The 72,089-nt window shown below is 38.9% G+C and overlaps 3 protein-coding genes across 4 annotated transcripts; 1 reads left to right on the top strand and 2 right to left on the bottom strand.

Annotated features, from left to right (window-relative positions):
- Positions 1-18,833: 18,833 nt before the first annotated feature.
- zbtb44 (zinc finger and BTB domain containing 44) lies at positions 18,834-35,628 on the bottom strand. Of its 2 annotated transcripts, none has more exons than XM_067506970.1 (6): positions 35,330-35,628; positions 32,109-33,215; positions 31,472-31,556; positions 30,574-30,725; positions 26,576-26,876; positions 18,834-22,795 (listed from the first exon to the last, which is right to left on the bottom strand). In XM_067506970.1, exons 2-6 carry the CDS (start codon positions 33,175-33,177, stop codon positions 22,387-22,389), a joined length of 2,016 nt encoding a protein of 671 aa, XP_067363071.1. In that variant the 5' UTR covers positions 33,178-33,215; positions 35,330-35,628; the 3' UTR covers positions 18,834-22,386. The 2 variants fall into 2 exon arrangements, with proteins under 2 accessions (XP_067363071.1, XP_067363072.1); XM_067506971.1 differs by having other exon boundaries at positions 22,634-22,795; positions 26,793-26,876.
- A 398-nt stretch (positions 35,629-36,026) lies between these two features.
- LOC137128637 (A disintegrin and metalloproteinase with thrombospondin motifs 8-like) lies at positions 36,027-53,594 on the bottom strand. The gene is made up of 9 exons (XM_067506969.1): positions 52,389-53,594; positions 50,800-51,039; positions 47,552-47,684; positions 47,280-47,447; positions 46,229-46,521; positions 42,976-43,162; positions 42,345-42,517; positions 41,246-41,421; positions 36,027-40,027 (listed from the first exon to the last, which is right to left on the bottom strand). Exons 1-9 carry the CDS (start codon positions 53,127-53,129, stop codon positions 39,283-39,285), a joined length of 2,856 nt encoding a protein of 951 aa, XP_067363070.1. The 5' UTR covers positions 53,130-53,594; the 3' UTR covers positions 36,027-39,282.
- A 1,080-nt stretch (positions 53,595-54,674) lies between these two features.
- On the top strand, positions 54,675-71,857 carry LOC137129162 (A disintegrin and metalloproteinase with thrombospondin motifs 15-like). Its single transcript, XM_067508085.1, has 8 exons — positions 54,675-55,958; positions 57,985-58,117; positions 59,431-59,598; positions 63,526-63,809; positions 63,887-64,064; positions 64,737-64,912; positions 65,791-65,966; positions 68,325-71,857. The coding sequence occupies exons 1-8, from the start codon at positions 54,987-54,989 to the stop codon at positions 69,100-69,102; spliced, it is 2,865 nt and encodes a 954-aa protein (XP_067364186.1). The 5' UTR covers positions 54,675-54,986; the 3' UTR covers positions 69,103-71,857.
- Positions 71,858-72,089: the final 232 nt, after the last annotated feature.

Genomic DNA, 72,089 nt, shown 5'->3' with positions numbered 1-72,089 from the left:
AGTACACTATAAGAACTAATCCAAGAAAACATTGTAAGGGCTGATTTGATTCTGAACACACAAGTGCTGAACCTTCTGAGGCAATAACAGTATTAATGGTCTGTCATCAGCAGCTTTTCATCTGTAATTGAGGTTTTGTTCATTGGAGGCTTTGTACAGCAGCTGGCGAGGAGAGAAATCAAAAGTCGAAAGCAATGACAAATGAAGTCAGGCCTGCAGGACTGAAAAAGACTATGTCTAAACAAATTGATGTAAAATGTGTGCTCCATGGGCACTCTGACGCTTGACATTGGATGAGTTGATTTCCAGATTTGTCCATTGGTCCTGACATATGTAAGGTAAGCAATCTGAAAAAGAGACCTGGCTTTTGCACTTCTTGATTAAAGAAGTTGATTCCAGCTTAGTAAATCTCTCCATCTCTTTTCACTGCAGCAGGTATAATTAACCCTCTCCTTATTCATTCCTTTTGTGTGCAACCTTGACTGTTTGCTTTCCAAACTGACCTCATGAATGAAAACACAGAGGCCCATAATGACTGCATTTCATAACTTTTGGCTGAAAGAGGCGGCCCATTAACTTAAATTGATTTTTCTCTCTGCATGAGCTGACAAGAAAGATTAAAAGAAAACAGAGTTTGCTTAAATCACTCCTTTATTTACCTTGTCTTCCCTGAGGGCCACTATATGTATGTGTGTTTGGTTTACTCACCTGCATGGACCTGCAGGTTCTGTGTTTATTAAAGTGTGTATGTAAAGCTGTTTACTTAAATAACAGGATGTGTGTTGTTTTGTGTGTGTGTGTGTGTGTGTTAAGCGGGTGGAGTTGCTTGGCTTCTCAGCTCTTAGAGATGACATCATTGCTGTGTTGATTGAAATGCTACCATGCTCAGAGTGGAACAAGTGTTTGCTGAAATCATGCTTGAGTAAAATCATGTAAAACGTATTAGCAAAAAAGAGCAAAAAAGATTAAATTAACCGTTATGTACACATGGCATAAGCTTCTTAAAATAGATACATCTACTCACCTAATTTAATAGACTATTGACACTTATATATAAAATACTGTATAATATAAGCCCATTGACTCCTTACACCTGTAAGAATAAAAGACAACATTGACATAAGGCAAACATGTCATCAAACAGTTGTACAGATGAGTCAGAAGATGTGCATAAGACTTTTGGTTGACCTCAAAGTGACTTTACATTAGTTATCTTTACAGTAAAAACAATGGTGTCAGTGAAAACAGCTAAAACTCCTCTAAGGATGTTTCCCGAGCTTTTAAGGAAATTTGGCATAGGCAACTGTGGAAAATGGAAGAAGATGGAAATAATGTATTTTCAATAGGTGGAAGTGAGCACAAACACACACGCGCACACACACACACACACACAAAAGTAGGGGGTTGACACTAAAATGCTGAAATGCAGTGGACATTGATGAATAACTGATTTCCAAACAATAAGCAATTCAAGTATTTGATGATCATTTTCTAAACTGCAGTAAACGTCTTTAGTCACTTTAGTATCTGTCATCAAAGAAATGAAATGCACATTAAAAGCCCAGTGGACATACAGTGGTCATACCTGCACTGAGCTTTTAAGCAGCTGTGGAATACAGCCTGTCTGCTTGTCATTTTATTATAAACTGGCTGTTTCTAACCCAAGGCCACTCCTGATGTCAGCACTTCTGGAGAGGAATCTGCACGCATTCCTGAGATGAGTAGAGACCCAGACCCAGCGTCATTATACCCTTGCTCTTCTCCCTGCACCGCACTTATGGACCTTCGAAAAGAGGCCCAATTGATACGTAGATCAATTTGAGCAAACTTGTTTTAATACCTCTAGACTTTTGACTTTTGACAGCCAGTGCATACTGACTTAATGATGAAATAACCATGTGGGACATTAAATTACACTATTTGTTAAATGAGACATTCTCTGAAAAACTTCATATTATGTCAAACATTTGCACCGAGCTTGCACACAGCTGTCTTGGCAAGACGCAGTTTTTCTTCCACAGGAAAGTCATCTTTTCATTCTTTTCTAAGTGGTTTGTATTCGTTGTGGCTTCAGCTCAGCTGTCTTTTCCTCTTCTGCGTCTTTCAATCTTCTCTCACATCTGTCCTCTCCACTTCACAACCCCCATCCCAGCTGAACATGTTCATGCTTTTAGGAGCATAATCTTTAATTGTGCTTAGTACTACTACCCCTGACACACCTTCACAATGTTAGCTGGTCAACACATGGAATTTTGGGCTTCCCCAGAAATTAAATCCAGAGATAGCCATTAAATTATCTATCTGCATGTTTACTTAGTTTAACATTTAGTGTGAAAGCTGAAGAAGAATACATTTTCTTCAGAAAATTGAAGCGTGTTGAAATTTGCAAGTTGAAAACCTACGTAGCACACCGCATCTGAAAAATGATGGGACCGAAGCGAGGCTCACATTATTCAAGTGAAATATTAGCAAAAGAACGTCCTCTCCCCCGCGATTTACAGTGGTGGTACCAAGAAACAGAAGTGGGAGGATTAAAAGTTGAAATGTTAGCTGACCGGTAAACAAGAGTAACACCCGGGAATTTAAAGACAGTACATTGTAAAGTTCTAGCTCAATTGGAGTTTTTTTTGTTTTGTTGCTTTTCCCCTTTTAGCTTGTACCATACATTCAGGGTCACCACAGCGGATCGTTAGACCGTATATTGATTTGTTTGTTTTTTATGCTGGATGCCCTTCCTGACGCAACCCTCCCTAATTCTACCGGGATTGGTACTAGCACTGCACAGCTGGGGATTGGGAATGGGCTTTTGGGGGTTGCCCAGGGACACTTTGACACGTGGTTCGGAAGAGTGGGGCGCAAACCTCCAGAGTAGTTGAGTCACTTAAAAATAGATCTGGGAGCAACTATGGCATATTTTGATTTAAAGAATGCAAAGTTTAAAAGGTTAACGATGAAAAGGTCTAGGGGTAGGTAAAAGATCACCACCTACAGTATTTATATGAACCATAATGGGAAGTTTTTGAGGTTTTTTATGGTTGTTTCTTTGCCTTATGCGGCACATCTTAAAAGTCCTTTAATTATCACCATCTACTCCTAATGATTTATTTAGAATATTTTAATGCTATATTGTTACTTTGTCGTTAGTTCTTGTCACTATAAGTGACGGCAAGAAACCTGCTGGAAAACAGTTTTTGCACTGACTTGGCTCACAGCTGGGAATGTTGCCACTCTAATGCATTGTAGGCATCATATAGTCGTTATGGTTACAAAATAAATACAGAGCTTCAACCTTCTTAGATTTAAGCATAAACGAACCTGTGTTAGGTTTAGAGAAAGATTGTGGGGTAACAAGAGGTTTATCCAGTTGTCATTATTTTAGAATACACAGAATCACAGCTTTAGGGAGTGAACGACTGGGGTGGGGTTGGATGGGGGTAGGGATGCAGCTGAGGGGAAAATCTAACAGTGGAGGGGGGTCACTAGCTGCCAACCTTGCCCAAGTATTGATCCACCCCTGCTTCTGTTTTGTCATCCACCCATCCACCCAACCTGACTTTAAACTACATCACCAACAGTAACTTCTGTTTCTGCCCTATTTACTACAAAAAGTGGACTTTGCTTCATCATCAGACCTATTGAACCTACTGGGAGGTAGAATTATCGGTAATTATCGGTGATACCAATGCAATTACAGTTACATTAGCTGATACTGAAGCTGGTTAGTCGTCAGACCACTGCAGCTGACCTGCACCATCATAGATTGAAGCCCCTAAGTGACACAGATAGAAAAAGTGTTTGCTAAATACAGGAATACCACATGCAAGCCTCTGTCCCTTATTTGCCAATTGACTTTAATGCCAGAGGCTGTTTTCCTGGGCTCCAAACATCCAGAAAAGTATGGTATTCTAGTTTTCTGCACTGAGCTGTTAAAATAACCGATTCCTCTCCAGGTAGCTTGAAAATTGTCACCTTCTATACTGAGTCTCTGCAAAAAACACACCACATCTGAAGCATATTTACCAGATTTACATAAGGCCTGCATACATCCATGTGTGCAGTATGTATGGCAAGTCCATATACCTTCCTATTAGGACATCATGAAACAAACGTCCTCATACGCAGGTTATAGTCTCCACAAATTGGCTAAATGTGCTGGCTAACACCGACTACTGGAAAATGTCACAGGTGTCGCAGGCATTTTACTGTCACCACTGTAAGTTCAGCTTTTCCACGACTTCCCAGAAATGCAATGGAAAGAGTTTGCTGTGAAAGAATGGAAAAAAGAACTCTTCCACACCCTTCTCTGAAGGTTTGTGAATGGGTTGGAAATCACAGAACAGCTTAAAGAAATCCCCCATATGCTCTAAATATTGGTCCTATTTGTCTGATATAAATTTCAACCTAGACTCAAAATGAAAGCCAGTCGTTACACTCAATGTGTAGATGTTATAATAAGGGAAAAAGTGAAAGCATGCTTTTAATATCTGCAGCATGTGCCTAATGTCACAGAGCTGTCATCTTAAAGGCCTCCTTAACATGTGTGAACAGGTTGAATTGTTGGCAGCTTGGGCAAGTAACGCATCACAGAATGAGAATGAAATGATGATGCTACAGAGTGAAAAACCACACTCTGTAATACAGGCCTGCCACCAGAGCAGTATACCTTCGCGATGTCTGGGAAGATTATTTAGGAAGGTGAGGTCATAATTTGACGTCAGATTCCTTGTCAAATGGAGATAGTGTCCTTAGCAACAGACGAAAACAATGGCTCACACATGCAATTTGGAGATGAGCGCAGTCATGGAGCTCATCATTACAAATTCTTGGAAATTGGGTAGCTTATGGTGAGTCATCGGTTTCATCACCAACACACACACAAACACACACATACACACACACACCCACACATACGCACGCACACACACACACACACACTGCTACCCAAATTCATCCCCCTGCACTCACTGGAAAATGTTTTCAAGTTCACCACTCTAGTGAAATAGGCTACTGTGGATTTTACTGACTTTTGATTGAAGCTTGATGAGACACCATTTACAGTAACTTTCAGAAACGCCCACTTCTCATAATTTCATGGTTAAGTAATTTCCTAAGAAGAAGATGAATTATGAACAAGAACTAACCTATAAATAATTTGGTTCTTCATTCCAGTCATTCTGGTCTAGGGCCTGGGGTAGAGAATCAGGTTGGGATGCAGAAGGCTACGGGCTCAAATCCTACCCAACCCAGGGCCACTGTGGTGCCCATTCCAAGCCTGGATAAAATGGGAGGGTTGCGACAGAAGGGCTTGTGGAACATATTTCACTGTGGCAACCCCCTAAAGGACAAGCCAAAAGCCGCTAACCTTTGATCATTCTGTGATCAAGTTTATTACAGCTGATGTTTTACTTTTGGGGGCAGCACAGTGGTTAGTGGTCCATAAAAACATGCATGCTAGATTAATTAGTGTCTTTAAGTTGCCTGTAGGTGTAAATGTGAGTGTGAATAATTTGTCTGTCTGTGTATCGCTCTTTCTGTGTTGGCTCTGTCCTGGGTGTATGACGGCTGGAATAAGCTCCAGTCCTTAGATGGTTGCATGTTTAATTTCAATGTTTTGGTCATTTGGTCCTATCATTATTGCTACAATTGACTGATTATCTAAATAATTGGTTCCCAACTGCAAAAGTCACAAGATAAAACTGACAGGTCATAAAGTGATAATGAGTCCTTACAAATAATGTGGAAACTGATAGAACAGACTGACTGTGGAAAAAGGAGCAACATGAAGTTAGTTTAGTTTGAATTGCTAAGCTTCCTTAACATGCAATGGTGAATCACATTTGAGTGTTTATACGGTATTTATTTTTGTGGCAGGGGTGATGCTAAATGAAAACCCATCAATCACAGAAATATAGTCAATTACAATACCCATTGTTAGTTATATTTTGACTATTATTTTTTTCCTGAATAACACAAAATCAAATGAAGCACAGAGCAACTAAGATGTGTTGCTGTTCATTGTTGTCCAGCAGAGAGCAGCAAAGATCTGCCAAAACGAAATACAAAGTACTGTAAGTGAATTTCAGGGATTGGAAAAACAGCGAGAGAGAGAGACCCATGATCAGTCCTAAAGACTTACGCACATGTGCCAAGGCAAACCCAGGAGCCATGACTTAAATACACTGAACCGACGTACCCTTATACAGTACTCTACACCAAAACCTGTAATGCCACCCCTCAGACAGTACAAGTTGCAGTAACAACAAAGACCAAAGTGATTGGTCCTCTTGGTAGCAGCAGATTTCCTCCCACACAATTCGCACAGACCAACTCCACCAATGGCTGTTCTCTTTTCTGAGTTTTAGCTATTTCAGTAGAAGTAACTGCTGTTCAACATATACAGGTGCTGGTCAAATAATTAGAATATCTTCACAACGTTGATGTATTTCACTAATTCCATTCAAGAAGTGAAACTTGTATAATGTATACATTCATTCCACACAGACTGATATATTTCAAGTGTTTATTTATTTTGATGATTATAACTGACAACAAATGAAAACCCTATAATTAGTATCTCAGAAAATTTGAATATTACTTAAGACCAATACAAAGAACGGATTTTTCCACACTGTAATCAGCTAATTCACTCAAAACGAGTGCAAAGGCCTTTAAATGGTACACAATCATGGGGAAGACTGCTGATTTGACAGTTGTCCAAAAGACGAACATTGACACCTTGCTTAAGGAGCGCAAGACACAAAAGGTCATTGCAAAAGAGGCTGGCTGTTCACAGAGCTCTGTGTCCAAGCACATTAATAGAGAGGCGAAGGGAAGGAAAAGATTTGGTAGAAAAAAGTGTACAAATAATAGGGATAACCGCACCCTGGAGAGAATTGTGAAACAAAACCCATTCAAAATTGAGGGGGAGATTCACAAAGAGTGGACTGCAGCTGGAGTCAGCGCTTCAAGAACCACTACGCACAGACGTATGCAAGACCTGGGTTTCAGCTGTCGCATTCCTAGTGTCAAGCCGCTCTTAAACAACTGACAGCGTCAGAAGCGTCTCGCCTGGGCTAAAGACTAAAAGGACTGGACTCCTGCCGAGTGGTCCAAAGTTATGTTCTCTGATTAAAGTAAATTTTGCATTTCCTTTGGAAATCAGGGTCCCAGTCTCTTGAGGAAGAGAGGAGAGGCACAGAATCCACGTTGCTTGAGGTCCAGTGTAAAGTTTCCACAGTCAGTGATGGTTTGGTGCCATCTCATCTGCTGGTGTTGCTCCACTGTGTTTTCTGAAGGTCAATGCAGCTGTTTACCAGGAGGTTTTACAGCAGTTCATGCTTCCTGCTGCTGAACAACTTTATGGAGATGCAGATTTCATTTTCCAACAGGACTTGGCATCTGCACACAGTGCCAAATCTACCAGTACCTGGTTTAAGGACCATGGTATCCCTGTTCTTGATTGGGCAGAAAACTCGCCTGACTTTAACCCCATACAAAATCTATGGGGCATTGTGAAGAGCGATATGACAGACCCAACAATGCAGAAGAGCTAAAGGCCACTATCAGAGCAACCTGGGCTCTCATAACACCTAAGCAGTCGATTGAAGCTGTAACACGCTCATACTTTTCAAGTTCATACTTTTCAATTGGCCAAGATTTCTAAAAATCCTTTCTTTGTATTGGTCTTAATATTCTAATTTTCTGAGATACTGAATTTGGGGTTTTCATTAGTTGTCAGTTATAATCATCAAAATTAAAAGAAATAAACACTTGAAATATATCAGTCTGTGTGGAATGAATGTATACATTATACAAGTTTCACTTCTTGGAATTGGAATTAGTGAAATCAACTTTGTGAAGATATTCTAATTATTTGACCAGCACCTGTTTTTGCTCCAGTGGAAACACCTGTTGATCTGTTTGTTTTTGGTGCATGGAACAGCTAACCACAGTCATAGAGAAACTCAACACAGTGGCACTGAAGCCTTTGCTAGAAATTTAGCAGAGTAAATGCTTCCAACTCTGCTGCGCACTGTAGGCTATGCAGAGATTCAGCCTAGAAGCAGAAATCCAGCGTTATTGGAAGAACTAACGCACTCGCACAGTTGAGTGCAGAGTCTAGAACAGCTTTTGGCTAATGCAACAGTCGGGAAATTTTCATTCAAATCACAGTACACGTTTCAGTCCAATAAGTCATCCAGATCCTATAATACATCCACTACACAGAGAGCAGCTACTGAAACAGACTCATAGTCACAACAAATGACCTGATTGCTGAGATGAGGCAGGAATTTAATACTGTTTCCACAAGCAGATGTCTTGAAAGTGTATGGAGTGAAAAAGCAAGACTTTTATACTTCTCCACGGCCTTCCTCTTTTTATGTAACTTTATGTTATTTGCTACTTACTTCACACTCTTGTAAACTTGCTTCTTGTTACTGGTAACAGGATCAAGGATTGAGTTGAAGATTTGTATTCAGTTTATATTGAATATTATACTTCATTTTGCATCTTGGGCAAAACTCGTGATAAGGAAATAAAATTCAGCAACCCTGTAGTTTGTGAATCAGTTATTCCAATCCTGAGCATCTTCCACAGTCTTTTTAGATTTTGGCTGGATGAACTTGCCAGAAAGAGAAAATTAATGTCAGTGTTTTTTGTTTTGCATAGCACTGACGTGAATATATGAGATTTTCCTCACATGGGTTGACAAATGGCAGCTATCTCTTGTAGAGTACAAAACTTGATTAATTCTCTCCAAAATACACTGTTATGTTTATGCTTTTACTTAGCATTAATGTATTTAGATGAAGATTCTCTTTTACATTAAAACATTCTAAGGCTGTGATTCTCAATCATTGTGTGGGGTTAAAGGTTCAATTAGGAAACCACTGTAATTATCACGATAATTTATTCAAAGTTACTTAAAGTCTTTATTATTCAACTAGTTGAGATTTGCTTTAAGTGTAATTACACAGTTTAACAACTCCAGTTGGGACAAATGCTAAGTGCCCAAATCTTACATGAAAAAAAATTTGTTTCTTTACAGTCATGTTGTAATAGAGTAAATGGTCTGCACTTATATAGCGCTTTTCTACCTATTAGCACTCAAAGCGCTTTACACTGCTTCTTATTCACCCATTCACACTCACAATCACACACACATTCATACACCAATGGGGGAGCTGCTATGCAGCTGGCCAACACTCACCGGGAGCAGCTAAGTTGGGGTTCAGTGTCTTGCTCAAGGACACTTCGACATATGACCGGAGGAGCCGGGGATTGAACCAACAACAGTGAGATTGGTGGACAACCGCTCTACCTTCCTGCGCCACAGTCGCCCACGAATAGAGCTGTCAAAGATAACAGTGAAGACTTTGTGATAAGACTGTGCTGGTTAGAAACGTTTTATTAAGGGAGCCTTAGTAAATTGAGGATAAAGACCAGGATCATTTACCAAGCACATGATTCTACCAAATATTTGCAATATATGCAGTTTTTCAGTGCATTACACATTACATAATAAGCATTAATGCAAATGTGAACATTCATATTTTATACCCCCCCCCCACAATTAATTTCCTGGAGACTCTTGAGGCAAAAAAGAACATTGAAGTAACATTTACTTCTGTTTAGGTCATTTTTTATTTGTCTTTCTGTTTTTCTACTCTACTACTCTGTTTCCCAGGGCATCACACACTAACACAGTGGCTCCCCTCACACACACTTCCAGAGGTATGGTTTACCGTTCTTTTTGGGAGCATTAGCACTAATGCAATACACTGTTGGAACACAGAGTGCTGGGCAATAAAATTACTTTTTAAATATAAGTCAATTCTGTTATTTAATGTCAGTGATACTCTAGAACAGATTGATATTTGCTTTACTGGGAAAAGTAAAACTTTTACATAGTGGAAACCACACTGAAAAAATGGGGTTTGCCTTACTGTATGTAGCAGTGCAAATCAGTGCACATATGGCTTGAGCTTATTATTCAGTTAAAGGGTTCCAATGGGTCAGTCACACTAAATACACCTCCCTCCAAAAGTACTGGTACAGCACTGGCAAAATAATTTCTATTTGCTATACACTAAAGACCAGAGAGCTGTCTGTGGGAGAAAAGCAAGCAATTTTAATTGTGAGAGCAGGTAGAGAATGTAATGATGCACGTAAGCATCACAGAGCCAATAACACAGCTGTAGGTTCAGCGTTAACTTAGAATGTCCAGATCCATGCACATTTATTCACAATTATGTGTTTGCACTAAAGTAAGTATTGGAACATCATCCTCTTTAAAAACTTGGTATCAGGCCCTTTTTAATCCCTGGTTTCCCAAATACACACACGAATGTTTGAAAAACTTTTGCCAATGTTTACTTCAGAATATTTCACTTATGCTTATGAAGAGACGTTCTGGCGAATGCTTGGTGACACATTTAAAAATGAACACCCAGTATTGTCAAAGCAGGTTCAGGTTTCTTGAACAATAACTGACACATAGTGATGCTACACTGCAGCGTGCAGACAGTCCAAATCCTGCTGTGCTTGAATGCTGAGATTGCAATGTTTTGACTGTATGAACCACATCAATGTAGAGCATGAAGTGAATAAGCAGGCAGACAATGAGCCCCTAACATGGCGATGAGAGGCCATATAAGGCAACAGTCTGATGGAATACAGTGCAGCAAAATCCATCCAGTTAGTAAGTTACTACACACACTTTTCTATACAGTGGATGGAACTATTCCGATACATAGGATTTGTTTTTTTAAGACACAGCCCTAAAAGCCAAACTGTACAGTGTAACAGCAGAACTTTATACCAACTAATGGCCAAATGCCTCCTTAATAAGTCAAACTTACGTAAGTAGCTAGGACTGCGATTAGACAGCCTCATAAAGCATGTCTTATTCTGCAATGGAAGAGCATCACTACAATGTTCCAAACATATCTGACATTAAAGATGCTTAAATTGCCAAACATCTGCAGAACAAAGACAAGCAGTGATGTATAGTGTGTCATCTCAAGCTGAAATCCCCCACCACCACCAAACACCACAGCCATGCTGTCACTGCACTTTACGAGTCACTAGGCTTGGCACTTAGTACACCATCAATGTCTGTTTTGAAGTTTATTGACGACAGTTGGTATTACACTAGGGAATATTACTCTCAGCCTAAATGACAAAACAGAATCAAAATGGAAAAGACTGACTAACTGAGGTATTAGCATAGTAGGATAGTGGTAGCTGCGACATCCCCTCACGAGTAAGCAAACATCTGTGCAGATTCTCAGGTCATGGTTTTCCTAAAGGTGCTGTTCATGAATGGCACTGTTTTATACATTTGACATGAATAGTTTTTTATGACACCCAGTGTAAACCACCAGTCTTCCCTGTCCAGAACATGTCATGCTGTCTTAACATGCTGTCTTAAGAGGACTAGCCCTCCTCTCTCAGACGTAGATGGACTGCTGGGTGTGTAAATCTGTTTATTACTCACTACATTAGACTGCATATACTATATCGCTCTACTTATGTCTGGGTGTTTAGTACTTGGAGTCATCTCAAACTGGAACAACCCACAACAGTGACTCTTAACAGCACAAAAGATGTCTGAAAGGGAACCACAACCTGCAAGTAACCTTTAAAGAGCCTAATGAACTAGGAACCCCACTGTGATGAGATGCTAGTTGTAATAGATCAGGTGTAGCCTTTATTGTGACTATCAAAATAAGCAGTTTAAAGCAGCATTATGAAAATTCAGATTGTTTTTGCCTATTCTTTTCATGTCTTCGCCCATGTCCTAGGAGTTTTCAGCTGCAGCAGTTCAAGATTTGGAGCAAAAACCTCTAAAAACACAGCATACAGAGCAGACACCAGCAGCAGACAGAATTACACAGGTGGCAGGTGAACGTGGAGCTTTTAGAGTCAGATATTTTCCTCAGGAGTAGGCGGAAATGAAACCAGCCAATAAGTCACTGCTGGCTTTTTAATTTCAATTAAATGAACATTAAATTAAACTCAATGAAATCAAGTTTCTGTAGCACGTACTTTGGTGTCAGCACTGATTTTACAGAAAACAAACTTAAAAAATAAAAAGAAACAGGCAAAATTTACAATTCCACTAAATTCAAATAAGATTGAAAATAATACAAATGGATGGGTATACAGTGCCCAGTGGAGGCTGTTTTTCTTCACAGGGGGACCAGTGCCATCGCACAATCACACAAATCTTTGGCTAGGACATAAGAATGCTGGGGTAATGCTGCAGACTAACTACTCCTGTCTGCAAAGACTTATGTAAAATCAGAACACATGGAACTATTTAACTGTAGAAACAAGGGAAAAAAACAAGTCACACAAAGACTTAGAACTCAATTCTATGTGTCAATTACAACAGTCCACACAGATCGGTTTAAAATTGATTTGATTAAAAATAATATATCTGCATTTCATACTATCACAGCAAAGTGCTGCTTTGAGAACTCTCACTAACTAACAAAAATCATAGGAGTTTCAGTTAGAAAACCACCTTCCCAGGACTTAAATAGGAAAGTAACCATGTTGTAAAGTGACCAAGACATGCATTAAAGTTTGTTTTGTGTTATATAACTGACTGGACAGCTTGCTGATATTGTTGGAAAATGTTTTCCTGGCCCAAGGATAGACAGGTGGGTGAATAAAGTCTGGAAATATTTACTGAAAGTGCTTTTTTCAAATGAAACTCTGGAACATTTTAGTATAAATAAATGTTTTACTACTTTCTATCACTCACGAGTAATTGAAAGCGTGTACCCTGACTGTTGCAAATGCAGGCAGTCTTGTCTGCCTTTGCATACAAAAAGTGTTTTATAATTCTGCATGCTCATGTTTAGAGGAAACGAAACGATGAACTGGGTAGTTTGTATGAGCAGTATAGTGACAGTAAGTGCTGCCTGCACAAATACAAATTAGACAGGCAAAAACAGCAAAGAACCAAAGAATGATATTGCATGATTCTGCAAAACCTTAGATCACACTCAGTGGCAATGTTTCCTGAGATACAGTGAGTGCAGTAAGTTTTTAATTTTCCTTCTCTCTGCCATGATATGGTTAAGCTAAGTTAAGATTATGGGGCCCAGTTAATGTGATTTGTTTTGAGCTGATGAAAAACACTGGACTCTGATGCGGACTAAACAACTGGCTCGCTTGAGGGTTTCGGCCAGCTTCCAAGCAGACTCTGGTGTGGTTTATTTGTGGTCTAAAAGTAAACAGAAACCACAGCTGTGATAGCAGTTTTGGGGTTTTGGAAAAAAAAAAAAAAATCCATCTGCTCTTTGTGCACAGTTCAGGAAGCAATCCTATAATCAGTCTGCATGAGAAATGTATATATTTATGTAAATCATTTGGAAACCATAGTAATGTGTGAACAAGAATACAGGGAATTGATCCCAGTTAATCGAACAATTAAAAACAAAACTTCCATCCTCTCCACACAATGGTCCCACAATATTTCTTTACCCCATTTTTACCAATGACATGATTGATAAAACATATTTTTGAATGCAATAACCCTTACAATAACCCAATTCAATGAACTACTCTCTACCACAGTTTCTGCAAAAAAAAAGAACATTATCATCCTCATGAAGGGTGCAGGACTATTGGTTAGATTATTCTGTTCTTCCATTTGAGACTAAAGTCCTACAACATATACACTAACAGTCAATGCCAGTAGCTACACATGATAAACAACTCTAGGTCATAAACTCCAGACTTCTGCATCTGCTTCTGATCAGATGTTGGCATTCTGTCAGCTGACATTCTGTCAGCATCAGTCAGCATCATGATATTCTGAAGAATTAAATCATTTAATATAAACATACATCCTCTGGATACCTGGCTACAAACAACATCACAGACATGACACATGCTGCTTGACTGATGGAAAGTGCATTGTAAATCACCACAGTAGTGATCTAAGTGCAGCAACTATGGTAAAAAAAAAAAAGAAATGTTATTGTATGGGACACCTTCATCAGAGAACCACAACAGCACAAAGAGCAAAGTGCAAGTAACTATTGCTGGGTTCTGTTAAGACATGCATATGCATAATTTTAACAAGTAAAACAGATTGCTTTGCAATAACAACTCAGACTAAACTAAAGTAGCAGAAAAGGTCACATTAGTTGGCCGACCTTAAGTGTATTGTTTGGAATACTTCAAACAGTACATTTAAATTGAAATGATTTTGATTTTTGAAATGCCAATACTGAGTACTCCATACTGACTTACGTGTGCACATTAAAGTACATTTCCAAGTACTGTACACAGTTTTTTTTTTAAGGCATTCAGTTTGCACGCTTTTGGTAAGTAAGTTTAAAAATTTGAATTAATAGGGATGAGATATCTTCAATCTCTTTAAAACAGAGGTTCTAGTTTCCCCACCCGGACATTCCTTACAAAACAGAATCACCTCAGGATCTACAGTCATTGTCATCACTGAGGGGCAACTGAGCTTTACTGACCACATCGTCTCTGTCTCTAAATTCATGCAGATTTGCCCTCTACAAAATCAGAAAGTTAAACCCCCCCCCCCTTTTTTTTTTCCTTTCGGCTTATCCCGTGGGTTCAGGGTCGCCACAGTGGATCATTGTCCGCATGTTGATTTGACACAGTTTTTACCCTTCCTGACACAACCCTCCCCAACTTCTACCGGGCTTGGACCGGCACTGCACAGCTGGGGAGGGGAATGGGCTGTTAGGGGTTCAGTGTCTTGCCTAGAGACATATAGCCAGGGCCGGGATCAAACCACTGACCCTGTGTTCTGTGGACAACTGCCTTTACCTACTGAGCTACAGCCCACCCTAGAAAGTTAAAAACCCTTTTCTTTCTTTATGCAACTCAACTCCTCTTGCAGGAAATGGCCATATATTGTCTTGACTAGTGCAGTGGCCTGTTGACGGGGCTACCAGCAGTACAATCAAACCCCCCAGATTATCTAAAATGCAGAAGCATGATTCAGTTGTGATGAGCAAAAAAAGGACACACATCACAGAACTCTTCAGTTCTCTGAACTTCCAATAGCTGGCCACATCAGGTTCAAAGCTCTGACACTGACAATCAACAGCACCTGCCTACAAAATCTGAACTCCTTCGATAGACCCATAACCAAGGTCTGTCTTCTCCAGGAATCAGAGTGAGACAGTGGTAAAGACTGATCTCCTACGGTGTGTTAAGTGCTGGCAACCTCTGGCACCAGAAGAAAGAAGAAAGAACACCATAGAAGAATAGTCATGATGTTTGTGGATTATTGTTTTATTATTATTATTGTATTATTGTTTTTGGTTGTGCAAAGTAATTTAGTAATTGTTTCCAACATTAAATGTCTAATATTGGAGCACAATTAGGGCCCGGGTGTGTATGAGCCAACCAAGGGGGTTAGTTTAGTTACTTGTTTTATGTAATGTTTGCTGTGTGTGTAATGTAATTGTTTATGTAATGTGTGTTTGTCATGTGTCCATGTACTGATGACGTCTTTAGTGACATCCTATGGCTTTGATAGTTTGCCTTTGATGATTGCCTATGTACAGTTTGTTGACCAGTGGTCAAGGAAACAATGCAACGCTAAGGGTTTGTTAAGGAGAGATTCAGTTTTAGCTCATCTGGTGGTCTCAACTCCACACAGCAAAAGTCACCCCTTAATGCTGGACTAAGCTACTTAACTCTGCACTGTTAGCAGCCTCGTTGCTAATATTGAAATAACTGTTGAAGACAGTTCAACAAGAAACCTCTTTTGCAATTTCCTATGAACTAAAAAATTCTTTGTTCACTATCATGACAAAATTTCTTCCCATGCCACATTGCTTTCAATGTCTTCTCCTGGACTTTTTGACCTCACTTGTAAGTCACTATATATGTAACGTATCCAATGTAATAGTGAGGGTAAGGTCTAGCAGTTTGATTGATAAGGGAATTAAAACATTCAATAAAAACTAACTTCCAACAAAGATACTAGTAAGCTATGTTTTCAGATGTCTTTGGTCAGTAAGGTGCCTCTCAGCACAATGCTCCCAAATTTTCCCATGTTATCTGTTCATTCTTCTCAGAACACGTCTTTTGGTGTTTCTGTTGCCGTTGTCATTTTGACGTTTGAGGTTCTAGACATTTAAAAGCCAAAGCCTTTTTACTTTGATGCAAGATCTCGTTTAATGAAAATGATATAACCCAAGCTTTAGATGTTAATATGGGCTAAGAGGTGATTTGGATTCAATTCATATAGCTTTCCTAACTGTGATTCCTAAGGCAGCAGAATCCCTGGATGTTGAAAACAGCTAAGTGTGTGGTTATTACTGCTTAACAGCAATACATACATGGAGCAGCCTTCCAAGAAGTGAGACACGTTTTATTTGCCACAAGGCTTCTGGTCAGCACACTCTAATATTTACCTCCTTTTCCTTTCTCCATAACGGGACATAACGTGACTCGAAAGAATTTACACTGGAATGAAGGCTGGATGTTTCATGTCTGGCTAAAAGAAGGTTTTTCCAAAACTAGAGAGCAGATTAAATTCTGAGTTGTAGTGGAAAGAATCATGCATCAAGTGAAGCACTGAGACACTCATTAGAAATGAATAGAAACTGACATAATGCTCTAGCTGGATGAATTGGTTTTCTTATTGCTTCTATTAGCAGGTATTTGGTGCAGTAGTGCTGTTGGTGGACAGCTGTGGAAAAGAGAGAAATCTACAAGGTTGATACCTTTTAATCGGCTGTCACCGTGTCTTTAAATGCTGACATGCAATAGCAAGATGTCAGCCACACTAGTGCCCAGTAACCAGGCCTTCGGGTCACTTTACAAATACAGAAGTAATATCTAACTGTTACTTTCTATGGTTGCAAAAACCCAATGAATCTGGCATGGATGTGATCTATGGAATATTCCATTGAACCTAACCCCTCCATTGATTGGGAATGTATGACATGTGTATTAGTCATGCAGTGTGTTTTATTTTTCCTGGCAGGAAGACTTACCACAGCTTTATCGCTCTCTGCACATACTGCTGTATCCAGTTTTTTCTAAAATTCCCCTCCGGCCGTGCACTTCCAACAGATAAGCCCTAAATGTAAACAAGTCGTAAATGCATCTGCAAACACATTTTGCTGTTAAAGTTTACAATGTGCAAAGTAAGATCCCAGCGTTACACAATGGAATTGTAATAGAGGCCATGTATGCAGGATGAAGAAGGGATGAGTGATGGGTTCCATCACCTGATAATTTATATTCATCCACCTGTATTTTCCAAGAAGAAAAGCTTTGCCTTATTTTAGACTTTTGTAAGTAAGTTGAGAGCTTGTAGCTGTTTTAGCAATGCTCTTATTTATATTATTTACATATGTATATTTCTATTTCTAATTATTTCTATTTACAGGTATTGTTTTGTTTACTGTACTTTAAGCAACACAGAGAGTACACAGAGGATTTTCTGTGATGGGTCTGAAGTCAAAAGCAACAAAACAGTGGCTCTGTATGAACTTATCCATCCTTCCTTTGTCTTCTTCACTAAACATTTCTAGGAATCTAAAAAAAAAAAAAATTGAATACAAAAACACATATTTACAGTATAACAGAGCCAGACATGTCCCTCATAGCTCTTTTCATGAATGAATGTTCGCCTAAGTCAATAAATTATTCCATGAGATTATTGGAGCAACATCAACTTTTTTGTCTAACATTCTTCTGGTGACAACTGACAGCTGTTAATTCAAAGAATTTAAGACCAATTTAACTGTTAATACTCATGACTTGCACTGCTTGTAAAAACAGCTCATTGTGTAAGATTATTACCATCTATTTACAAAGTATTATGTATTGTGGAAGAGTTTTAAGAGTTGCAATTAAACATTACATCACTGTACCAAAAAATATTTTGTTAATAATACTAAGCTACTTTTTTAATCTGAATGTCAGGGGAAAAATAATTTCACAAACTGGACTGGACAGAGAATAACAACATATGCTACATGAAAGGGCAGAGGATTCTCTTTTTCCTAAAGAGATCTGGGTTAGTTTGCAACATAATTGACACACTTTTAATAGCAGTATGCGCCAACACTGATCTTATGACTAACTAAACAATAGTGGCAGCTGTGCAGTATTAACTAAAAGTGCTTTGGTGAGGCTTGCTCCTCTGACTAATCTATAAAAAAGATGATCACTGCTTAAAAGCGTGTTTTTGGTCACAAAAACAAATGTATTGCTGTCCCAAGACTTTGGAGGAGAGTATATCTGCAATATCTATGTTTTGCATTGTTATGATACAGTGTATTACTGAAGTGATGCTATAGTGAAAAAGAATGTGTTCAAATTCACCTGAAGTAAACATTATTTTACAGTAAAAAACACATACAGAGATGTTTTGGACTTATTATGACTTTTGTTTTTTATTTACATTTTATACTTTTACAAAAAAATGACTCTTTTTAATAACAACATTACTGCAAAGCCAGAACACTAGCAAAGATTCAGAACAACCATAAACTCCAAAATACAGAGTGGTCTTGTCAGTTTTTAACAGCCAACTGTGGAATAGGATCCAGTTACAACACTCAACAGCACAAACATCAGTTCTCCCTATTCAGTGTGCAGGTTGCATTACGATCTGGGATGTTTTTGTAGTTTCTCTAAACTACAGTTTAGAGTATCAAAGACACAAAATACAACATCTGTTTCAAAGCAGGTTGTAATCAAGTAGCCTACCGTATAAAGAATATGCAACATAGTATGAGTGTATATACTGTATATTTACATATATATACACACACGGCAGACAGTCACAAAGTGAAAACTACCAATTCCTCCTACTCCCAGACTAAGCTGTTCTATTCACATTTAACAAGAATATCCAAAGATGCCATGAAACAGCAATCATAGTACAAAAGTCACCAAAAATATATATGCCATTATGAAGAGCTACCATGTTTTTTTTTTTTTTTTAACATTTTCCTGCTTTTAAATAAACTATAAAGACTGGAAAATGTCTACAACATCAAGTGTACATTGAGAAGGCATGTCCTGTATATAATCAAGATATATTTAAAACATTGCACATAAAGGGGTAACATAGAGAAAAGAAGAGGGCATGCTAACATCAGATCAAAGCTACGCTGGATGAAGAGGCATCAAATAAGGCCTTGACAGAATGCATCGCCAACTGAAGACATGCTCTCCACAGAACGATATGAACATGCAACTTTAGAAACAAACAGAAATGAGCCGAACAGAACCAGTCATTTGATATCAAAGCCTGTCCCTTGTTTCACAGGTCAAATGGGGTCCTTGCCTATTTAATTAACCTTCAGCCACATCTGAATAAAACAAAATACATTCTTCTTTTTTTTTCGATATAGTTCACTATTCCAAAGACAAAATTAAAATTTTTAAAACAACACCTGTCCATTTATTGCACACCATTGGTTCACAAAAATATTTTGGGCACTTTACGTTTCAACAAACAGCAGCATTTCATTATAAAAAAGTTGTTTGAATACAGACACCAAACACAACAGATGAAAAGCATGACATACAAAATGGAGAATAGAAACTTTTTTTTAATTTTGATATTGTGCAACTAGTTAATAGGTCCATTTACTAAGGCTAGCCTCTGAAGTGTACAACGTCATACAGTGTTTTAAGGGGCAAAAAAGCAGGACCCCTTCGCTAAATAGTATGGACCGCTTAGAATGATTATCTGCTTCTATTATTATAAGCGCTTATTGATTGCCATGGCAAATCCCCAATGAGAGAACATTTGGTCCTTCAGGAAAAAGCTTGGTTTATACCCAGTTAAAAGGGCAAATGGCACAACTTTGAAAAAGTGATATATGATGGCACAGACTAACATAAGCTAATATTAAGACAGCTCTCTTTGATCAGGACAGTATAATATTCAGGTCCTCATAACAGCAATATTCATCTTTACTTATACAATCAACCCTGTATGCAAGGTCTTACATCCTGCTGTGATCCTTCGAATTATGAGCTAGTTTTAGGGGGCAACAGAAAGTAAAACTTCACCGGAACAAGAAATCTAGTCACAGGTAGTAGCATTCAACTCATGGATTATTACCTTCTCAAAGTGCAGGCACAACAATGTTGAGGTTCATACTAACAACCATGTTGGCACGACACAAGAAACAGAAGCTGTAGTTTTGACTGAATATTCCACCTGAATAAAGTTAATGAACTTAGTATCATAAACTGCGAAACTGATTAGGTTAAGTTGAAAGATAAGCTCTTGCCTAGAACAACATTTTTAACTTGTTTTACATAATGATTAAGTGAATTATTGTATTTGCATTCACACGTAAGCACACTTCTATTGCTTTTAAAGCAATATTATCACATTACAACCAACAATCCTGTAATCTATTGAGACTGAAAACTGGCCATAACAGACAATTAAAATCTGTTTGCATCACCACCTGCTTTCCCAGCTGCAGGCATACAGTCACTTTTAGTCATTTAGTCGGGAAAACGTTCACTATGTAGTTAAAAAAAAAAGAATACTGGTGGTTGATCCACATTCTTGGGGTACCTTAATATTATTTATCACCCACTAAGTTACACAAGGATAAAATGTTCTAAATAATGGATAAAAAACAATCGAAGTGTTCATATATTGGCTCACTAAAGTGATAAATTTAGTACTTTGTTGAAGCTCTTTTGGCAGCTCCAAATGGTCTTTTTCCTATTTTTAAATTCAATTCAATTCAATTTGATACCGGTGGACTCCAGTTAGACAAACATTAAGGAAAACCAAAGCAAAAAAAAAAAATGCACCTGACCACACAGTACAGTACAGAGATTACCACAGCCAAACTAAATATTTTCAATTTTTGGTTAGAGTTTTACAATTTAGACTTTCTTGTTTAATAAACTTGATAAAATGTCTGAATACCAATTTTCACTGACATTATAGCTTATTGGGAGGACAAAATGTGATGGGGTCTGTATACTTTCGAACGCTAGAAAGATTACGTCATTAGTAACATTTTAGAACATTGTCAGTGTACCAGTTAGTTAATACAGTTAACCCTTATTTTAAAGCCAAATCTAAAGCAAAAACTGTGTTTAAAATTTACAAAACAATTAAATCATTGTATCTTTGGCTACAATCACATTACAGGCTTTAATGGGGCTGCGTACACACCTGCAACACGTAACATGAGCTGTTACTTGACAGCAGTGAAAGTGACTTATGAAAGTGACTTATACCTGATCAAAGTGGAGTCAATCAGGTCCCCCAACCCCCTTCAAAGAAAAAATAATGGGATGTGGGCCATATCCGTGTTTGAAAGCCTTTAGGATTACAATACTAATGAAACCAAATATGAAATGTCATATTGTGTCATTTACATGTTCGGATTTTAAAAAAAAAGACTCATCAGTGTTAATTTGACGTTTTCTAAACGTTGATCCTACAGTGTTGAATAAAAACATTGAACAAAAAAAACTTTGTAGAAAAAATGATTGGAAAATAATATACTGCAAGTCTCAAGGGAATACTCTGTTGATAGTAATAATAACTTCAAGTTTTAAAACATTTAAAAATGAAATATACTCTGAATACTCAGAAAAATAATGCACATACACACACCTGACATATCATATTTCACAACACCCAACATACACAGCATTCAATTAGTAAAACTACAGTACAAGCTATTTCAATATATATAATATTGACATACAACAGTTTGCCTATAGCAACGGCACTGAAGGAATAACACAGTCTCTGCCCATACAAACTAGCATTATTAGTACAAATGCAATATAAGTTTTTTTTCCTTTAGCTTGATTTCTTGCTGTTGGCAAAGTCAAGACGTCTTCTTGCTCTACGTGTTACTTTGTTAAAATGGGAACTCTCAGGCACTTTCCACTAATAGGGCAATGCTTGGATTTAAAAGACCTCAAAGTGGCTAAGACAGAAATGACTTAAGCTTGTGCTGCATTCACATCATATGGGAAAAAACTACCACCCTAAAAGTTACCTTATCAGGGTGACAAATGACAAGTTCAAGTTTGGGTATGCACTGGACGCACAATTAATGATCTGCTTTAATTCCAGTCATCACAAAAATGTTAGCCAAGTTTAGGAATTTATGCTAAGCTTGTAAAAGAAACCAAATAAAACAATTATCTACTTTGCTGGCTTTTGTTTGGTATGAAACAGACTCAAATAAGTGCATCTGTGTTGTGTGAGGAAAACATCAAGGCAACTGAAGTCTTAAGGTAATTTTATTTACAGCGTCTTGATGGCTTCATATGTTAAAGTTCCAACAGATATTCCCATATGAAATGACTGCAATATACTGTAAGACATGACAGGCAAGTAGACAACTTCAATCATTCTATGGTAATGGAAGCCACCTCCCTGGCCTGGGCATTCTGTTGCTGCTGCTCTTCTTCAAACACCTTGGGGGAACTGCCTCCTACACTGCTGTCCATCTTGTTCTCCTCAGTCATGGCTGCCATCTCGTCAGCATCCATCTTGAGGGAGGCTGGGGCTTCCAGGGGATCGATGGGCTCAGGTGAAAGGAAGCCGGAGGAACTCTCACAATTCTGGGTAGAGGAGGAGACCTGGGAGATGACAGGCATCTGGACTGAGGAGGAGGATGAGGCAGCAGTGGTGGTGGGGGTGGAGGTGCTTCCCGGGTAGACAGGGTGATGCTGGGATTCCTCCAGCTCATACTGGACTACCAGCGCCTCCTCCTCCTCCTGTACCTGGCTCAGGTAGTCGGGCACGAGGAAATCACTGCAAGAATGAAGATATTATGTTGATTACACTTTCAAGTGGTACCCCCTTGACAAACTTTGAGTTAAACTGTACATGGCAAAATTAAAAGGTGTTATATTAACAGTTTTTTACAAATTTACAAATAAACATAACCTCAGGATAAGAACAATGTGCACAAAGTTCTACTGAACCAAAAGGGTGACTTACAGGGTGGCTCTTAAAGAGGTTTGGCAAGCATTTAATCGACAGTTTTAAAAAATAAAATGTGGTTTATAATGTAAAGGGTTTAAAAATCTATTTCAAATTATTGAATAATTCATCAGAATAATAGTGCACTTTACCATCCAGTCTGACAAACATTTAGCCAGATAAAGATTAAAAATGATATGATAAGTCAATTTGTTAATTCACCCATCATCAGAAAATTAATCTGCAACTACAATCTCTATTCCAAAAAAGTTGGAAAACATAAACAAAATATATACAGAATGAAATGATTTGCAAATCTCATTAACCCATACATATATAAAAGGCTGAAAAATTAATTTTTTTTAAAACAAATGGAGGAGCTTTTGACAACTAATTAGGTTATTTGGCAACAGGTCAGTAACATGACTGGGCCTCTCGAATGTACAGATGGGCAGAGATTCAATATTCTGTGACAAATTGTGCCAAAACATTGTGGAACAATTTCAGAAAAATATACCACAATGTAAAATTTTGTAATACTTTGAAGATTCCACCATCAACAGTACAGTATATTATATCATTGAAAGATTCAGAGAATCAAGAGGAATCTGTGTGCAAGGGACAAGGCAGCATGTCAAAACCGGATGCATGTGATCTTTGGGCCCTCAGGTGCCACTGCATTAAAAACAGGCATGATTCTCTACTGGACATCACTGCATGGGCTGAGGAACACTTCCAGAAAATACTGTTGTGTTGGGGTGACTGTGGCGTTGTGAGTGTGATTGTGAGTGCGAATGGGTGAATGAGAAGCAGTGGAACTTGCGTTGAGTGCCAATAGGTAGAAAAGTGCTATATAAGTGCAGATCATTTACTATTACTGATTTTGAACAGTTTGTGGTGCAATCCACAAATGTTAGTTAAAGCTGTATCATGCAAAGAACCCATATGTGAACACGATCCAGAAACGCTGCTGTGTTCTCTGGGCCAAAGCTTATTTAAAATTGTCTGAGGCAAAATGGAAAACTGTTCTGTGGTCAGATGAATCAAAATTTTAAATTCTTTTTGGAAACCATAGACGCTCTGGACTGTGGACTTATCAGGATAGAGACCATCCAGCTTGTTATCATCGGACAGGTCAAAAGTCTCCATCTCTGATAGTATGGTATTTCATAAGTGCCTATGGTGTGGGCAGCTTACACATCTGGAAAAGCAGCATCAATATTGAATTGTACATAGAGCTTTTAGAGCAACATATGCTCCCATCCAGACAAAATCTCTTTCATGGCCTTGCATATTTCAGCAAGACAATGCTAAACCACATACGGCTTCCACCACAACAGCATGGTTTCGCAGGAGAAGAGTCCGGGTGCTGAACTGGCCTACCTGCAATCCAGACCTTTCACCAATAGAAAACATTGGGCAAATAATAAAATCTGGCAACAAAGGCCCAGGACTGTTGAGCAGCTAAAACTCCAGCAACTGGTCCTCTCACTTCCCAGATGTTTAAAGACAGTTGTTAAAAGAAGAGGGGATGCTACACAATGGTAAACATCAACCTCTCCGTTTTGAGCATATTTCTTGTACACATTAAAAACAATTTATATTTACATACAGTAGCTTTGATTAGTATAGCAAAAACAAATAAATTAAATAAAAATCCAAAGTTTATCAAAAAATGGTTTTATGGTTTTGACCTTTTCAAAATGTTTTTCAGGAAACCCAATTTAAAAAACTTAAAGTGAATACATTTAAATAAATGCTTGTCAGAAATGCGAGTATTGCCTCCAACTCTTACATGACTTTTGAATTCGGTAATGTTCATTCTATACACCAACAAACTAATGTCCTTCGGCTTAATCTGTCAAGACTATAAAAACGTGGAACCAGAGCAGTATTGAGCCTAAAATTTAAGGTTTTGTGTAACTGTTTTTTGTAGCACAGCTGAATCTGAAGCTGAACTTGGAAAGAAAATATACAGTTAACATATTTTTATGTGAAGTTTGAGGGTGGGAGTTAAGAGTCAGTATTATCAAATAATTTTCCACACTAGTATGATGTCAGGGATGGGCATCTCACTATAAAACCTTTGAGGAGTCAGTGGGCTGTTTGAGTCCTGCAGACTTATGAGGCCTTGAGTTGACGAAGAAGTGGAAAATTTTGAGAAATAGAAAAAGGTTAGGTGTGTATTTATTTCATATCTTAATAAATATGGCTAAATTATTATAGTTGAATTTTACAGCAATTTTATGACCATTTGGGCATACTGAGTTAAATGCTCAAGATGAAACTATTTCACCCCTGAAAAAAGACCTTAGAATTAGTTATTTTCATATTTAATAATTTCAAATCAACACTACAGTAGTCTAAGGTGTGTTAGAACACTGTACAGTTGGGTTTTCATTTTGGCACATGGTCAGTATATGCAGACATCTAAAATGTTCTAAACTGTTTTCTACTAAGTAATAGATCAACATTTTGGGAAATATGCTTATTTACTTTCTTGCTGAGAGGTAGGTGAGACAATACTGTTTAGTTATTAATGTGACACGTTACACCAAGCAACTGCAGCCATGACAGCAAATCAATAGACAGTGGGCTCTAGTGCACCTGTTGAAGGGTATTTTATTAAATAAAACCACCACTAGAATCTTCTGCAGATTTGCAAGATAAAAAGTTCCAAACTCTATGGGCTTTACACCAGTTGCAAAGGAAAGACTTCATCTAGGCTATCAGTTAAACTCACCTGACCTGGTTCTACATATGACTGTACACAGTATGAGAAAGACCCTGCCCACAAGCAACCAAACAAAGCACAAGGTCCAGACAGAATCCCAGGTTGTGCAAAAGCCTGGTAAATCCTTACAGTCATTTTCAATATCTTTCTAGCCTAAGTAGTCATCCCCACATGCCACTTTACCCTCACTGTACCTAAAAAGCCTCCCATGCAAAGATGGGGCAGTGTCCGCATGACGACAGTGTAATGTCACTTTCAATGTGTTTCAAGAGACTTATCCTGGAGCACATGAAATCTAGGATCTTCATCACTGTCTGAGTGTATATTCCTAGAGCACATTGTAATGTAAACCTCATATTTTTTGCCATTTAAGTTTTGTCAAATTTTGAATATTTTTACATACATACACATAGACACATAAACTTTTTGGACTATGTCAACATACGTTGATATACACAGAGACACACATTCATAAGCCCGACTGCATTTCTTAACGCAGGAGAAATGTCAGTCTGAATTTTACACTATAGCTAATCTAACTGGCCAATGGCTAAATATTCATGTAAATCTAAATCTTTTCACTCTTGGGAGGAAAATTGATAAACATATTTCCCAAAATGATAAACTATTTCTTTAAATAAATAAATCAATCAATAAATAAAAAACCTCAATAAATACAGTGAAATACTTGAGGTACACTTGAACTGATCATTCAAATCAACAGTAATCAACTATAAAAATGTTTTATACAGCCAAAGTCATAAAAGAAAAAATGATCAAATGAACCTCAGGTATTAAAATTTTAACTAAATTCATTTTCTGCTCCAGGTGAGATTTAAGTAAATAATGGGTGTTAGCACTCCCGGACTCCTCACCTGCTCTGGAAGTAGTTTGCTAGTTCGGATGCCTCATGGTTCAGACTCCTCAGGTGTACAATTAAATTGCCAGAGTTGGTGAACATGGCGCCGCACGTTTTGCACTCGTAAATCCGCGGCTTGCGGATTATGTGTCGGGAGACCCTCATGTGGTGCTTATATTCACCGAAGGACGTGAATGTGGCGCTACAAATCTGGCACCGGAAACAGCGTTTACCTTCGTGCTTCAGCCGATGCATCTTTAGGGAGTAGGCCCGTGTGAACTTTTTCCCACAGCGGTCACACTGGAAAGGCTTAATACCTGGGGGAGGAAGAGAAAACCAGTGCTTAGCTGATCTGTACACCTGCATAACTCAAGTGACATACGTGACTAGCTAATGATCAGACTACAAAAAAAAATCCACATTAAGCATTTCAAAATTAAGCATTTAAGCAGTTCAATGCCCAGAACAAAAAGCCTTAATTTGTAACCAAGGTATACACGATTTAACCACCAGACCTCTTCTTAAGAGTTTACCATCTGGCAAACTGAATAACCAGGAAATTAGGGATGTGACCAACACCCTAAAATGCAACTATCGTTCTGAATGAGCTTCAGAAGTCTAATACAAAAATAAAAAATGCTACTGGATGGGCAGCCATCTCAAGCCCCTTTCAGACACACCCCTCCACTCCAACACCAATTGTGTTAACAATATTACTGGATTGGCCTAGTAACATTTTTTGTAGTTTCAACAGGGTATTTGTCATCACACCACAAGTCTTATAGAGATACAGTCACATTAACAAATAGACACCAGGGTTATTATGACATACTAAAAGAGAAACTACTGGTTTTTAAAATATCTTCTGCAGCTGAAATAAAATAACTGACAAAAAGAAAATGTGAACTAAATTGAAGGTAGGTCAGACAGCACAGACTTTTTGTTTTCGATCTGTTAACAGCATCTGTGGTGTAGAAATCAAAGGCAAAATCAACCATTGGAGGAAACTCATGTCATTGATGGAGGGGAAAAAAAAACAGAAAGAAACATCTGTATCCAGCAGCTAAAGCATAGAAAAGATCAAAGGACTCCATGATAGGCAGTCGCTAATCAATACAGTAAAAGCACTAAATCATTAAGACTATATGCCAAAAAGATTAAAGTCAAGTTTTCAAAGAAATGAACGTTGAGCTTCAAAACTCCAGTTGCTGTGCACATTAGTTGGATGTACTGACAATGCAGCTAATATCATTATTCTGTTATTAATGTTTCTACTTAAATGCAAGGAGTTGATCTAAAACAACTGATCATACTGTTTATGAATATGGTGCCATAATGTCTGTATTTGAAACATCAACAGATTCAGTGGATTATTATTTACACAACAGGGCCACATAGTTAATTTTGATTCTTAATCTATATGGCTAAAACTAAGAGGAACTAAAATAATCTCACAGGTATGGCAGTTTGTACTGTGGGTCTTTCGGTCACCGTACGTGGGCATGTGTTATTGATGCTTTAACGTACAAGTGACGAATGTGAATGACACAAAGCAAAGCACTTTAAAGGATTGATTAAGGTAGCAATGTTACACGTCCCATGTCTGACAAGAGCTTCAGTAACACTGAATTAATCAGGACTTTAGTATTGAGTGTTTAGACAAAAGCCAGTTTAAGTCAAAGACACATGCTAGGGAGTCTAACAAACAGAATTCAAGGGACTCTAAATGCACAAGGCAAAGGTTTCTCTTTGGCGAGGACTCCAAGCACTATGTCTGGCAAATGCTAAGCACTCATCATCTGATTTATTAAAGTGACAGAGAGAGAGAGACTGGTCAGAGTTAAGGGAAGGATCATGCAGCCAAATAGAGAAACCCTGCACCAAAGTGCATGAAAACTACGTAAAACAATGACCGGAAGCAAACAGCCAAGTCAAAGCTGCAGTAGGTTCAAGTCTCTGACTGTCCTGGAATGTCCCAACCAACGCCTAGACTTAAAAACCCCATAGAACGTCCGTAGAGAGACCTGAAGATTGCAGGTCACAGATGCTTCTCATCTAATCTGATAGAGCTTGAGAGGATCAGTCAGGAAAAATAGGATAAAGTGTCTAAATCCAAATGTGCAAAGGTAGTAGGGGTGACTGTGGCACCAGAGCTAGAGCGGTCATCCACCAGTTCCCCAGTTGCTGGTTCAATCCCCTGCTGCACCGGTCACAGGTCGAAGTATCCTTGAGCAAGACACTGAAACCAAACTTAGTTGCTCCCCCATCGGTGTGTGACTGTGAGGGGGATTGGGTGAATGACAAGCAGTGTAAAGTGCTTTGAGTAACATTAGGCAGAAAAACACTACATAAATTCAGATCATTTATCAATTTACCAAAAAGAAATGTTAACTTGATGAAAATGGCAGGTTTTAGTTTTCAGTACGATTTTAAAAAAAGTGTTCACTTTGTCATTTGTTTGTTATGGGTTACTGGTTTTAAGTCGAAAGAAAGATTCACTTTTAAATTTAAATTTAAATTTACATCACAATCGTGTAAAGGGATATGAATATTTGCTGAAGCATTTTAGCACTTTCTTGAAAGATTTACAGAAAGTTTTGCTGGGCTCGTTTGTCTCTTAGTAAGTTATAAAATGGTAAACAGTTTATCAAAGAAGAGTAAGTTTCCTGATATGTACACAGAAAAAAATATTTACCTGCTCTGTCTTTTTATTTTCTCAACAAGTTGTCCAATTGTTCATTTAGTTACATGTGTAAAAAATAAATTCAACCTGATTTCACACGAAATTATGCCCTTGACTTAGTAATTTACAATAAACATAAATACTACAGAAGGAGTGACAACAAAATCTGATACTCACTGTAGATGTAGATGTTTTACATAACCAAGGAAACATTTAAAAAAACAAAATTAAAATTACTGCTGACATAACAGTTGAACTGCAAAATGAAATTCAGTATTGTTGTCATATGTATAGAGTGTAATTTCGCCAAATTCAACATTTAAAACATGACATAGACAGCACGCTTTCAGAAATGTCATCTGAATGTCTTGAAATGTAAGTTGAACCATTTATTAATGCCTCATACTCTGTTTTAAGGCGGGTCTACACATTTTAATACTTTTTAAGCACAGACAGAATTACTTCTATATTATTGAGTATTTATTTAAGAGGCGACTGTCGCTTAGGAGGTGGAGCAGTCAGGCCAGCTGCATGGTAGCTCCACCATCAGTGTGTGTGTTTGGGAGTGTGAGTGGATAAATGCCATGTAAAGCGCTTTGGGATCTAATAGAGAAGAAAAGGCAGCATATAAGTGCAGACCATTTACCATATAAAAATGCCTAGTAATTATGTACCAAATCACCTTTCCATGAGGGGTGGATCTCATTAGATTAAATTAAATTAACTAATTAACATGCAGCATTGCTTTTACCTTTCATTCCTTTGTACGGCTCATTTCCTCCACAAGTACTTCTCCCAGGGACCACAGGCCTTTTGAGGAACTCAATCCCTCTATTTCGTCAACTTGAGGTTTAGTGTCTTGCCCAAGAACACTTTGCCATGTGGCCTTTAGTATAAAACTGATACTGTAATAAGTATAATTTAGGAACCAATATCAAAGTCAAGGTGTCAGTGCTGGCATTGTTTATTTTTTTAAATATATCCAAGCCTTCCCAATTTAGTTTTGTTTAAAGTATAAACAAAGTAGATCTGGACATCTGGATTCTACAAAAAATGTCAACATCAAAACAAACTGATCTTAGTAAAGGCTACATTAGCTTCTAACATTGCTTCTAACTGTTTAGTTTTTCCCAAACAAACCATGGACAGTTGCATTTGCAGTTGTAGATTATGAATAATAAGATTCCTTTTTAATGCTTAATTACAATGAGTGTGAATTAATGTTGCAATACAACAAAACAAACTAATAAATACAGTATTTCTATAGTTCCAAACAGAAATTATTCAATTAGAATTATTTAGTTATTCTTAATGTTCTCAGTTTCACCTACCGGAGTGTATAAGCATGTGCTGCTTTAGATTTTGAATGCGAGTAAATCTGACTCCACAGGTTGGACACTGAAAGGGCCGGTCGGGGCCATTGGCGCCGGGCCGAGCTGATGGGCTGATATAGAGGTGGTATGGATACTGAATACCTTCCAACCTGAACAAAGAGAGAGGAAACTAAATGATAAAAACATGTGTGCTCTAACTTAAAAAAACCAGCTATCTTTATAAAAATTTAAATACACACACTTGCCAATATATGAACCCTCCCAGAGTAGTTTCTTTTCATATACAGTGCATCCAGAAATTATTCACAGCACTTAACTTTTTCCATATTTTGTTATGTTACAGTCTTATTCCAAAATGAATAAAATTCATTATTTTCCTCAAAATTCTACAAACAATACCCCATAATGACAAAGAAGTTTGTTTGAAATCTTGAAAATGAAAAATTAAAAAATAAATTAATTAATAAATAATCACATATATTATGTGTAAAGTATGTGAATACTTTCTGGATGCACTGTAAACAATAACACAAATTAGCTTAAAAAATTGGCCAGGTTTTAGTATGTCAATGTACTGGTCATTTAAAAAAGTTTTTGGACAGGTCAAATAAATTCTTTAACACAGATGTTAGTAATAATAGTGGTTTGCGTCAGATTGTTTAATGTTTAACGTTCATACGTTTCCAGTTATAGCTATTAGCTTTCACATAAATTTCTTTATATAATAGTAGTGCATCATGCCTTTGCCAGTTCAACATGATACGGAAATTTATTGCCTAAAACAGGTGTGACAACCACCACAAGATTAAAACCGCTAGGTGATATGTTTGGCTGATCAGTGTATTCCTAACTGCTTATAACTTGCCTAACTGCAAGTTCTAACAAATCATGATACCTTTCGTCATCTTCTGCATGCCCTCCAGTGTTAGAGGCACTCTGCATTGATGGCAAGCCCTCAGACACTCCCTCATCCATCGACCCTAACAAAAGAAAGAAAGAAAAAAGTACTCAGTAAAGGTCTACTGTAATTGTGATTACAGAATAAAGCGCATCATCTCAGATGGAGTTCGACTAATTTACTGTCTTTAAAATCTAATCCCTTACATAAGGATTGATGCTGCCGAAAAACTAAAGCACTATGCTATTCTGTGCTACAGTTCAGGTAAAATGACAGGTGTTTAAATATTATTTTTATTCTTGTCAGAGCAGAAATCCCTCTCAAGCAGCATTTGGGCCACTGGACAATAACATTTTCCACTGAGACAAATACAAAATAAAAAAAAAACATCAGGGAGCTGTAGGGGGAAGGGGGAGGCTGGTTTAATTACATGTTTTCCTAAACAACACTGTATTAACTGGGTCAAGACACAGCATCTTATACAGCAGTGACAGATACAGGTAACAATAACACACTGATATGTGGCTTTATTGTGTCTTAAAATCTCTGGGCTTAAGGCTTAAACTATAAATATTAAACATGTAGAAGTAATTATAAATGCTGTGGATCAGCTAGGAAAGGAAAATAGCCCCACCTATAGAGGAGGACTGTGGACTAATGAGGAGCTCCTCCTGGACCTGTTCACTCCCTGGCACTGTCTGCTGGTCACTCAGAGAGCTCTGGGAGGCACTGACAGGTTGGGAGGACGCCTCTTGGACCTCCTCATCACTGAGACGCTCCACTTTCACCCTAACGTCTTCCTCCTCGGCTGGCACTGGTGATGCTACCACCTTAGAGCTCTCACAAGTCAGGAAGTCACTGAGCCGTCGACTGACCACAACCTCTGAGGTCCCTGGAGCGCCCTGATCTAAACAGCGAGGGCTCTCCGGTAGCTTTGATTTGTCAGAATGGAACCTGCGGTCTATACCAAATGGAAAAGTCCATGGAAATGCCAGGGAGGACTCCACAGGTTGGGCTGTGCTGTCTGAGAATGAAGGCGATGGGTTGGGGATTTGTGGAGAGGTGGTGACCATCTGTGTAGTGCATTTCAGTGGACTCTCAGGTGACGCCATTGTTACAAAACTCTTACGTTTCCGTCGGGATTCACGACATATAGGAACGTTTCTTTCCATCACGCTGCAGTCTGATGACACAGGTGATACACTGCCATCTAATGGCGTCAGGGCACAGTTTGATGAGGTGCTCTCTTGTGCTGCTTCATGTGGTTTATCTGATATCATGTTGTTGTTGTTGTTGTTGTTGTTACCTGGGCTCCACAAAATACTTGACTTCATGAACTCTGAACACGTGCTTGCAACAGCAAACATCTGCATGTAACTTGCAGCGGCCAAGACATCAATGATATTCTCTGTACTGACAGAGAGGGTAGATGTGTAGGCATATTCCAACAAAGGAGCAAAACCACTAACAGTCACATGATGAAGGTCCAACACAAATTTGTCCTCCTCCTCTGGCCGGCCCACCAGTTTGGAACGGAAGAATTCACTACAGCATGCCAGGACAACTTTGTGTGCCAGGAATAGCTTGTCTTGGACCCGGATGGTGACATCACATAAGTGACCCTCATTGCGCAAAGCATTTAGCTTCTCCAGCATCTCCTGGCTGTGGGAGGTTGAGCTGTGGGTAAAGGTTTTGAGCCCCATTTTGGATTTAATTCCTGACACTGTTCAGGAAGTGTGTCCTGCAGAGAGATGGAAAAAACACATAAAACAAAAAACAAACTTCACATGAGTTTGCAAAAGCTAGACTACATGAATTGCATTTCAAAGATTTTTTTTTTTATGTTAAGCTTGTTAAGTACTTGTTAGGTACTGCTAAGTACTTTACCTGCCTCATGATTATGTAATTAAACATAATATAAAATTTAGGATTTAAAGAATCAGTTGTGAAATAACAGTGATCATAATGACAAAAATCAGATATCAAATGTAACTTTGCAAAACACCAATTCCTGGGTAAAGTCAGGATGAAAAATGCACTGTGGAAGGCAGAGAGTGTTGGCACAAAAGAAATACTATGATGCTACATGAGGGGAAGGAAAGGTAAGGGGGGGGAAGTAGGGATGAAAGCTGAGTAGGGAGCACGGAGGACAGAATGTCAAGTTATGTAACAACAATCAAAGCAGATGCACAGCAATGCAAGCCAGAACCAAGTGGAGGCCAGTGCGCTACAGGATGCTCAGCAGCTGTCTGCAAGGCATGTGGATTCTCTGAGGCATGAGATTTTCCATCAAACAAAAGTTCAAGTCAAGGGGCTCTCGCAGGGAGAACACGCTCCCCCTCAGACAAACACAGACCAAAGGAAAATTCTCTTGAGCTATGTTGGCTCAGTAAAGGTGAAGTGAATTATAAACCTGGGCTGCAATGGTGCAACAGGAGTGTGTCTGAAACAGCGAACATAGCTTACAGAAAAAAGCTTTAATTCCACCATGGGGTTTTCACATGACTGGAATATCTCCTGAGTGGAATTTATTTAGGTACATGATCTCTACTTCTTCCTGATAAAAAGGAATGTTTTTTTTTAAGGTACGTGATCTTGTGAAAGTAGTGATGGCTAAATGTCAAGACCATTTGTTATTAAAACTTTGACCTCTGCGATAAATTACATCCTTTCTTTCCTCTAAATCTTACAGTCTTTAATTTGTTGATTGATGCTTGTGGTGGTTCAAATATGCATAAAGAATTAGGCAATCTTTATCTCCTATTTGTGTCATGGTACAGTTGCAATAAAAGACAAGTAAATAATTTGAAAAATGCTTTTTTCTGATCAATTTAGGAAGAAAAGTAGGAGCTTGCAACTTCTCAAAAGAAAATTCTTGATCTAAAAACGGGCCATTTTGTACAATAACGAATTAAGCAATCGAATTAAGTAATTAAGCGCCAGACAATATGACAACCGTTTATACAAAAATTAACGAAAATCATTTTATATTGATACTGATACAGCACGTACTGTATGTTTACATCACGTACTATATTAGCAAGTAACCACAGGCACTTGGTCAAAACAGGCTAAGGAGGGATGATAGTGCGTCTAAGTGCACACAGAAAGAAAAAAGGCTTAATGTGTTAAAGTCGTGTTAAATATCTAGTGGACAAGTTGCTAAACGTTTGTTTCCAACAACAATTACTTTAGCAAACACTAGCTAACAATCTAGTTGATACGTCAAACCTAATAGGAGACAGTAAACACATCCGGCTTCACCTGCCAAAATAAAGCGATAGGCAAAGAAAATGCTTTTTTTCCATTTCTTAAACCACATTCAGCGGTGCTCAAATATCGCAATACTTTAAATGCGGTATTTTTTACCCGTTGTCAGGATACAGTTATCATTAATGATGTCTCTGATCTTTGAAATGTAACACTGATTCAGAAACAATTTATACTTTTAAGTATAAATATTAAGTCATATTTTATTTTACACAGTTATTAATTATTTCAAAAATACTTGATATTGTATTATAGTCACTTTCCTCCTCAAATATATTAGAGTTACGACCATTTTTATATACAAAACAGAATCTGTACACGACCAATGATAGAATTATTCATTAGATTTACCTTTTATTTTGAAGCCAATTAAAGCACATTTCCGATTAAACGTGGGGACCTGCAGAATCGACGCAGCTGCTGCACGTTAGCTAACTGTCGTTAGCTACCAAGCTAGTACTACCGACACAACACAGCACTATAAGTTGGTTTCTTTGTCCTTATCATTGTTTAGATAGCAAATTAACAGGATGCATGCGTGGAGTCTGTGTTAAGCATTATCAACAGTTTACAAAAGGATGTTACCTTATGAGAAGATGCCTGGATTGACGGCAGGGCCTCGGGATGCAAACAGCTCAGCTGACCGAAAGCAGCAGTAGTCGGAGACAGCGGTGCACCCTGCCGCTCCGCTCCGCTCACTCACATTCCCTGCGCTTCTCAGGCACTTGTCAGCCTGCCAGCCGTCAAAACGCACAGCTTTAATAAGGCGCAGACGAATTCACATCACAGCAGCCTAGCGTTTAAAGTTGTCGAACTGCTATTTTCATTCCTTTGTGCTCCCTGCTTTCTGCGCTGTTTGTATCCCCACAATGCAGCGCGCACGACTCAACGTACACTACTGTAAGAAACAGGAAGTCACAGAGCTACATGTACAACAGAACTCAGTGCTCAGGAATTCACACTATTGGGGGTAAATCACGTTCTATTGATATGTGAAACTAATCAGAACATGTATATCTTTTTTGTGCTGTGAATTTAGAATTAAAAAAATGTTATTTGTATGTATCTCAATTCCTTGACAATCCAGAAGCCTGATGTTGTATGTATTTTCTGAAATCCTTCTGTATGACCTGACTTTATGTAAGTTCTGTTTCCTTGGATTGTTTGTTTTTTGCCAATATAATCATTATTCATTATAAATCATTATTTATAATAATAATAGTAATAAGAGTAATAATGATTATTATTATTAAGACAGCATTTTTAGAACAGGATTTTAGAACAGAAAAAGATCATTCCTAATTCTCAGAAAGGATAGTCTATTGTGGCCATACTGATATTTGCAGCTCATTAGGATTTTCACATCTATCAAGCTCTTTCAGCTGGAAATAGTCCTAAAAAAACTGGCATAAGCACAGGATATTAAATCAAAGTTGTTGCTTTTTAAACTGAGGTTCCTCTCTGACCACAGCTACTATTTTTATATAGCTCTTTTTATTTCAGACATCTGAGACATTACTCCAGTTATTCCAATGTAGGTGGATTTTACCAAGCATCTTTAAAGGTTTCAGTTTGTAAAGCATGCCAGTGAGTTTGAGTTTTAGTGTCCTACATTGTCTAATATAGTGTTGCAGCTAAAAATCCACATTTGTTTGAAATGTATCATTTTCTTCAACATATGCATAGTCCTAACAATGGCACATGATTGTTGATTTACACTTACAAGTCTGAACACAGAATTTCTCAAGTAATTAATCTTTGGCCTCAGTAAAGGAAGACCAACCAGAGTTTTACACTGATTTTGATGCAGACATTTGATTCCTCAAATGTTGCACAAAGTTACCTTATGGTTGTCAAGGAGGATAAGAATCAGTAACAGAAGTATTGTAATAAATGTGTTTATTGGAACATTATTATAGACAAAAAAATCTCAAAAACAGCAGCTTCTGCCATGTTAATAACACGTTCAATGTAAAAACTTTATAAAAATAAATAGCTTAAAAGGAAGCTGTAATGAAGACATAGCATGGTCCTTCACTGAAGGGATATGGCCCTAATTCTCCATCTCTTTTATTTAATAACATACTGTAAATTAACAATAGGAATGAAGAAATCAATAGTCTGAAAACAGTTGTGAATATTTGCATATGATGCATTAACACATAAAAATTTGAAGATGAATAAGATTAATGTTATTTTTTTATATACACAATTGATAGAACGTTTATCACGTAACATTTAATTAATTATTACTAATTACACCTCCAAAGATACATGTGTTGCATTGCACATGATTTGTACCAATGTTCCTCCAAAATGCATTATAATAGACTTGGATGAACTGAAACTATAGGGCAGAGGGACAATACCTGGCATTATCAAGGCTAAACATTTTACACAGCATGTAAACTTAGATTCCATTTGTTAGAATTTTTATGAAACTTGGTACTGACACAATTTAATGTAGGCTAAGACTGATACATTTTAAAGTCCAAATATTGGCAGTTTAGGTTTCAGTTGATGCTTTTCACATACATCAAATATGCACATTTTTACAAGATAAAATATGACATCTTCAACAAAATGAAGAATGAAATAATATTTTTGTATGTGTAGAGAAGACAAGCAATCAAACATGGAAGCATTTCCCAAAAGCTTAAAATTGAAATGCCTCTATTGAATGTATCTACCTCAAAAACAGGTACATGGCTCGATCAAAGCTATATGGGGTTGTGTGCTGTAGAGGACAACTGGAGGTATATTTAGATGGTACTGTTGTTTGACAGCAGGTTTCATACCATTGTTCTAGCCCCAATTTAAATCACTACCTAAGAAAAACTGTATATTATACCATGCCTTATTTAAAATATTAGATTTAGTTTAAAGCGGGGCTAGAAAATGTCTCATTCTGGAGAAAACACACATGCAGCACCTTTATCTAGCATCTATACATACATCACATGAGGTAGATATCCATTGGTTTTACATTTCAATAGTGGTTGTCAAATGTCAACAAAAGATGACAAAATAAAATTCAGGCATATGCCCTGGATGTAACTTAATGTGACCAGATGGACAGATTATGAGACAAAAGGCCCTGGGCACCCCCAATCATCCAACAAAGGAGCAAGACACCAGACTACAAATGTTACAAAATGTTACCAAACATTTAAGAAGTGAACTAAAATTGTTAGGATCTCTGAAACAGCTTAGACATCCTGTTTACACTTGGTTTTAGACTTGCGTACAATCACATTGTCCACATACCAGAGGCTTCACCTAGTCTCCTTTCCGTACCCTCCTGTCGGATCGGTGGTGGGAGGGTTTTGTGGGTTTTGTAGCTTCACCTATCAAATAACATGTTATTTGATAGGTGATCAAAATAACCTATAGCATCTATTAATTCTTTGTATATATTTTTTCTATATCAGTTGTGTGTAGTCAGTTGTGTTTATTTTTGTAATCGCTAAGTGTTTCACCTATATAAGCTGTTTGTCCCTACCCTCTCATATAAGTACCAGAATTGTATTTGCTAAAACAGCGCTTACAGGTAGGGAGCCACATGTCTCTTGAAACTGAACTCTGTTTAGCACCTGACACCAAATCGGTAATGCGTTCTCCTACACTGGCACCAAATCAGTAAACAGTATTATCAGCACTTTCCCACTAAACTCCAGTCTCCTGTGGAAAAGTCCTGTGTTTTCTGAGCCATCTGACCACACAAACCTCCTCCTGACAAGGTTTTGAGTGTCTAAATGCTACACGATAGCCAAGTTTACTACAACTGCAAGATGTCACCAAACAGAAGTATGCATATTGTCATTATTTGCCGTTAGGTACAAATGATCTACATACTCATATTTTACAGGACAGTGTGTGGAAAAAGCTGTCAGACCAAAATAGGAATGTTCACTGTGTTCTTCCTAAGCAGTCCCACTGAGGATATTCTCCAGAGACTAGCTCTTGGATTTTATTCAGATTGAACTTGTCTGGATAGCATATGCATTAGACACTGTGGTGACGTTTGCCTTGGCTGCAAATGTACATGAGCAGGGAGACCAAAGTCCCATCTGCTATGACCCAGACCTCATATCTTTGTGTTCCATTATAGTCAATATGTAATTATTTGAAAGGCATATTGTAGTCATTGTGCATCTTTTTGTAGATTTTTTATGTGTTTTTAGAGTTGTTGTGTATCTCTTTATAGTCATTTTGTGTATTTGTATAATCCTTTTGTGTTACTCTAGTTGTTTTGTTTCATTCTCTTGTTATTTTTCATGTCGTTGTGGTCATTTCTATGATAGCAGGTTTTATGTCTGTCATGGTGTTGCATCTCTTTGGGTATTTGTGGTCAATTTATGGAATCTTGAATTATTTTGCATCTCTTTATGGTTGTTTTATGTCTGACAATTATTTTGCATTTCTTTGTGGTCATTTATGAATGGTTGTAGTACTTTTGTAGTCCCCTTATACTTTGGCCTGGTATGCCTATTCAATAATCTATCCCTGGTTACTAAAGTTCACTGTACTCAAGTTCTTCATAAGCATTCATGATTGAGACATTCTCTAGAGACTGTCGCAGGGATTTTGTTTGGATCACACTTCTCTGGTTCAACGGTCTTCCCAGTGTAGTCTATGCAGAAGACACTGCGGTGGCGCTCTCCCAGGCCACAAGTTCGTGAACAGGCAGACCAAGGTCCCATTTGCCATATGGGGCATGGCAGATCGCCACAAGGTCTGATGTCCATGGGCTTCAGGTCTTTGTCGCACTGACTAGCGAGAAATCCTGCACTGTCTCGGCATTCAACGCTCCTCCTGGACCACCCAGAGTTGCAGCTCTTGGAGCATTCAGACCACTCTCCCAGCACCCATTCTGGTTCACCAAAGGGATAGATCACATGCAAAGACTGTGATGAGTCCTTTTTCACCTTGGATTTATTAAAAATCACATCTCTAGGTATGAAAAAAGTATATTTGACTTTAGGAGGGTTGTCATCCCGTGCAGTGGCCAGGAGTTGGATAGTGATAGCTTCCTTCAACTGCCTGAAGCTCTGAATCCTCTCTAACGTGGTGGAGGAGCCGCTGTATTTCAGCACCGCCCCCAGCACAAGAATGTCCTGCTCCATAGTGGATATTGATAAGTTACCATTGAGAATGTAACCACCGTTCTCTCTCTTTATAGCCAGGTAGTTCCCATCATGTTTGTTTCCTCCGTGACTCCGTTGTTTGACATCGATATTGGTGGCCCCAATGGGAATTGTGACAATATCATTGTATCCATAGCTGGAGGAAAAGAGCAAGATATGGATTTAGATCATGTAAAGACTTTGATTTGTTTGAGGTAGTACGGTACATTTTTAGGAGAGTACAGCTGGACATAGGAGAAAATCAGCCTCAGCATAAAGAAAACAGCTAGCCCAGTTGTGTTTAAGCTAAGCTTGACTTTAGATTGACATTGATCTTTTCTTCTAACTCTTTAAAGTATCTTACTTCTATCTCTCAATATGTCGCTTGGTATATGCGACATATTGATAGACCAACATATATATTGGGTGTTGGTGGTCTTAAACTGTTATTCCTGGAGCCCACTAGATAAACTATTAAAGGTCCCTATGCAAAACCTACTTTTAATTTTTTGTGTACATTTACATGGGTCTCCGATGTGTGTAGGGTTAGAGTTAGTTTGTAGCATATCCAAAAAAACAAATACACACAAAAAAAATCCAGTCTTCCCTTTTAGGTTTCCTTAATTTTCGGAGACTAATGTGCATGAACAGGCCAGTTCTCTCTGACCCTTAGTTCACAAACTTAGCAGAGCTTTTGCAAAAAGGTGAAAGGGGCTTTCGCTCTTTTAAATTTAAAGCTACAGACACCAAAACCTAAAACAAGAGTTTTGGTATCATGCTAAAATACATAATGTGTATGTGTTTCAGTTGCAATGTTAATAAACACATTCAAACCCAAAGTCTTATGTAAACTTGCTAAAAAGGCTGATAATATACCCAAAAATTGGATGTAAAATATTGTAACTAGTTGTGGAATTAAGGTGTTGAAAGCTTTATCGTCATTCCAGTGTTTATAATTTTAAAAAATAACTAAGAGTCAATGGCAGTATTACACGTGCAAACCCTAATTAAATTATTCAGTCAATTTTGTCCGAAATAACTACTCCCACTGCTTAAGAACACTACCAAGTAGGTAAGCAAACCAAAGGAAGCAAATCTAATCACTTCAATTACAGAATGTTCAAAGTATAAAGAGACTCAAATATGGCCCAGAACTAGTTTGCTTATAATGATGATAGGCAGCTGAGTGTGCCGTGTTTTTTCCACCACAGTTTGACAAAAGAAAGCCTCTACATCCTTTTTTTATCAAGCAACTATTATGAAAGCCTACAGCATACATGCATTTCAGTAAATATCATATTAAGTGTAACTACAAGTAACTGTTATGATCATTTTCACATGCACCATTTTCTTTGTGTTTTGTTCTACCACTTACGCTGATTTGCTGTAGGAGCCTGTGATCTTTCTGCAGGTGAGCCCATTTCCTGCACACACTCCACATTTATCCACTCTTTTGTTGGACCCAATCACCTGGTCACAGCCTGCTTTCACACACTGGCCTTGGACACACAGTGATGTAGTGTCAGGGCCACAGGTTGTCCCATCAATCACCTGCATTGACACAACAAATGCAATTACAGATGTGAAGCAGCTATCACATTCACAGAAATGCATGATTATGTGAATCTGACATCACATGTTTGCTCAGTAAATTTCTAGCATGTAGCTTATATCACATTTTAAGATGCAGTGAAAACCGTATTTGAAATATACACTCACTGACCACTTTATTAGGTACACCTGCACAATCCATTACAAACTAATACAGCAGCTCTGCCATAAATTCTTCTTTCGCCATGTTATAATTTCTTAGTTTTACCTAATATAGTGGCCAGTGACTGTAGAACATTATATGCATCGCTGGATCTTGTGACATGTTTTAGATAGTCTTGCTACATCACTATCAAATTGAGCTTTTCTTTATGAAGCTGGAAAAAACGGTGGCATAACTCCCAAATTTTTGAAGTCGGCTTTATAACCATGTTATAGGAGGATACAGGTTAAAGTCAGGTAATGCCCTTATTGTCGAAGACTTTATTGCATCAACATATGAGATTGTAGGATAAAGTTCCATAAAAAGCAAGACAATTTAATTAATATCTTGTTTTCAAGTTATTGTTTTGAGGTCAGCAAGTATCTTTTTCACAGAATTGATACTTTTACCAATTTTGTCTCCCACTGCAGTGAATCGTTGTTTTCCATGGAGACATGACCTCAGCAAATTTCTTGGTCATGTCAGATTTACATGTAATTTTGAAACAACTTTGATGCTTAAACACTGTTACACTATTGTTATACGTTATTTTTATTATTGTTATATTTTAATGTTTATGAGCTTTTAAAAATGCAAACATAAAACACAATTATTTTGAGTGGACAGCACCGAATCAATTTCGTTGAGCTATAGTGTGGACTAAATGCATTGGCAAAATGTCTCTAAGTATGAGCTGTGATGTTAGGTGCACAGACTGTACCTTGGATTCAAACACCTTAAATTCACTGCTGCCTCTGGCCCTGCAGATCAGCTTACATCTGTCTCTGGGGGAAACACCAGCATACTTTGGGATCCAGTGTTTCATGTTTCTGTTGTAGTCAAGGTAGTTGGGGCTATTATACTTCTCACATTGCTCCTCTCTAAAACTCTTCCCTACAGTTTAAAGAGAAATTGGACAACAGATGGAGGTCGGTGTGTACAGGAAATACATAAATCTATACCAAATAATTTGTAAACTAAGCACAAGCTTAATCAAGCTGAAATGACTTGTCACTTAGCTGATTAACAGAAAAAGGAACCAGTAACACCTTTGATAACCAATGCATTTTCTGAATTATTTCTGATTTTCTTGGTCTAATGTGACACGTCATTAACAAAATTGACAACAATCCAAAGCCTAGAGAAACTTAGTACACTCACAAGTGGAATAAGTTTTTCTAGGCTTTGGATTGTACATGATGATGATGATTAATGAAGTCTGTTTCATTGTGTTTATTTCTGTGTAGCAAAAAATTAAGTGCTTTGCATTTGGATTAAAAAGTATTAAAAATAAAAATTCTGCCTATCAACATCTTTAAATATTTTAAAACACACATAGGGCTAACTCTCACCTTCGTTGTTTTCACAGGGCTGAGTGTTGCAGGACTGGTACTGAACCCTCTGTCCCTCACAGTACTTCCCTCCATTCTGAGGCAAAGGGTCAGTACACTCCCTATAGGAGAACTCCACCCCCCCTCCACATGTTCTGGAGCACTGCTGCCACGGTCCCCACGAGCTCCAACCACCATCCACAACCACCTGCAGTAAAACACAAGAAAAGGGGGAAGAGAAAGCAGTGTGAGTAGTTGGTTAGAGCCCAGTGCCAAAAGCAATCTAAGCTGTGTCTTCCAAACCACAGTCTGGGCTTCTGGGTTTGAGGCCCCACAGCATGTTGGCGTGCAGCGACTCCAGTGAGATTCTGTGTTGAAGCTCGGCACACGCCTGCTGTCTGCCTTTACCCACATTCCTGTTATATGTGTCACTCGCAGACAGAGAACCTGCAGTACTACAGCTTTGTGTGCAAGTTTGTGTGTGTGTGTGCTTGCTTGAGTGTTCATACCAGCTGGTCCAACAGTGGTAGTCGGCAACATCCCGACTACCACCACATCTGGATTTATTAACAGATGTGTGATCATAACACAAGGTGAAAACAAGAAGTCAACCACGTCAACCTAAAATTAGAAGTCAACTTAATGCAGGTGACACTATAAATGTTGTTAAAGAAATACAAAAAGCATCACTGAGACGTACTGATTACATTCTAAAAATACAAAACTCTGTAGATTTAGTCTATTTAGCCAGACTTTTGTTTTGATCACCAATTTAGTTTACCCCTGTTAAAAAAGTTTAAATCGACAAATGCTATAATTACCTTGAGGAAGGAAATATACAACTACAATTTTAAACCACATGTTGTTGAGTAAAATGCTAACTGACAGATTTACAGACTAACTGACAGAAATTGAGATAACAGGAACCCTTTATGCTGCAAAACACATCAGGTTTAAATAACTGAAAATCACATTTTCTGTGTATTTCAAAAACCCAGAGGAAAATAGCATGGGAGTTTGCAGAGGAAGACAGTTTTATAGCTTTATGACTACGAATCTGATCATTCTATTTCTGAGTAAATAAGCACTGGAGTTCAAGGAGGTGATTAAGTCAAGCCTACAGGCAGTTCTCATGCAGTTTTATGGTAACATCCTCTTATGAGTAAAGTTTTAGTCCTAAAGGATAGTTTCAGATGTTTTTTTAATGTTGGTCTTTAAGCAACAAAGATTATTCTAATGCATTATCCTGTTTATATTGACTATTAAAGCATTTCTTCCTGATGTGTTAAACTGTAAACATGTCGGAAAAAATCCACAATCATTCTGTGTGAAACCTCATTCCAAACTTGATCTGAAGATAACACAAGGCTTCAGAGTGGAGTTTACTAACACTGTGCATCATATTAAATAAAGTTCATATCTCGCCAAGTTAGTCTTTTTAGTACAAGGTCCCTCTTTGTGTAACTTTCCTTTAGTTCACCACTTAACATGGAGACAGAGAGAGAGAAAGTTTGGAAGATATTCACTAAATTTGAAAAAGGCAATCTTATCCTTAATTTTAGCCCTAAAAAATATTTATACCCACTAATGAATTTGAAAGGAGGTAGCTGGTTGGTGTAACATTTGTACCAACTCAGTGTTTTTAAATCTGGATCAACTTTTGGTGCATTGCAACATGATGCCATGAAGCAAGAAGGCGCATTGTCATACAAGCACACTTTCCTGATAAATTCAATTGAAACGTGCTCTTTACCTCATGATTACATTGAAAAATACTAGTTACTAAGATAATAGTTCCCAATGTGACAACTTTGCATAGTGTTGTTGGTGAGTATACAAACAACTATGCAATGTCTTGGTGTCTGACACGTCCAATAAACTGATCCAATGTTGCACTCAATGAGGACTATGAATTTTGTCCCTAATCACCTTCTTTTCTGTCTCCATGTTAAGCGGTGAACTAAAGGAAAGTTACACAAAGAGGGACCTTGTACTAAAAAGAATAACTTGGTGAGATATGAACTTTATTTTATATGAAGCACAGTGTTAGTATGCATCAAGGTGCTCTGCTAAGTTCTGCTCAGCACTTCAGATAGTCATTGTGAAAGTACAATAAAACGTAACGTTACCAATCCAGCAAAAATCCATCATAAACATCAAGAAAAGGATTATAATGCAGTTTTAAGGTTAATTTGACTAATATGTTGCATATTTGCATAGCAGAAGCAACATGACCATTATTTTGGAGTTGTGTTTCTATGCACCTCATGATTGTAGTAAGAAGACACAGGCATTCACACAAAAAGTTCATTTAAAAAAAGACCATGCAGCAACAGCAGCACAGCCCTCCAGAGTTGGTCCCTGAACACAATTAAATCAACCAATTGTGTTATTAAAGTTATTAGAAGAGGCTACATTCTTCATCATTAATATATTTTATTATGGGCAATATAAGAAAAAAATCATAATTTTTGTTGTTTTGGTTTTTAATTGTACACATTAACTGTACATCTGATCTTGCAACTACATAGTCATGATATGACACATGGAGGAATTAGTGATTTTTACCATGCACAATGTGACATTACAACATACCAAAATCTTATTTTTAATTACGCTTAACAATTTATTGTTTTTATTTTTCTATTGTAGTGACTAAAACTGTTAACTTTTTTTCAAATGCGATTTAAACAGTTTTAAAAAGGGATTTAGAAGAAATTGATTTTAATAAATGCTATGGAATCTCATCCCTGAGCAGCATGGTTCAGATTGCACAAACTGCCCGACTCAGTGGTGTCAGTTATACAGACAAATGTTAAATGGTCTGCACTTATATAGCACTTTTCTACCTATTGGCACTCAAAGCACTTTACACTGCTTCTTATTCACCCATTCACACTCACAATCACACACACTCATACACCCATGGGGGAGCTACAATGCAGCTGGCCAACCCTCACTGGGAGCAACTAAGTTGGGGTTCAATGTCTTGCTCAATGACACTTCGACATGTGACTGGAGGAGGTGGAGATTGAACCAACAACTATGAGATTGGTGGACAACCGCTCTACAGACAAGTTTGTGAACATTAGCCATGATAAGCCACTGGTCATACCAGACTAACTGAAGCTGTAGCAGCAAAACAAATAGTGTATTTTGTCAGTAACAAATTCAGGTTTCTGTTTTTAATCAGAAGAGTTTAGATTTTTCTTTTCTTTCACCTGTTTCATAGTTTCATTTCCCAGTTGATAACTTGATAAAGGAGACGTCTTACCGGCGGCTGCATCACCTTCTGTGTTGACATACATGCTCCATTGAGACAGGTGCTGTTGAAGCCACAAGGAGTGCCATCAGCCCAGGGCAAGCTGCCATTATTTGTGGAGCACTGTGCTGTCCCATCCTCTTGACACCAAAGCTGGCTGCAGATGTCACTGTCTGAGGTGTTGGGGCAGTGGACAAACTCCTCTCCAAAAATCTGTTGACACTGTTGGTCCAGGCTATACTTGGTGCCTGGCAGCTCCTTTGGTAATGGCATGGTGCTCTCTGGGACATCTAGCAGGCAGTCCCCTGAGGTAACAATACAAAGCAGCACTGTTTGAGATTGACTGTTTTGTGGTCTATGGAGATTATAGACTTTGCAGCACTGGGACAAGTGTAAATGTGGTGCTCTTTGTGTGTGGTATGACAAGAGAAGAAAAATATTCAGGACAAGTCATGTCCTGAAAAAAAAAAAAAAAGGGATAATTTAAATCCAGCTAATGTGGTGCACTTTTAGAGGCACCGCAGCGTTTTGAATGTGGGCTGTAAAAGCTACTCTAAATGTGAATTTACTCAATGTTCCACTAATGATTCTTTATAACATTCAATAAGCTTTTGTCTGGAGTTGTCAATGACGTCCTCAGTTTGGAACGAACATTCCCAGCCACATAAGTGTTTGCTGACATTTTTTCAATTGATGAAGAACATTTTATGCTGACACCAGCTGTTGTCTTTGGCTGGGGAGGTGGAGAACAGGAAGAAATCCATAGTATGACTCAGTGGAAAAGAAGGTTCACTGATAGGACTAGGAAGAATATAAACAATACAAGATACACAACATGAAATGGGAGAGAGGAAGCAATGGAGGGAGATGGGGGGGGGGGGGGGGGGGGGTGCAAAGAGATGGAGAGAGTTAAAAAAGAGGATTTATTAAGTACCTTTGGAACATATAGTTTACGGTGAGCAACAGGTTTAAGCAGGAAAGCTATAATTAAACTCTTGTGGATTTATTTGTCTCTGAATGATTCTTAACAGAGCTACAAAGAGCCACCTGAACTGTTTCCTACCATGTCCGTTGTCAAAGAACTCAGTGATGTAGAGAGCGCTGCAGGGAGACCACGGTGCTGTCTTGTTGAGGCTGACAAACAGAGGAGCCATAAGGTAATGTCCTCCCAGATTTCCAAACAGCTTCTCACAGGTCTTGGAGTCGTCGTGAGGCATACTCAAAACGTGACCTGCAGCCAGACAAGAGGAACAGGACATTTGACCTTAAAGCTATGTCTAACAGAAGGAGTTTTGTAAATGCTGTGCCCAAAGCACACAGTAAATTTGATCTGACCAAGCTCGTGTGCAGCTGTGAAGGCAGCCTGCAAGCCGTTGTCTTCAATTACTGAGCAGCTTCTCTTGGGATCACACATCGTCCCAACGTCAGCCACACCCAGTGTGTCACAGCTCTTCTGTCCACAGATGTCCTGCAACACAGGAAGAGAGACGATCATGATGAAGATGATGGGAGACTGTAAGACTTTTGCAATTCTCAAATCTTTTGTGAAAATTCTATATTACTAGTGACACATAACAGCGTACAGTAATTTAGCCATTCTCATGTTAGTGATAACTGCTCATTAAAGGCAGTTGTCACCAATGCAATAAATGCTATAAATGGGCTTCCTATCTTTAACATACAACAAGCCAAAAAATACTGAAGCTGGTAGAACATACCATTAATACTGCAAGTCACTCACAGCAGTTAAGTATCATAATCAACAGTGACAAATATCAACACTAACAGTTTAACATCTGAGGGAAATGAGAAATACCATTAGGTGCCGTAAGCCAGTGGAATGGCATTTCATTAATCATCAGTGATGTACCATCCAGAATCCACATACAGTAAGAGCTGCATACCACCAACAACTGTTTGGATTCAACAGGTCTCAGTGTCAAGGATCATTTTCTACTGAAATTAAAAATCTGTTGTCTTCTGTGCAATTCAGTTCAATGTCTAACATCTGAACTTTCTTCAGGTTTTTGAAGTCATTTTATCTCTCTTTCTTTTTTTTCTTTCTACTTTCACATAAAAGTTAGAGCAAATCCAGCTTCCCTCGATAAGCACTAACCACTATGACCTCGATGACAAATCTCCACAGAAACAAACATGTTGCTCTGTGTTTCAGTCATACAACAAATAAAAATTGTGAGCATGCAACAGCTGTCCAGAAGTAGGAAAATGAACAGCGTGGTGTATCTGAGGTTGTTCCCTGTATGTGTAGGATGGAGACGGACACTTCCATGGCCTCGTCTCAGCCCCAGAAAACCACAAGGCAGAGCCCCCCTGTAATTTAAAACACATCTGGATTTGGATCTGCAGTTAAACACAGCTAAGCGTGTGTTTGTACACACTGTTCCCCAACAGCATCTGTCACTCATCTATGCAGACACACAGCAAAATGTATGGGCCGAAGCCACAGTATTGCATTTGCAGACAGGCAAACAAACACAAATTAATTCTGAGACGAAAAAAATCTATGACAACAATGTTTCCAATACATGCAACAGACTGGGAGTTTTGAGTTTCACAATAGTCCATTGCAGTAGCTTTCTCTTGTGGCTATGTAATACATGGCATACATTTTCAACCCTGACCCGTCCGCATGCTCTAGCCCTGACCATTAAAGTGGCTTCATCTTGTCAGGGCTGATTTGTGATGGAACTATGAACTTTGCAACCTTCTATCAGGTACAGTACATTTCAAAGCGTATCTCCACGGAAATGGAAAAAAACAAATAAAAGGTGCTCCTGAATGATAGTTTCAAACTACTCCACTGCAAGACTGCAAAGAGCCATATGTTATGTTCATCACTTTCCCTGATCCAGGGTCAGATTTACAGACTAACGCCACTCAGTATATATCAGGCGGATAAATGCCAAGCCTGTCATCAAATGGAGCCACAACCAGAACATTTTAGCTAACAAATTAATAAATGAGACGTTTCTTGCCTGACGTACTGACTGCTAACACCTTATCAACATGTACATACCAAATGAAAGAAGGCAGCCAAACACAGCAGAACTAGCCAATCACAACTCAAACCCCGGGGACCTGTGAGCTATTTTCCCAACTTCCATAAAAGCACAGTATGTTTGGAATCTGATTACATCTTCTCTGGTTTGGAAAATCAGAATGATGGTTCTCGCTGTACAGGCAGGAATCTGCCTCTCTAAATTAACCAAAAATGAGCTTTTTCTTTATTACCTTGTTTTAATTTCCTAATCTCACACATTGCTTTAAGACACCATGCTGTATGACAACAACTGGCCCCCAGGCTAATTTCCAGCTGGGACCCCCCACCAAACACAACTGGCCCTAAATTCCACCTGTGTTACTGTACAACACTTTGGAGAATTGTGTGGTTATGTCCTCTGCCTCTGAAACCAACCAAGTTCTGCAGCTGGCTGGGAACTGAATTCCACCAGGGCTTAATTCATGACTCATCCTCATTGGGTTATTACCTTCTGAACAGAGAATGAAATATACCCGACCACTAGGGCTGAGTGGACTGTAACGCGCTCTGTATGTGTGGTTCTGTATCTGTATTTTCTAAATGCATCCCCCAAACTGTGTCTGTCTTCTATTTGGTGCTGCCCAGTAGTATAGAGCCAATGTTTGAAAAAAAAAATGGTTTGTGTTGCTGCTGGAAACAAAACTAATAAGTGTAGTGAGACTGAACCAACAATAAATCTACAGGCCAGTAAACCAAAACCATGGACTGAAGTTGCTGGAATACCTATTCTTTATTTAAAAAAACTCATTAAGTTTATTCATTAAATTACAGTTGTATGTCCAAATACTATAAACATTCAGCATTCCCTGGTCCTAAAACTTTCAATATGATACTTCTGCTTCTTTTAGTACAAAATGTCCCAAGGGTCAATTCGCATGGCACTGTTGTTTCACTTTTAATAAACATTTTAACATTTAACTAGAGGGCCTCTTATTAGATTTTCCCAGAGATTTCAGCCACAGTTTGCTAATTGAATGTTTTCACTGTGATCACATGACCTGCATGATGTCTTCATTGTTGGATGTGAATTTGTCATTGTGCACCCAGCTGCTGACTCCTAGTCAATGACATACAATATGACCTCTTTTCAAACTATGTTTTTTTTTTTCTTCAAATAATATTCAATACAGTCATATTCCGGCACTTGTAGCACATGGTTATGGTTGGTAAAAGCGTGTGGTCTGGCTATATAGATAAAAACGTAACACTGGCTTAAGTCATATGTTTATCTACTTTAAAAAAAAAACACAACACATACGACACAATTTACATCGGAACATAATCCACTCGCTGATTAAATTCCCTACAAAGATGTAAATGCAGTTGGGAACATGATGTTTGGGAGACAAGGTTTATTCAACAAACATCTGTTGAAGAAAACTTGTGGTCTCAAGTAAGGGGAGGGGATGTTGACTTTTCTTTGGTCAGATTGAACTTCTCTGTTTCACTGTTGTAAGCACACATTTGTAACATTACGCAGATGATGGTATCTTATATTGGTGAGACTCATTGTGCCCCTCACCTCTCTAGTAAACAGCATAGCAGTGTCATAGTGCTCTGGGTGCCTCTGGCTCGATGGATTGAAGAGCTGCTGCCAGGAACAAAAATTTCTTAGAGCCATGCCTCCATTGCTGGAAATCTCAGGGCCGACCTCCTCATCTTCTACCACCAACATCTTCACCACTACCATGTCCACAGAGTTCTTTATGCTGGGGTGTTTATAAAGCTGTGCGACCATTGACATCAGGGTCAAAATGTACTGCTACGGAAGAGGAGAGACAGGACAGGATAAAACATCATTCACAAAACGTTTAAATGGCTTAGACTGCAGTGGTGGTACATCTTCGGCCAGTACAGGCTTGTGTTTCTACTGTTATAAGTAGAAAAATGCCATTTATTAGCATTTATTACCTGTAACAAAGATATATACTGAAATGGGGTAATTATAATGTAAATACTGTTGTCACCTATTAAGGAACAACAGTGTTATTAAATTGTTCAAAACATATCTTTGTCCTTTCCCAACAATTTTTTATTTCTGTTTCAGGAAACTTGGATCCTTATTTTATGCCAAACTGTCTTCTTCTAAATTTATAATTCATTAAACACTGTCCCCTGGGCATGGTTTTCCACAGCACTGTCATGCTCTCTTTTTGCCGAGCCCCAGTAATGCTAATAATAAATGCAGTGGATTGTGCCGTGCGTCCACCAGCCTTGCTGAAATCACTTTCTCTAGGCTGGGATTTTATTCCCCCATAGAATGGTTTTCCACATGTGCTCTAGACACACCCACAGAGACACAGGGCCTCCAAATGACAAATGAAGTGCTCCTTCTCCTACAAAATAAAGGTAACATGAATGAAAATTCTAATACAATCTGATTTGTAATAAAAGGAAATATTTAACTGATTTTTCAGTTTAATCTTTATGTACTTGACCCTGGTGCCTGAATACCTGTGACATTTATTGTCGAAAAAACAGTTTGCAGCTCAGACTACAATAAGTGCGTTTTTAGTAGGGTTATGAACTATCTGAATTTTTTATATATTTCCGATTAGAACCATAACCTAGGCCTGATACTGATGATTGATCAAGGCTAATCTTTTACATGAAAACACCATATATTAAAAGTATGTCTCACACAGAACAACATATGGCACCAAAAGAGTCTATTTGATGTATGGAAGTAGTGTGTTACGTCAGAATAGAATCGATATTCTACATTAATTCTCCTTGGATGATGCTAAAAATCTGCTCTGAAATCGTGACAAAGTCTTGAGGAATGTGGTCCAGCATTGCTTGCATTTCTGTTCCCTGACCTCTTTCTCAGCCTGTGCAAAACAGGGAGCCCACATATTTCCTCCCAAGTTTTCTCATTGCCAAAACTATTTTATGAAGCAGCACAAAAAAACAAATCCATGCTACTATATTTCTTAGGCTATGAATCCTGATTTAGCAGTCAGGATGGGAAAATCACAAGGAAAAATAGTGACGTCTTCAAGAATGTGTTTATGAACAATGGTTTATGGTGTGATATTGCGAAATTTAAACGGTTTATTTAGGTTCTTATAAATTCAGTGTGCAGGAAAGAATGACTTAATTGTGTCTGACCTTTATTTCATCTCCATAAAAGTGGGTCATGGTTGAGTCTGCTACCACCAACGTCTCTATGAACCGTGGCGCGGAAACAAATCGTCTCCGGCGAGGTTCCATCTGCGCGTCATTGTAGCCGTGCGTAAAACTTTCCCCATTGTGCTTCCCCACTCCGCGCTCCTCGGCTGCGTGATCAAACAGGAGGGAGACACCGGGACTTTCGGTGAGTGTCCTCCTCTTGATGACATGCAGCTGCTCTGTAGACTCTGACCTTAGGTCACCTCTAATTTTAGGTTCAATTAAATACTCCTTTCCTTGTGTTATGAAAGAGCCAAAGATCCCGGAGCACAAGCTGACAGCCACAACCGAGGTTTGATCGTGGTCTACTTTCCCAGAGTAAAAGCAGTGCATTAGCTGTCCTTCACTGTCCTCTGTCTGAATTGAAATTGTCTGAAGGTCTTCGTCCTGGACAGGTTTGGCACCTTTTACGCTGTGTAAAGCAGCAACATCTCTAGCTTTGATGCGCTGTACGGTGAAGGAAGGCGCGATAAAGCTGGTGTCTGGTACAAGGTTTAAAATCATGTCCTTGCCAAATGCACTGAGGACAAACCTCGGTTGTTCCTCGCTTCTTTTCCAAAAGCGACCGCTCATTCTTCCATTTATCCGAACAGGTACAATATCCTCTGATTCAAACGGGATGGAAAGTGCCGCGTTCATTGCGAATATGGATAAAACCATCAGACGCATGGTGGCACACATCTTCTGCAGATGAACTGGCACCCAAAGGTAGTAAAAATAAAGATTAGGTTACAATGTCCTTTGTCTCCTTCTGTAAGTGTCTCGATTTCTCCAATCGATGCAGTGGTCTATCCACTCAAAATCAGCGATCTTGTTAAATTAAAGGGGATTATCCAGTACCGTGGAGCCACTGTTGTTCAAAGTTTACCTGCTAGTTAATTTCAGTCTTTCTGACTTGTAGTTTTATTCCCCAACCAAGCTTAGTCTTGTTGTTACACTCACCAGCACCGCTGCAGACTGGCCATATCGGGGGTATTTATACGTTCCGCTCTTGACATGAAGGGGGTTTATTTTTGATATCCTCCGTTGCTGGAAATTCTCCTCCCACTGGTACTTCATGAGAAACTCGCGGATAAAACGGATCCAATGAGCCGACACTCCCCCCTTCTGAAATAGCTTGACAACCGCACTCCTATTATTAACTCGACGAGCTATATGGCAGCGGCAGGACATCTGTAGCCTACAATGCATAGCAGGAAGTCCGCTATTCGACTTATTTTGGAGCCCTGTGTAAGTAGCAGGTGCCCACAGATTCCCAAAGCCCCCACGCTCCACAAAGGCCGACTTGCTTTATTCCCCCAAACAAAAGCGCACCGTTGGACAGAGAAACGCACTGCGTGTGTGTTGAGAACTCACCACTACATTGAGCACCGTATAATCACATTATTAGCAGATGTAAAAGAAGAATATAATTCAAGTAGGTTTTGGGAAAATGTGCCTTTAATGTAGACACATTTATAATATCAAGCAATACTTCATAATGAGAGAAAAATTTCAGGAAACTAGAGATCAATCAAACGAAGCAGTGACTCAAATAAACTTTGGAATCTTTATCGGAAAACTGTAAACCACTGCAGATTTCCCACGTTTTGATATTTAAATATACGTTTATAAATAGAAGTATTTTGTATGTATGACTTCTGCTTTATTGCAAGACTGAATTCATGTTCTGCCAGGCACCATTGTGTTGGACTTCGCCAGAAGAACGTGGGTAAACAATGGAAACTGATCCCGGAGACGCAGTTTCGACGTTAAGCGACAGATGGCGACAGAGCACAAGACATTTATTCAAGCGCACGGACGCGCTAAGGTTCCAGTGAAGTTCAGGTGCAAACAGGTGTCGCTGTTCTCGCAGATTTAAGTTTACAATACTCTTCTAATACACGTGTCCTCCGTTTGAGCATATGTAGACAAAAATGCGTCTCCTTGAATGCCGCTGTGTAGTATTTTTAATGCATTTTGCCATTTTCTGTCTTAATTTTTTTAACTGTGCTTTTACAAACGTTGTTATGTTGTTACGTTGTTAAATTAAATTATTGGATTGAGTGAAAGGGGAATCACAAGGTTTTTACAGAAATTGTAAAATTGTGTTTAAAGTTTGAGAGCCAGGTGCATTCATTTGAAATGAATGTGGAAATGTCATAAACCTCCGAATCAAACTTGTCTTTGCTGCTTGTCTTTTCCGCCTCGTAGTCACTCTGGGCGGTAGGAGGGGGCTGTGTGCTCCTGTCACACATGCCCTGCAGAAAATATAATATTTGGAGAGTTACAAGTGGCTGTGGTCTGCAGCACAAACTCAGACGTATGACCAATGAGCTTAATCTTGCTCACATAGCCGACTGGTTTCAGCCGACAGTGATCACCGGTATACTCTGAAGCACAAAGGCTAAGATAAGTTGGTGGTCAGAGTAGACAAGATGGAAAGAAAGCTGGACACCAGTGCGGGTGCTTAGTTTTCTAAGGACGCGCAAGCTGCGCTCGCTGCCATTGCGCACAGCACCCAAGTCATAGTGCGGACTTCACTGAGCAGGAGCAACGATGGCTTTTCTCATTCGTATTTTATTTATTTTTATAAAATTGCTACTGTATTTGAAGCTGATGCATTGCATGGAGGTAGATACGTGCACACCTGTTCTTGTGGAGCACGGCAAACAGCTACACGGGCGTGCGGAACAATTTATTGAAAGACAGATTGTTATTAGACTGAGTGCATTTAAACAGGAATTCTATCTCCAGCTTGCGCCTGATGCTGGGTTCCTCGCAGCGGGTAGTGTGCCGCCTAAGGACGACTCCTCAGCATCCACCACGCTTGTACCCGCTGACCTCAGCGAATGTTTCCACTCCGGTGATGTCAACGGAGATCCGGACTCTTTCGCAGCGCTTAGCCTGTGTAACGGTCTCCGCGGGGGGTTCTTCTATAAAGACATGGAGTATTTCATTAGCCAGACCACGACTGAAGACGCAGCGATGACGCGTGGATATAGAAACAAATTCAACTCTTTCCACAAGCAGCACGTTATCCGTCGCAAGAGACGCACTCTGTACTCCGGCGGGAACTTCACCAGCAGATGTGGAGTTACACCGGTCACCAAGTTCAACATTTCCCTGGAGAAGTACAAGTACATGAGTGAACTGGAGAATGATGGCTTAACTGAAACTGTGTTGAAAACCTTAGGGAGGTCCAAGAGGTTCGCCTCTGTTCCTAGATTTGTGGAAGTGCTCGTGGTGGCAGATGAGTCGATGGCTAAATTTCACGGGGATGACCTGAAGCATTACCTCCTGACCCTGATGTCAGTAGCAGCCAGGCTTTATAAGCACCCGAGCATTTTAAACTCCATAAACATAGTGGTGGTGGGCTTCATGGTGACGAATGAAGCTGACAAGGGACCAAAGGTTTCCAGTAATGCAGCCCTGACTCTGCGCAACTTCTGCTCCTGGCAGAAGAAGCTGAATACCCACAGTGACAAGCACCCTGAGTACTGGGACACCGCAATCCTGTTCACCCGACAGGTAAGCACATGAGGAGTGAGCTCCATCAGTCTCAGCTCTAATGCATCACACCGGGCAAAGCAAAGAAGGATATGGACACTATGTGAGACGATGGGCCCCAGGGTACAGAGAAATAACAACCCCTCCCCAAACACGCACACACACACACACACACACACACAATTCTTAGATTGAAGAAAGACACTTGAAAATAATATTTACAGTCATTTTTAGGTGAACAAGGAGTTTCAGATGTTACCGTAGTGATTTAATGTATTGTCATTCGCAGCTCTTTTTGGTTATTTGTCATCTTTTAATCCTTACAGTGTTGACAGCATATGGTCCTTTTATGTCTTATTTGTGTTTCTTTTTGGTTACGTTGTGTCCCTCATTCTGTAACCAATACTTAATCATTGTTTTGGTGCAACCTTCTATCTACACAACTATGCGAGTGCTCTTCATTAGTTCTCTGTTAATGGCCTTAGTGAGTCACTGAAAAAGACGAACTCACTAAGTTCTTCCCATAAAAAAATCTCATCTGTCTGCCTCTATGGAATAAGAACTGAGTCACTTTCATAAAGATCTGATCATTTAAAAAATATATAGTTTGAACCCAAATTTATTCCCTCCTCCATTCAAACTGATGTGAACCAACAGGGTGTAAAACGTTCAGCGTAGCCTGCAGCTATCTGATTATCCTGCATGACCACCAAAGCTGTTACTGCTGACTAGCAGGCTGAAACATTTTCCTTTGTGAGTAACTTATCTTTGTCTTTCCCTCACTGATGCCAGGTTGTCATTGCTTTTCTTTTCTTAGTGTCCAGTTTGGCCTCTTCACTGCATAGCAACATACAGGACAAAAACACTTCAAAAAGAGGGAAGAATGATTCCAGTGCTGAGAAACATCCCCTTACTGAGGGCAATTATATGCATATATAGGAAAGTCCAAGGCCAGTTTCCTCATAAGGCACAATGAGTCCAGCTGCTGCACTGGAAAAAAACCTGTAATAGGTTATGGACAGCGAGTGGTGTGGAATACATATATGGCAGAGAGTTCATTTGGCACCGTTAGCCTCTCTGCAACACTGGGTTAACTTCATCATTCACTGTGTATACAAATTTACTCAGACTATTAAAAAGCACAATAAACTCATTTTGATCGACTTGTTCCAGTGGGAAAAGGCTTGTAACTTTTCCTGTAATGTACATCAGAGTGACAAGACTAAAGTGTCTCCAGACCCTCCTACAGCTTGTGAGGCTGTGTATACTTAGGCACTGTGGTCCTCTAAAGCTTAGTGATAACATCTGCATACTAACATGCTAACATGATTTGGTTTGACATCACTGTGGGCTGTGGGCTGCAGGTGGGTCTCATCCTTTTATCTCTTTAACCAAATACCAAACAGAAATCTGGAGTGGACTATCTCCCCTGACGCAGCAATAAGCAAACCAGATTCCCATGACAGAGCACATGGGAATCTGGTTTGCTTATTGCTGGGTCAGGGAGATACACTATATTGCCAAAAGTATTTGCTCACCTGCCTTTAGACCCATATGAACTTTAGTGACATCCCATTCTTAATCCATAGGGTGTAATATGACGTCGGCCCATCCTTTGCAGCTATAACAGCTTCAACTCCTCTGGGAAGGCTTTCCACGAGGTTTAGGAGTGTGTTTATGAAATACATAATTCACAGTGCTTCGCTCTGATTCATCCCAAAGGTGTTCTATCGGGGTGAGGTCAGAACTCTGTGCAGGCCAGTCAAGTTCTTCCACACCAAACTCACTCACCCATGTCTTTATGGACCTTGCTTTGTGCACCTGAATTCATTTATTTGGATGGGTGAGCGAATACTTTTGGCAGTATAGTTCAGTCCACTGCATATTTCTGATTAGTGCTCTTCATGGTCTGTTCATTCTGTAGCTCACTGCTCAGCCACACAACACATGTTTGAACATGGCACAAGTCCCATCTGATTTTTCGAGCTTCCTGTAAGAATAATGAAAACTGATTTCAATTTTAATATTTATATGTCTGTGTCGTCAGGATCTTTGTGGAGCCACAACTTGTGATACCCTCGGGATGGCTGACGTCGGTACGGTGTGTGACCCGAAAAGAAGCTGCTCCGTCATTGAAGATGATGGCTTGCCCTCAGCTTTTACAACTGCCCATGAACTTGGTAAGAAATATGACTTAATATTGGTAGAAAGTGAGGAAAGTATAGTTGATTGACATGGGAAAGAAACTCACGTCCATTCTGCATTTTAGATTTATGCTAATACACATATGGACTGTAGCAGGGCAAGAGAAGAATATATACTTAGGTTTTAAATATCAAAGGATTTCTTCAATTGAGTTTGACAGATGTATACACACAACATCAGTTTGCAGACTGGCCTGGCCCGAGGGCTCTGCATCAGTGGTTCTTAGTTGATCCTGGACCACTGCTCAGGCTTACTCCTGCCAGTTATAAAACTGCATTTACCTGATGTTACATTTGTAAGGGCCTTTAATTACATGGGCAGAATCAAAACCGGCAAATATTTGGATCCCATAGACCAAGGACATTACAGATGCACAAACTTTACACAGTGCAGCTGCAAATGCCAAATAAAGGTTACTTGATACAACTACTACTTTATATACATAACATAACTAACAAATGTTGTCATATATTTTCTAGCAAATTTTGTAAATATTTAATATATAAGGAAAGAAAAACAAACAAACTTGTGTCCCCTCGGGCTTCATCTACAGCTCTTTAAAAGGCATGATTGATTTTAGCATACGCTGACGGTGGATATGGCAATATTTGGAGTTTAATTGCTTTGGTAAATTCATTTATTTCTCAGAATGAGATGAAAAGATTGATACCATTTGTGTGTCTGTGTCTTACATAAGGAACTGGAGAGATAACATGGTTACACTAGCTAGCCTATTATCTAAAGTTCATAAAGTAAGTTTGCCAGTACGTTTTTGCTTAGCCTGTACAAAAAGAGTAACGAACTCATGCAGTTTTAGGGAAAGTTACACACAAGATTTTAGTGATAAATAAAAGCTACTTGTAGTTACTGTGTTCTGCTTATCAAAAGGTTATTTTTTCAACCATGTCAAAGACCAGAACTGAGTATCTGGCAACTTATGATATTACAGTAAATAACTTCAACACTATCTTTTAACAATTCTATTTTGTACAGATTTAAAAAGCAAAATACACTGAGCAACTTTCAAGCTGTTAGGACATCAAAGGATTCCTTTGGGAGCTGAAATTCTGCAAAGCCTGGTTTAGAATGAATATACACAACAGTGTTATTATGCCATGAATACTGTAGCTGTATTCCTTTCTGCTATCACATAGCAGTGATGTAACAGGTTTCTTTTTATGTTTTAGATTTTAGTATTATACCTGCTGAAACTTTACTGCATGGTACATCAGAAAATACAAGTACTTGACTATTCTTTCTCCACTCCCGGCCAACTCTCTCCCCTCAGGCCATGTTTTCAACATGCCCCATGACAATGTGAAGGCATGTGAGGAGGTATTTGGGAAACTAAAGGACGACCACATGATGTCTCCCACGCTGATTCAGATTGACAGGAGCCGGCCCTGGTCTGTGTGCAGTGCAGCCATCATTACTGAGTTCCTGGACAGAGGTCATGGTTAGTAAACATATTTTCTCAGTGTGTCTCTGGACTCAGGTGGACCACAAATCCTGTCCAGGCTTCAGGTGGTAGTAATCTCGTTGCACCCACAATAAACAGACCTTGGCTCTATGTAGACATGGTGAAACTGACGATCTCAGTAATTAGTGTTAGTTCTTCTATTGACTGATGAGCTGATGAGCAATTTGGATTTTAATGCTATACAAACATGTTTTTTAACAGAATAAGTCAAACAGCGTCAACTTCTGTTAACTGAATACAATCTATGGCTACAATCACATTAAATGGTAAATGGTAAATGGTCTGCACTTATATAGCGCTTTTCTACCTATTGGCACACAAAGCGCTTTACACTGCTTCTTATTCACCCATTCACACTCACAATCACACACACATTCATACACTGGTGGGGGAGCTGCTCTGCAGCTGGCCAACACTCACCGGGAGCAACTAAGTTGGGGTTCAGTGTCTTGCTCAAGGACACTTCGACATGTGACCGGAGGAGCGGGGGATTGAACCAACAACTGTGAGATTGGTGGACAACCGCTCTACCTTCCTTCGCCACAGTCGCCCAGTTACCTATAAATGAGCCATATCCACATACATCTACACATTTGTTCTTCTGTACATTGGTTTGTCCAATATTTGTGAATGCATGAAGTAAACAGAATAACTGTTATGAGCAATAGTATGTTAGGCTTACTAGCTTTAACTTACAGGCTAAGTTCGTTAGCTTTAAATTAGAGCAAACAAAACAGATTATAAATAAAAAAAGGTTAAAATTCCGCATTAACAGCCATTTTTATTACATCGCAGCTAACATTATATACATGTTTTATGTTAATATTTCTTACCTGTGGTGGGTGGGAAACATAATTGTTGTCCAGTTGAGAAGTGTCAGTGGCAGCTTCCACACCGGACAAAAAGGAGACTGTTTCCAGCTAAATGTTTAGTTTCCGTTTCATAGACATTCTACCCTTTCAGCTGTGTTACAAAGTTGTTCCACGAAAAGCGGCTTAGAATAACCCTGTGCCACCTCTTTGCAGTTTAAAACTTAAAACTCGCCTAATCACCTGCACTCTCTTTTTTAAAGATTTGGATCTTTTTGAAAAAGCTAATAGGTTAAGTTTGTGTATTTTTGAGGCTCAGGGTAGGCGGCCATCTGCCTTGACTGGGTGGGGATGAGTGGAAAGTGGAGAGAGAAAGGAAAAGAGCAACAAAAAGCAAAAACAAAATACTGGGCAAGTTGGTAGGACCAGTAGCTGCACACTGGAAAACACATCTTCAAAGCCAGCGACACCAGAAAGGAACAGAAGGACGTAGATAGAGAGGGAGAAAGACAAATACAGGAGAAAACACAGAGTTATTTGTCATAAGTGGTAACATTTTTGGGTTGTGAGGAGAGGAGAGAGCGACAAGAGGAGGAAAGGAGCTCAGTGCATTGTGGGGTGGGTCCCCAAGCAGTTCTAAGCCTATAGCAGCATAACTATAACTAACTATAAGCTTTATCAAAGAGGAAGGTAGACTTAAAAGCCTAGACTTAAAAGTAGAGAGGGTTTCTGCTTCTGAATCTAAACTGAGAGCTGGTTCCACAGGAGAGGAGCTTGATAGCTAAAGGCTCTGTCTCCCAATTCTGGGAACCACAAGTAGGCCTGCATTCTGAGATTGAAGTGGTCTATTGGGATGATATGGTACTTCTGTATATGATGGAGCCTGACCATTCAGAGCTTTATATGTAAGAAGCAGGGTTTTAAATTATATTTTAGATTTTATGGGAAGCTAATGGAGAGAAGCTAGTGAAGGTGAAATATGATCTCTCTTGTAGTTCCAGTCAGCACTCTTGCTGCAGCATTTTGGATTAATTGCAGGCTCTTTAGGGAACAGTAGGAACAGACAAAAGTTCAGTAACTAGAGGGGAAACAATTCATGTCTAATAAAACATTTAACACAGATGAAACTGAACATGTTCTGTATATACAACAAAGTATTTCCTTTGAGATGTATTTGAAGCTACTAATGAAACACAGTACCCACGTCTCTGCCAAGTCTTTCTCTGTCTGAGTGTAAACTCCCATAAGTGAGTGTAAGTGGTTTCTGTGTAATAGACATAATTACACACATCCATTTATTACCTGCCCTCCACCAGGCCTGTCACTGGCCAAAAGCAAATGAGCATTTACAAAGTTTAACACTTCAGCCTGAATGAGTCATTTGCCTAATCTAAACATGAACAGGAGCCTGCACTGTCTCATGCAGATCTACCTCTGCTTTTGTACAGAATTCTACCAACAAACTGGGTGAATAATGCATCAATGCATTTAGAGCAGTTGTTTGCGTATGTTAAATAACACTGCCTGCAGGTGGAACATCCTTTAAATGCATAGTGTTTTCAAAAAGCAAGGTTTACCGTATGTATTATCAGCTCTTTAGTTTTGTTTATAGATTTTTGGGTTGGGTTCAGTGTAGAGAAAAGAAAAAGAGTGGCTGGAGGACAGCCCAGGGGTGGAACCCTTTCAGAAGGCAAAGGTGGACGCAGAACCTCTCTGGAAACAGAGCAGGAAGGAGGTGTAACCACTCTGGAGGAGATGTTGGATACTTTTTGCCATATGCAAGTAGTGAAAACCAGTGACATATTATCATCTAATTATGTTGCAAAATATGTGAGCAAACAACCATCTTAATACATCCAGCCAACAAAGAATGAGCCATTGATAGTCATTTAGAGTTGTTTCTAAAGTTACCTGATTTTCTTTTGTATTGGTCTCCACCAAATCCTATAAGAATGAGGCTCCTAAGCTAAATGTTCATCAGCTACATTCCTTCTTTTCTTTTTGGCTGTTCTCTTTCAGGGGTCACCACAGCGAATCGTGTGCCTCCATTTAATTCTATCCTCTGCATCCTCATCTCTGACACAAACTAACTTCATGTCCTCTCTCACTACATCCATAAATCTCCTCTTTGGTCTTCTTCTAGATCTCCTGCCTGCCAGCTCCAACTTCAGCATCCTTTTACCGATATATTCCACATCTCTCCTCTGAACATGTTCAAACCACCTCAAATCTCCAAAACATCTAACATGAGCTGTCCCTCTGATGTACTCGTTCCCAATCCTGTCCATCCTTGTCGATCCCAAAGTGAACCTCAACATCTTAAGCTCTGGTACCTAGAGCTCTGACTCCTGTCAGAGGAAGGAGGAAGAAGGAGGACCTACTGTAGGTCCTCCTTCTTCAGTGCCACTGTCTCTAAGCCGAACAACACCGCTGGTCTCACCACCGTCTTGAACACCTTTCCTTTCATACTCCCTATGACCCTCTCTGTACTTCTCCATCAGCATCCTCAAAGCAATTTCTGCATCTGTTGTTCTCTTTCTAGGCATGAAACCATATTGCTGCTCACAGATGCTCACCTCTGCCCTTAGCCTAGCTTCAACTACTCTTTCCCACAACTTTATTGTATGGCTCCTCAGCTTTATTCATCTGTAGTTGCCACAGCTCTGCACATCTCCCTTGTTCTTAAAAAATGGCACCATACATCTCCTCCATTTTGCACACATCTCCTCCATTCCTCAGGCATCCTCTGACTCTCCAAGATCTTGTTAAACAAACTAGTCAGAAACTGCCACCTCTACTAGACACTTCCATAACTCCACAGGTATGTCATCAGGACCAACTGCATTTCCACTCTTCATTTATTAGAGCTATTGAACTAAAGCCTTAAAAACAGCTGCTGGGAATGAGGTTGATAAGAGTGATGAAAACCAAAAGTTTTTTATTATTTAATCAGGCACCAACCAAAGGCCACAATCGCTTGTCATAGGGCCCTCATATGAAAGTATACGTTCAGTTATTTAGTCACTTTATTATCAATATGAGGAGTAACAGCTGCACTCTGATTGTCTGCAGTGCTGTTGGTTTGTTTCTGCAGGAGACTGTCTGCTGGACCAGCCTCAGAGGCAGCTATCTCTCTCAGACAACCTGCCTGGCTCTAGCTACAGCCTGCACCGTCAGTGTGAGCTAGCCTTTGGTGCCGGCTCCAAGCCTTGCCCATACATGCAGCCCTGCAACAAACTGTGGTGCACTGGCAAAGCCCACGGACAGCTGGTCTGCCAAACGCGACACTTTCCCTGGGCAGACGGCACTAGCTGTGGAAATGGTAAGGTCTGCTACCGGGGAGGCTGCACTGATCAGAAGAGCACAATGGGAATTAAAGTGAGTGTTAAAAAATCAGTCTTTGTTAGTCATTTTCGTGGGCAAAAGGATACGCCTCAAACCTATTTCTGTCTCAGGTTGATGGCCGGTGGGGGAAGTGGAGTGCATACGGTGACTGTTCCCGAACATGTGGTGGAGGAGTCCAGCTCGCCAGGAGACAGTGTGACAACCCTGTCCCTGCGAATGGAGGCAAATACTGCTACGGGCTTCGCATCAAATATCGCTCCTGTAACCACAACGCTTGCCCTGATACAGGTAAAAGTAAAAGACACAAAGTGGAATTGACTTTTCGACCCCCACAGAGCAAGAAAGCAAAATGCAAAATGCTTAATGGGGAAGTGCATTGACGTTTGCGCTCCATAAATATCATATATTGCTTGTAGTTTAACCCTGTGCACAGAGCTCATACAGCCTAACTCTGTGCTGGATGTTTACGTGGTATTGGTTAAAACATTTTAACAAGGAATATATGATATTTATGGAGCGCAAACATCAATGCACTTCCCCATTAAGCATTTTTATTAATTGTTCTTATGAACATTATAAAAAATATTAGTAAATAGGGAATAATATTGTTTTTAAAAACCTACTCTACTTATTTAAAGCAGCCAAGTAAGTCACATCACATACTGTTAAGAAAAGCTGCATCCCAAGGCTGGATTTTGTGTTGTTAGGGATGTTATAAACCTCAGTGGGATCTTGAATAGCATTTTCTTACTTCTAGAATGCAACCATGATATCTGAATGAAATAATAAAATATTATTAAGATTTTTGTGGACTAATCTTCAACCAATATTATTCTAAATGCATAGTAAGTAGTGCAGCCTTTTTAGGATAATAGAAACACACTGCTGAATAAAGTATGATATGTTAAATTATGCTGAAGAAGTTGGAAATGTACAGTGAAGTTGTTTTTGTACTTCCAGGTAAGAGTTTCCGTGGGGAGCAGTGTGAGGCATTCAATGGGTTGAACCTGAACACCAACCGACTGGGTTCATCTGTGGTTTGGCTTCCCAAATATTCAGGGATCTCTCCCAAGGACAAATGTAAACTCATCTGCCGTGCTAATGGGACTGGGTACTTCTATGTTCTTGCTCCAAAGGTATATATCCTGTTCTCACCTTTCCTTACATCAAATGTACTACCAGACTGCATCTCCTTCCACTGTTCATTGTACCTAAACACTGAATGAAATCCTAAATGAAAATTACTACAAAATGTTAATGTACATTAGCCAAACACCCAGAACCTGAATGGAGCCAGATAATTGCTAGTTATACTGCAAATGTGTTGCAGACAGTGCAGTGAAGACAGTACCTTTAATTACAATACTATGAATAAAATGTCCAGCCACACTTAGAACTACCTAAGAACCTGAGACATGACATTGAGTAATTCAGTTAATATCCTGAGTGAATGGGTATAAGCTATCTTAGCTGCTAATGAAAATCAAATCCTTGTCATTAAACACCTCACTGTAAGTCATGGGAACATTTAGGTAGAAATACTGAGCAACTCCATGTTTACAAAGGTTTCCACGGTTGGATTTAAAAGTAACTGTTTGCCTAGAGTTATTTGACCTCTGACCCCCACAATCAAAGAAGTTACAGCTAGTTCCATCTACAGAGCGATGAGTGGTTAGGTGTTAGATGCAGTAGACAGTGGCTGCTGCTATAGGACAGATAGAGTGGTGAGAAACAAAACCATGCGCGAACAGTATCACTTCACAGATGTGGCTTGGCAGCAGCTATTTATGAGATCAGTTGGAAACAAGGTTGTAGGAGTGATACAAGCCATCTTGTTTACCCCAAAGGACACTGCACTCTGGTTTCTATGTGTGTCTGTTTGTATACTCACAATGTTTGAAGCATTGCAGTACAATTTCTTTCTTGTGCTCTCTTTTTTTCTGTTCCATATGTGCAAATATTATCCAATGACACCAGCTCAGCATAATATCATTTTAAAATTCAAATCCTGCAGGTTGTGGATGGGACACCCTGCTCTCCTGACACCTCAGCTGTATGTGTTCAGGGAAAATGCATCAAGGCAGGCTGCGATGGCAAGCTGGACTCTAACAAGATGTTTGACAAGTGTGGGGTGTGTGGTGGGGACAACCAGGGCTGCAAAAAGGTCTCAGGAATGTTCACCAAACCTGTGTAAGTAAAACATCGGCACCACTCTCAAGTTTTACAGTGACATGACAGGTCAAGGTCAACAATATTTTATAAGTAGGTAGTAGATATGTTTTATTACTCTTCTAAGTTACATTTATGAGCAAAAACAATCTTATTGAAATAATAGCACGCATCCCTCTGCTGTTCATATTCAAACATTCATTTTGTAGGTTGGAAAAAGTATGTTAACCTTGGCCAAAGACATTAATCAAAAGCCAGTTCATGCATGGAGCTCTAAAGGAGATCTAGTCTATACTAGTCTAGATTATTTCTGATAGACATATATTTTTAACACCATTTTTATATTCTGAACTGTTGCTAATGATAAAAGCTCATTGGCCAATATTTCTGGCTTCCAGTTAAAAACAAGTATTTGTAGCATGTGAGTCTGCTTAGCCAGACCTGCTGTGCCACAGGCCAAAAAATATTCTTAGGCTGCTCTCAAAAACATATGAACATTAAAACTTTAATCCAAGGGTGAAGCACAGCCAAAGACTATGTCAGAGTGACTATGTCAGTGCTGTGAGGAAGAGTATTCAAAAACCTCTCCTGCACATTGCACAAGTCTGAGCTGCACCTACCACAAGGTTATTTAAGGTTATTGCTGTCATTTTCCATGTTTAATGTGTTAATAGAGTATGATTTTTTTAAATGTACTTGTAAAACTGCCGCAGAAACGTCTTTCTTCCTTCATCAGTGAATGACACTATACTACTCAGTCATCATTATCTATTCTCTGTACAAGATAGATGTTGTGATTGTGTGATTTATTACTAAGCAGAATATCACCATAATAACATATTAATATAATATTATGTGTTGTTCAAAACTATAATGAAAATTAATGACTCTGGAAACTGGATGACATTACAGTAGACTTACTTTGGCTTAGCTCAAAGAGTGGAAACAGAGAATAAACTGACATTAAGCTGACTGGGGGCAGTGGCAGTGCATGTATAAGACATTTATAGTTGTCCTTGCAAAATGTGCCAGATTTGTTTACCGTGGCCCAAATATTTATCTAGTTTGCTTCTTTTCATGATAAGCCTCTAGGGGTGTAACAGTCCCATAGTGTTGATTGATGCATTGATCAAATGAGCAGTGATTTTATGTCACAGATGTAAAACAAACCTTTATTTTGACACTCTCATGCTAACTTTGTTCTTACACATTTCTGTCATAGTCATAGCAGCTTAGTAGTAGCCACGAAAACTGTGCAAATGAAATTTTGGAAACAAGTCATGGAGGTGGAAACATTCTGGATTTATGATGGTCAGGTGGACAAAACCCATGTTATTTGCAAAAAAATGTTAATTGGAACTGAAATACTGATGCTGAAGTGCTAACACTAGTGCTCTTGAGCCGAGGTGTAATCGGCTGGACATCATCCTCAACAGGAGCTTTTGTAACTGTGAATTGCTGTTTATTCGTGCAAACTTGGGTGTGCAGAGTTACTGTATGTTCTTCAGACATGTGTTTTGGGCAACACAGTGGAGTAAATATTAGGATAGTCTTGGCAGAAACATGTGACAAATAAAATGTGCATGACAAATAGCCTGCACTTGTGACTACAAGAACACGTACAGTAGGTGCTAGATCATCTTAAATACTATAGTACTACTATACAATAATTTTGTTAAAAACATACAGCAAATGTACAAAAACATTCCATGCTTTTTGTTTGATTGATCGCATGACTGCAAATGGTCCCATTCTCAAAAGTCAGAACAGTTTCTGTCTAAATGGACCATAATAGATCCCATTTGTTTAATTTGGTTGCATATTTGAGTTAATAAAAATTTAATTGATTGTGTGAAACAGGCACAAATCATTGTTTCCCATCGATTGCAGTCTGCTGAATTAAATCTAATTAAAATCACATCTTAGAATGTTTAAATCTTTAAACGTAGTGGCAAACATCAGATCATTTGCTTAGAATACGATTCAAGATCATATCGTTACAAAACCTGCAATTCAAACGCCTAAAACAAGTACTTCTCAAAATGTGATTTTAGTGTGGAGATACTTTATGTTTCATATAATCATAATCATATGCATAGACAACTGCAGCTTCAATCATCAGCATTAATGTTGAAATACTTCCTTGTGTACTTTGTATATGTATAGAGAATTTAAAAAGTTTGCATTCTTGTGGCAAAAACCAAAAAGAAGGAGTGACAACATTTGAGGAGGTTCATTTTGAGATCATGGCACAGAAAACAGCAACAACATTAATAGTGGTAGGTGTGGGTATTTGTAGTGCGTTTTATCCCAAAATACTTTCCAGGTAAAATAGATAGAAGAATTTAACATTAATATCTCCATGCTGTTTTTTTCCAGTCATGGCTACAACTTTTTGGTGACACTGCCAGTTGGAGCCTCCAACATTGACATTCGTCAGCGTGGCTACAGAGGAATGGTCAGTGACGAAAACTACTTAGCAGTGAAGAATCGGCAGGGCAAGTACCTTCTCAACGGCAACTATGTGGTGTCGGCTGTGGAGCGCGACCTACTGGTGAAAGGCAGCCTGCTCCGCTACAGCGGCACTTCGACATCTGTGGAGATTCTACAGGCCATACGACCCTTACAAGAGCCCCTAACTGTGGAGGTACTGTCTGTGGGGAAGATGACTCCTCCAAGAGTGCGTTACTCTTTCTACATCTCCAAAGAGAGCAAAGAAGAGAAGAACCTGCGAGAAGAGGACCAAGGCCACAAAATGCAGAACAGTGTCTTAGCAGATAGCAACAAAGTGGATTCTAAGAAAAAGATGATGGGTAAGAGACCGGTCAGTCACTGGGTGACAGGAATTTGGGATAAATGCACAGTGACGTGTGGCAAAGGTCTGCAGAAGAGGCTGGTACAGTGCCAGAGCATGGATGGGCTCCCTGCAGTGGGCTGTGACAGTGGTGACAGGCCTGTAGCGGTGAGAGCATGTGGAGACCCATGTCCCATGTGGGATGTAGGGAAATGGTCACACTGCTCCAAGTCATGTGGAAGGGGCTTCAAAAGGCGGCCAGTGCGCTGCATGACTGAGAACGGTTTGAATCTCCCCAGAGAACACTGCTCTGGAAAGAGGAAGCCTCAGGAACTGGACCTGTGCAACCTAAAGTCATGTTAGAACAGACACAGACTGTGGATAAAAAGGAAAGCTGTCCTATCGTAAATTGTCAAACCATCTGTGGTTTGGTTTGACTAGGTGGTTTGACTTGTGGTTAGTCTACCTCTACCAGGACCCATGATACTATGACAGTAACAGAGGAGAGAGATGCAGAGACATTGATCACACACATCTCCACACTACCATAATTTAGTGGAATAGTTACATGCATAGGTAGTGATGGATGAAAATTTGTGAGTTTCAAGATCAACCCTCACACTGTGTTTTTATCAGAAGCACATACCTCATCGGTGAATCAACATTGTTTTTCTTGTTTCACAGAGGAACTAAAGGAAATGTGAAACACAGTACCGTGTTTGCCACATCACACAAGACCTGATTGCACCATGTAGTTCCTACATCATTGTCTCTTGATCCATTGCCTATTATGTATAAAAATCAAACTGCCATTTAGAGTTTATTAACTTTACAAGCTTCACATCCAAAATGAAAACGTATTATCCTGCACACTTGATACAGTCTTATCAGTGAACTCCTGAACTTTACTAGTGATCAAAATCCCCAAAAATGTTTTGATAGAAGAAAAATGACTTTAGTCGCAGCTTACACAGTATCAGATTTTTTACAGTGAATGTAGTTTCAGTGTTGATCCTAGACTGGGTAGCGGGGGTCCCAGGCAAAAAAGTGCATAAAAACCTCCGGATAGAGTTTTTTTGGGGCAGCAGTGGTGCACTCTATTGTGCCTTTACGTGAAGTTAAAAGTAATATATGGCCGATATTAATGGCCATCCGAAGCCCTTTGTCCAGATTTTTTGAGGGACCCCAAACATTTGTATAACCCTATATGCAAATTACAGTGCATTCATATCTGTTCTGTTATAACCATGCGTGAAGCCTTACTCAAGCATGGCTCTCTAAACGAACCATAGCTTTACATTTCTTTGATCATCTAAAAGTTATTTTCTGACTGTTTAACTCTCACCTCCTTGACACTTAACATCTGGTTGATAGAAGCTGAAGCAGTTGCTTTATAAAATTATTTACATGTAAAAATCAAAAATTCACTGTTCCAGCTTCTCAAATGTGAAACTTGGGCTGTGTGTATTTTTCACCATGTTCTAGATGAAACAGTAGAAGTTTGCAGTAAAACCAAAGTAGACATATAGATTTCCTAAACCTCTCTACTAAAATCCATGTTTAATAACTATATTCCTAATAGTCATTTGTTAGCAACAACAATACTACCCGATAGTTTGCTCATGGAGCACTTTCAAGTAAAGAGTTCAAACCACTTTCCAAAGTTAAAAAAGATATAAAATAAAGGCACAACATTGTCAGTATTCAAACAGCTGCATGCAATAATAGCTGCTGTGTAGTAATAAAGGAAGGTATTACAAAAATCCTGAAAGGCCTAACTTTAATATCAAGCAATAAAACATCACCAAATACAGAAATTAGCTGGATGACCACCATCTTTGACATTTTAAAGCAAAGACAGTCGATGAGATGCTGGAAAAGTTGAACCAAGAGAAGACTAGCCAGTACAGTGTTTAATAGTTCCTGAAAAGTAATCTTAAAAGTTGTTGGTAATCAGTGGAATGAAGCTGCATTAAAGGGCAACTTCATCTATTTTAAACTTGCCTTCTATAGTTACAGATTGGGGAGTTCACGTCTAGGAATGAAAGTAAATGTCCCACTGTCTTCACTATATTTAAATATGCACCATTTAAAGTTGATACATTTAAAATTAATTACAATTTTCTATGGGTCAGTAGTCTGGCTGCTGAATTTGGAACTGCTATATCCACTGAAAAAACGAATTAATAATGTGTTGCCATAATCTAGGCAACACTATGGCTGCATGAACACACTTTAGGTTATGGTGTATATTCTACAGAGAGGGTGTGTTTTGAAATATCCTTGGTGGCTAGTGGTGCTTCCTCAACCTTCTCAAGCTTCTGTTCTCCTGCTGCATGGCTGCTTCTTCACCTCTTGTCCATAACAATTAGACCTTACTACACCTTATATCTTAGTTTTTTTGCCAAGATAATGCATCATATTAATGATGGGGAGGTATCATAGTATATTAGTATTATTAGTACAAGTATAGTATAAAATGACTTGTCTTGGTGCTTCCCAGACTTTATTTTTGTTAAGTAAAGTAAAGACCACAGGTTGCACAGGCAGCAGGAAATTAAAGAGAAAATCCACCAAAAAGTATCACCAAAATGCTGTTGTACTTCCTTTGCATTTTCTTGTTTTTAATGGATTGTTTTCATTCCATTGGATAACTGTTACTGCATTCCAACTCAGTTGGAAATATGAGGAGACACACATACACTGTTGAAAGGAACGAAAGTCATCCATCAGAATACAAAAAAATTCAAAGGTTTTAATTCTAACATTTACCATAAAACGTAGGAATGTTTGAAATGTCACAGGATCATGACAGATATTTAGTATAAAGGTGAACACTGATGGACTCCAACATGTTTTTGAACACACAAATCCTTCTGCTCTCACTATCCAGGCTGTTTTGATTTAAAGAGGATAATTAGTACGAGCAGAAAGATGGGTTTGTACAGTTTATTCTTTCACATCAAGAGCCAATTTCACTTTTACCTGTTGTCTATTGTGTTGTATACTATGTATACATTTATCTAGCTGTATAAAATAAAGAATACATTATATGACATTATAACCCTATCCTGAATCGTGGTTGATGATCTGATTAAAGATAAAGATTTTGTCATTATTCAGACATTTTCGGATATATTACTACACATATATCTGGTCTATCAAATTCTTTTGTCCTGCATTATTTGTTACGTCAGATTTCTGATGTCTCTGACGTCTTGAGACAGTTCCTTCCTTAGCTCATCTACAAATGAAGCATGTCTGTAGATGAAAAAAACAAATTCATCCGCATTAGCATTCAGCTGATTTAAGCTCTGTTCTACCAGCTGCATTGAAGTAAAACACCCAGG

This window comes from Channa argus, chromosome 6 (assembly GCF_033026475.1).
Source record: "Channa argus isolate prfri chromosome 6, Channa argus male v1.0, whole genome shotgun sequence".
Lineage (NCBI taxonomy): Eukaryota > Metazoa > Chordata > Actinopteri > Anabantiformes > Channidae > Channa > Channa argus.
The sequence above is the reverse complement of the archived record's forward strand: the minus strand, read 5'-3'. Positions and strand labels throughout refer to the sequence as shown.

Coding starts and splice junctions, on each gene's coding strand:
- zbtb44 (XM_067506970.1), bottom strand. CDS start 33,177: ATGGGGCTCAAAACCTTTACCCACAGCTCAACCTCCCACAGCCAGGAG. Junction 26,877..30,573: donor GCACATGCTTATACACTCCG/GTAGGTGAAACT, acceptor TTCCTCCCCCAG/GTATTAAGCCTTTCCAGTGT. Junction 22,796..26,575: donor GCAAACTACTTCCAGAGCAG/GTGAGGAGTCCG, acceptor TCATTCTTGCAG/TGATTTCCTCGTGCCCGACT.
- LOC137128637 (XM_067506969.1), bottom strand. CDS start 53,129: ATGTGTGCCACCATGCGTCTGATGGTTTTATCCATATTCGCAATGAAC. Junction 47,685..50,799: donor CTATGCTGTTTACTAGAGAG/GTGAGGGGCACA, acceptor CCTGTGTTGCAG/GACATCTGTGGACAGAAGAG. Junction 40,028..41,245: donor GGCTCCTACAGCAAATCAGC/GTAAGTGGTAGA, acceptor CTTTTCCTCCAG/CTATGGATACAATGATATTG.
- LOC137129162 (XM_067508085.1), top strand. CDS start 54,987: ATGGCTTTTCTCATTCGTATTTTATTTATTTTTATAAAATTGCTACTG. Junction 58,118..59,430: donor TACAACTGCCCATGAACTTG/GTAAGAAATATG, acceptor CTCTCCCCTCAG/GCCATGTTTTCAACATGCCC. Junction 65,967..68,324: donor GGAATGTTCACCAAACCTGT/GTAAGTAAAACA, acceptor GTTTTTTTCCAG/TCATGGCTACAACTTTTTGG.